The 72,089-nt window shown below is 38.3% G+C and overlaps 1 pseudogene; it reads left to right on the forward strand.

Annotated features, from left to right (window-relative positions):
- The first annotated feature begins 12,062 nt into the window (after positions 1-12,062).
- On the forward strand, positions 12,063-35,770 carry LOC145113292 (ATPase 9, plasma membrane-type-like; annotated as a pseudogene).
- The last annotated feature ends 36,319 nt before the right edge of the window (positions 35,771-72,089 follow it).

Genomic DNA, 72,089 nt, shown 5'->3' on the forward strand with positions numbered 1-72,089 from the left:
CCCTTATTCCTTCACTTGACTCACATATACATGTGAATAAAGAATTAGTCTTAATTTCCCAAAGATGAAGGTTCTCATTCATCATACAATACAAGTTGCATGATTCCAAATTTCTGTCCGATTGAAACTTGGTTGATGAGAATCTTTCCTTATTTGGTAAATTTAAACACTACTACAAACGAAAGAATCAAATCCATATTGCTAAAAATAGAAACATACAAACATCAATTTTCACAAATTCCATTGCAAGGAAATATAAAACAAGATAAAATCAAAATTTTCTTTATTTATAAAATTGCGGAAAATCTTGTCCTTACAATGCAATTACAAATGAAAACTATGTCACTACATATTTCTAAGCAATCTATCATAAATCTTAAGTAGCAGCCTAAAAATCCGATCAACGAATCATGCGATCAAAATCCATCTCTTCGCGATCAGACTCAGCATACTCTTCCTTTAAGCTTCCTTTGATTCTACAAAACATCAAAATGTAATATCATCACATCATGTATTAAGAATCTACAAATAGGAACTTAATAGAGTTAAATAGTGGACTTACCTGAAGCAGAGTCAAACACTTTGACTTTCCCATGCTTGTGGTCCTTCAGGTAGATACGGCAGCTTCGCAACCAAGGGCCCATCTCTTGGAAATAGAAGCAAACAGACTCTTTCAGAATGGCACGCGGGGCAATCTCAGACTTAACCTTTCCCTTGGGAAGAGAAATCTTTTCTGGACTTCCAATGTTTCCATTGTCAATGTCCATGGAAGTTTGGGAAGTAGATCTTCCAATCATATTTGCTTTACCAGTGTGCCAAATCATTTCTGATTCAGTAGCAATTAGTAAATAGGTAAGATCGATAAGGGTCACGTCGCGGTCTGTCATTTAGTAATCTTTAATGAACTCACTATATGACTTAGGAAGTGATTGAAGAACCAAGTCAACAGCCAACTTCCTTGACACAACGAATCCTAACATTCCCAACCTGTCAATGTGTGACTTCATCTCCAAGACATGTGCACACACAGACCTTCCATCTTCATGTTTGCTTGCCAATAGGCTTGAGTGACCTTGAACTTTTCAAGTCGACGAACATGTGGGTTAGGGAGAACCATTGTAGGAGGTGGAGGAAGTGAAGTATGATTTCTGGGAACATCAATTTCATGAGGAAAGCTTTTTCCAAAAGGTTCGGGAAGACCATAGTTGTCAGAACTAGACATCTACAAGGGAGAAATTCAAGTTTATTTTAAGTCCTTAATATAACACCCGATTGAAATATTAAGGCTAGGACCCAACACAATATTTACAATTCGGAAGAGGGATGCCGTATTCCAATTGAAAAATATTTGAAGGTAGGTAAATGACGATTTACCAATTTCCACCATGAAAAACGAAAAATGAATGTTAGGTTTAAATGAATTGAAATTCCTAGATTTTTTTGAGATTCATTGAACTTTTCAATGTCATGTTTATTCTCGATTATGCCCTTCAAGTTTGTGACTGGGATGCCGAGGATCACAAACAAGGTGTGAATAGCCATGCAAATTAGCTTGGTACACTTAATGTTACAAATCACCTAATCAATGTGCCGGTTAGCCACACACGCTCCATTGATCCATGATTAACATCAAGCTACCCTTTGCCACACATTGTTAGACCCAAATTAGTGTGCCAGTTAACCACACATGCTCCACTAACGACTTAGCAAGGTGCAAAGTGCAATTTCATGGGTTAGCACCAAATTCACATTTTTCCTAAGTAACTAAGATTGTGAATTTGTAAGTGTTTAGTTACTTAGTATTTTCGTTATACTTTTAATGGAAGTTTGTGTCCTATCCTACCCGTTCGGCTAACGACCCTCCACCAATCAAGGAAGCAGTGGGTGAGAGTGGACACCCATTAAACCACCATTTTATAGGCAATAACCTTATACCCCCTTATAGACTGGCTTCATGAATGAGGCCTACTAACGATAAGACTGACATTTTACTTATACATATATAATATATTAGACTTTTAATTTTATATAGTATAAGGGTGTATTTTAAACTTTTAAAATACTTGATGGTTTAATCTATTAATAAATTATACTCTTAATTTAATTAAACTTAAACCATATGATTATGGATTTAATAATACTCTTTTAATTAAAAATTTAATTAACTATTAATAAAGTCCATAAGAATTAACTGAACTATTCAAAAACAAAAATCAAGATGCTAAATAAAATTAAAACTATTTAATTAATTTTAAGTTATGAACCCATGAGTTACATTTTTTTGAAAACTTTTCAAATTACTAGGGTGTCTATGAATTCAATGTTTCTTAATTGAGACTTTTCAACTTTTAAAACTTGAGGGCAAGTTTTGTAATTCTTGAAAAACTTTTGAACTTCATAACTTAAGGAGTTAATTTGTTTTATGAAAATGAGACTTTTCAAGTTCCATAACTTATGGAACTCTTCAAAAACATTAAGATCAATTTATTTGTAACTCCTTTAAAAAAACTTTTGAGTTCCAAATTTGATGACAAAATTTGTAACTCTTGAAAAACCTTTGAGTTCCAAACTTGATGACAAGTTTTGTAACTCCAAAAACATTTAGATCAAATTATAAACTTATAAAATAAACATTTTTTATCTTTTACCAATTTGATCATAATACAATTCTTGTAGTAAGATAATTTCAAATAAAAAGTTACAAATAATTAGCTTTATCATATAAACTAGTAATTATCTTTAAATTTTGACAATTTATCTTTTAATTGGATGAGAATAATCACTACCATATCAGAAAAACAGATTTTATGATACAAAATAGTTTGTGGTAATGATTGTAATCCAATTGAGGCCAAAAAACCCGAAAAACTGCCAACAAATGATCCAACTCGTCGATTCGGATAATGGACTCGACGAGTTCATCACTTATGAGCATGGAATCGATGAGTTCATGTATGGACTCGTCGAGTCCTCCTATCAGAGTGCAGTTTTTCGACTTTTCCAACTTTGAACAATTAGCTATGCATGAATATAACAAAAAACTACCCATGGCTCTGATATCACTGTTGGGTTTTAGGTACTATAACACTCCTATGATGCACATACAACCCTAAATGCTTTGGATCTAAGTTTTGTCTAGTTATACATGCAATAAAATTTCCAAAGCTTGAAACCTACAACTAGCATACAATATTGGTAATTGAAACATAAAAGTAAGTTAGAAGAATACCTCTTAATTGTATCTTGTAGGAATTGGTCTTTTAAGAGCCTAGCACCTCAAGTGTGATACCTCAAATGTATTATAACAAACCAAGAACAAGAGGAGGAACTAGAGAGAGAGAGGTTTGGAGACACAAAAATCGTCTAGAGCTTCTTGGAATTACTAGCGCACGATTTTTAGCTTAGGGTTACATTTATATAGTGTAGAATCCATGAGTTAAACCCTAATCCACTTCCTTGGGCCTTAATCCAATAATCCATATGATAAGCCCTTTGGACTAAATCTTCATGGAGTCTTACATGAACTTAGTCCATTACTAATCAATATGGATCATCATCCCAAACTATATATATCACTGATTTACACAATCAGTCCCTGTTAATTTAATTAGTCTCTTTTGATCACTAAATTAATTCCAGATTAATTATTGATCAATACTAATTAAATAATATGATTTCTCAATTAATATATTGTACTTATAATATATTAAAGCACATTAACCTCTTTATCAAATATCCATCCTATCAAATTGTTCCAGAGTGTTACAACCCAAATGGACCATGCTTGTATCGGGTCAAGTACATACCAATTATAGTTATGGGCTTAGACACCTAAGCCAACAAGGTCTTCATATAAGCCTCTTGGTTGATAAAGACTCCATCCTGTCTATGTCTTATATTCAAACCAAGGAAAAATTTAATCGGACCCATTGAGCTCATCTTAAACTTAGTTGCCATCAACTTTCAGAACTCAGCAGTTAATCTAGGATTAGTAGATCCGAAAATGATGCCATCAACATAGATTTGGACGATCATCAAATGGTCACCATCTTTCTTGTGAAAGAAGGTTGGGTCGACCGAGCCTTGTTTAAATTTAGACTATTTTAGAAATCTAGTTAGAGTTTCATACCAGGCTCGTGGAGCTTGCTTCAGACCATAGACTGCTTTTTCAAGAATGTAACAATGGTTTAGATATTTTTCGTTTATGAATCCAGGTGGTTGTTCCACATACACTGTTTCTTCTAATTCCACATTCAGAAAGGCACACTTAACATCCATTTGATAGACTTCAAAGTTCTTGTATGCTGCATATGCCAAAAAGATGCGAACTGACTCCAGCCTTGCTACTGGTGTGAAAGTTTCCTCGTAGTCAATCCCTTCTTCTTGGCAATACCCTTTTACGAATAACCGTGCCTTGTTTCGGATCACATTTCCCTCTTTGTCACGCTTATTTCTGAACACCCATTTAAGATCAACAACAGAAGCATCCTTAGGAGTTGGAATTAACCTCCAAACCTAGTTTCGTTCAAACTCATTGAGCTCCTCCTGCATTGCTTGCACCCAATCTGAATGATCAAGAGCAATCTTAACATTTTTAGGCTCAATTTTGGAGATAAACGAATTGAACATGCAAAATTCCATTTTGGAGAATAATGCAGTCTGATTCGCCTTTTGTTGTGCTCTCGTAAGAACTCCTGCAGAGGCTTCTCCGATTACTTGTGTTTTGGGATGATACCTGGTCCATTTGATTAGAGGATTATAGTTTGGATCATAAGATGGATCCATCAGCATTTATTTCTTCAAATTCAGATTGAGCATCCGAATCATCATTCGTATTCTCATTCTCCCCCTCGAATGATGGATTTGGGTCTTCATTCGGAGTTGTGTCCTCCCCCTGGAATGGTGGTTCTAATCTGATTTCAGGGGCTTTATTCTCCCCCTGAACAGGTGTATGAGAGGAAGAGGTTGAAGTGAAACCCTCCCCCTACGATGGAGCATTCGCAGCTTGTGGTCGATATGGAATTTCAGAGTCTTTCGGAGTGGGAGGATCGTGTTCAATATCTTTCGCAGCGTCATCAATAATCTTTTTCAGTTCATCCTCCTTGTTATTTGCTACTTTGGATTCTGAGGAGATTGCTTTGTTTGGTTCGTCAAAGAGGTTCATGAATTCCTCATAAAGGCCAGAGAGAGGAATTGTCATTGGATTTATCACAGGAAAATTTTCCTCTGATTGAGCGTCAATCTTTTGATAATTCTTGAGATAAGTGTCATCAAAGGTGACATAGTAAGTCTCTTCGATTCTTCTTGATCTCTTGTTTAGAACCCGATATGCCTTTGACGTTAAAGAATACCCTAAGAAAATTCCTTCGTTAGCTTTCTCATCAAATTAGTTCCTTTGTTCTTTAGAATTAAAGTAGAAGCATCTGGAACCAAAGACATGGAAAAACTTAACATTGGGTTTTCTTTTATTAAGATTTTCATAAGGAGTAATGGAAAATATTTTGTTCAGGAAAGATCTGTTTTGTGTGAAACAGGTTGTGCCGATAGCTTCTACCCAAAAATAGAGTGGCAGGTTCGCAAATGGTAGCATGGTTTTCGCAGCTTCGCACAAAGATCGATTTCGCCTTTCAACAAACCCGTTCTGTTGAGGAGCGTAAGGAGCTGAAAAGTTGTGAGCTATTCCTTTTTTAGTTAGGAACTATTCAGACGCATGGTTTTTGAACTCCGAACCATTGTCACAGCAAATGGTACAAACCAGCTTTCGTAGTTGAAGCTCGATCTGCTTTATAAAGTCCTTGAGCTTAGGAGTGGCTTCTGATTTATGCTTAAGAAAGAAAAATCGTCAACAATAACTAAAATGTATTTGTTGCCACCAATGCTCTCGATGGCAGATGTGCCACAGATATAAACATGTAAGAGCTCAAGTGGCTCAATCACTTCAGTGTTTATGATTGTTGGATGACTCTTCCTGCTTTGCTTCCCAAGTTCGTAGGCCGCATAGAGATGATCCTTCTCAAACTTCAGCAATGGTAGCCCTCGCACATGATCACCAAGTACGAGTTTATTGATGTCTTTGAAGTTGATATGTGAGAGCCTTCGGTGCCAAAGCCAACTATCATCCGAAGGTGCTTTCGTAAGAAGGCATATGGTTGGCTTTCCTTTAATGGGATTCAGATTAAGTGGATACATCTCGCTTTTGCTTTTGGACTTTAACAGCACTGTTTTGGATTTCTTCTCGATTATCTCACTCGAACGACACTTTTAAACATGTGCCTACAACCAATTGTGATACACTAATTGGGTTGTGTTGTAGGCCTTCCACATAGGCTACCTTTCGAAAAGAGAATTCTTCATTCGTAATCATTCCATAGCCTTTAATTTCCCCAAGAGAGTTATTTCCGTATTTGACTCTCCCTCCATCCTTCAGTGGTCTGAACTCTCTCAGTTCTTCCTTCCTTCCTGTCATGTGACGCAAGCAGCCACTATCAATGTACCATTCGGAGTCAAACTGCTCTTCATCTATCACCTACAAAAATCAAAGAGATTTAGGAAACCAAAGTTGTTTGGGTCCACGTGAGGTTTTCACAGACACAGGAAATGTTATTGCTTCATCAACCAAGTAAGATCGTTTATTCAGAGTGGAATTATCTTTCTTAGTGACTTTAAAAACAACGATCCTTTCATCTTTAGGATTCTTTTGAAAAGAGGTTTTTCTTTTATTATCTTTAATTCGTTGCTTGACAATCCTTTTCTCAACCATCTTTTCCTTTTTCAAGTTTGATTTGGAGTTTTTGGAATGAATTTTTGACTCTGAACCAATATTTCCTTTTCCTTTTGTATCTTTCGATAATTTGGTAGATTGTAAAACATTAGGTTTTGTTTGATCAAAAGATTTTGCTTGTTTTGAAAACTGGGGTTTTTGAGAAACTTTTGATTTTGAAATCGGAGAAGATGATGATTGAGTTTATGAAACACTTTTAGGATTCGGATTTGAAGATGCTTTGACACTCAAATTTGCTGATTTTTCTTGATGAACAAAGTTAGGATTTTTAGATTGCCAGAAATGCTTTATTTCTTTTAGATTTTTATTATGTCTAGCATTTCTTTGACGTTTCTAAGCAGCGAATTGGTCAGCAGACTTATGAAGATTAACACTAGGTTTTGGCTTTCTAATAGGGCTTTCAGACTTTTCAGATGACACATTACTTGGAACATTTTTGGTTCCACTCGACTTCCTGTTTCGTAGCTAGAATTGACCTTGTTTAAAGGTTTTGCCACATATCTTCCCTTCGTCTTCCAAGAGGTCATTTCTGAAAGACCTTTGGTTTCACCTGATTGTCAATAGGGGCAGACTAGAAAAATTCATCGCACCCATCAGCGTTGTCTTCTTCTACAAAGGATGATAGTTCTTTGGTTTGATTTTTATTAAGTCCTGAAGTTGCAAAGACCTGGTTTGGAACAGTTTGAACCTTTGGGAAAACAATTGCCTTTTCTTTTAGAATTTTTGAACCATTTTCAGAAATGCGAACATACTCAACCGATTTTTCAGAAATTAAATTTTTCACAGGTTTAGGTTCGCTTTTAACAAATTCGGAACAATCAACCTCATATCCACAGAGATCTCACTCATGTCACTATCATCATGAAATTCAGATACATTTTCAATATCAAGTGTATTATCTGAACTCAATTTAGTGCATAAAGAGTCAAATTTCTATAGAGTATCAAAATTAATTTGCTCTTTATCTTTTTCGCTCAAAATCTGTTTTAGCATGTTCTTATGCTCTTTGGATTGTATATAAGATTCAATTTTGTCCAGTCCGATTTTATAAGCATCAGAGACTTCGTCAGATGATACGATGGATTCACATTTAAAACAGTCTGCATCGATTTCGTCCTCTTTCATTTCTAGAAAGGGCAAAATCATTTTATGGATTTTCTTCCCTATTTCACAATCAATGTGCAGCTGAGTGATATTAGAATAAAAACGTTTAGCAACAAAACAAATAATATTCCGTTGTTTCAAAATCCCTAGATTGTCTCGTTGTGAATAAATTAAATCATCCCTAGACCTAGATAACTCCAACTCTAACTTCTCAATCCACATCCGCCTTTCCTCACTTTTTGATATTACCCTGCTAATTTGATCAGTTAAGTTGGTATTACTTAAACGGGTTCTCTTTAAACTATCACTTAAACTAGAAACTGTAAATTTTAAGTCTTCTAATTCAGTTTCATACTGAGAGACAGGAATATTTAAAGATTCGAGAATAGAATTTACCTTGCTTATCATTTTCTCACATTCGTTGATCTGCTCTGTGACGGGTTTCGCAGCGAAGCAACTGTCAGAAGTATATCCCCTTTGCTCTGAAACATCATTTTTGACCATGAAGCATTTTCCCTCGTACTCCGAAACTCCAGCCTTTGCAACGAAGCACTTGCCATGTGTCGGTCTGCGAGCCTCGTCATCCTACGAGTCAGTTGACCAAACTTCAACTCTTCCAAACTCGTCGTCATTTTCCTACACAATCAAAGCAGGTTAAGCATTATCAGCATTCTTCCTTTTCTTGAGCTCCTCTATTTTCCAAAGATAGTAGGCTTCGTCTTTTTCTTCTCCTTCATCCTTCTTCTCATTGAGCCTTTTTAACATACATTCTTTAGCCAAATGATTCTTTCCATGACAGTAATTACAGTCATATCCAGAATCTCCCATCAGCTTGCTGTCTTTCTTCACTTCTTCCTTTTGAGAGTTGTTAACACTCTCACCCTTCGTCTTCTTTGAACTATAACTTCCTTGCCAGTTCTGTTTTTGTTATGTCCAAAGTTCTTTTTTGCGAACTTCCTAGGGTTTGACACCATCAGTGCATATTTCTCTTTTGAGAGTTCACAATCTGAGAGGTCCGACTCTGAACCTTCCTCTTCTACAACCTGCTTGTTCTTTGCGACTAATGCCAAAGAACCCATCCCATAAACAATCTTCGCTTCTTTTGTAACCTCGCCCTCGTGAGACCTAAGAATTCCAACAAGATTCGCTAAAGAGTAGGACTTAAACTGCTCATGCACTTTAACCGTTGACACCACAACTTTCCATTCTGGCTTCAATCTTGTTTTTCACCATTTTGCTTAAAAGATGATTGTACCGGTTGAACGTTTGATTGAAATTCTCCTCAGGCTTCTGGAAAAAGGCTCCGAACTCCGAGAGAAGCAGCGTCTGAATGGAATGCTCAAGATCAGCATCACTAGAATAGAGTTCTTTTAGCTTGTCCCAAATCTCTTTTGCTGTCTCACAGGCACTTAGCAGACGAAAGGTGTCTGGAGGCAAATTGAATCTGATTATCCTCATCGCCTTTACATTGCTTATCAGCTTGTATTTTTCATCCTGTGGGACATCTTTAACTTCGAGAAGAAGTTTGTTATAATCGCCTTGAGTTTTAATAACTCTTCTTGTACCAGAATGAACAAACGTCTGAACAGTCATGGCTTCCCATATCAAGTAACCATGATCTTCAAGTCCTTGAACGTAATCCTCGAAGTTTAGCACCCAGACCTCATATTCATGTGGAAAAAGAATCGGGATTCTTGTTGTAGAACCAATACTGCTGGATAGGTTGAATGAAAGAGAATGAGAATCTTATGAATGCATGATTTCGATTCAATAAAAACCTGTAATGAACCAGATGTGTAAACTAAAATCGAGTTTATGGTAGAATCAAGATCTAGATTCAACATCAGCAGTCATTAAAAACGATGAAGACGGCAAAGAATAGATCCAATAAAATCTGAAACCCTAATAGCTCTTTAACAGAAGAGATGCGTATAGCTTACACAATCTCCTGCTCTGATACCAACTGATGAGAATTAAAATAGTATGATCGATAGATTCAAACAGGTAAAGAAATGAAACACCAAGTATGGAGAACAAAGTTGTGTCGAATGATTATAAGCACTACCTTAGAAGAGCTCGATTAAGAACTGCTATTGTAAAGGCAGATTAGGGTTACTAGATCATTAACAAAACATGGTGCATGCATGCACTATAAATAGCTAAACCCTAATCATTAAAGACACCAGGTGGAGAGGCCCAACCCGTTACATAAAATGGACTTATACACAAAATACACAATTGACTCAATCCATTAAACCCAACAGAAGTTACTGTCAATGTATCTTGTACGGGGTCACTTGTCCATTTTGGTGTTACTATGGGTCCAGGCACATCTACAGCTTCACCTTTTCAAGATGACAATCCATACATAGTTTTTGGTGATGATCAGGAAGCTTTTCAAGATTATACTTTCATCCCCTTTACCATCCATCAAACCAGTGATGATGATGAAGACCCGATGACCCAAGGGAAATTTAAACAGCTCAGTGTTAAGTTGGATTCTATTTTGGAGTCATCTGTAACCTCATCCAACTATGAGTTTATGTTGAAGTCCCACGGAGCAACGGTTGAGATGCTCACAGAGGAGAATGCAAAATTCCTTGCTGAATCTACAAAGATTATCCAAGCATCAAAGAAAACCATTTAAGACATGACCGAAAAAGTCGAAAAACTACATGATGAAGTAACGAAGTTCATGGCTGATTTCCGAAGATCTTCTAATGAAAATACCGAAGTTGTCAATAAATTCATTGCAGGTCTTGGCTCTACACTATAGATTGACAAGGAAGCACTTTCTCGTGTTCGCTCCGAAATCAAGGTTAATAATTCCGAACTCAATACCTGTGTCGTGTCCAAGATTGAACAACTTCAGAAAGATCTTCCAGTAGAAATCAACCTTATGAACAAATTGGTTCAAAAGACTGAGAAAGCCAAACTTCTTTCAGTCAAGATGAAGTACACGAACAAGCATTTAGATGACTTGGAGTCTGAGAATACCGTGGTTAGAAGCTGTGTTTCGAATATTAATCAATATCTGCAAAGTCTTGTAGAAACTCGTGATTCCTTGCTTATAGTTTCGGTACGACAACATCTTACAAACAAACTCAAACCAGTATTTTCAATGCTCAATAAACTTAAAGGTGTTTCGGAACGTGATGCTCTTCCGAAACAAGGGGGAGATATTAAAGAAAAACCCAAGCAAAATTCTGGTGAACCTGCTAGTGAAACTGAACAGAAACCAAAATTGAATCCTAATGATCAGAAGGTTAATGAAGCTTCTGGATCTAAAGGAAAAGAGAATGTCGTTGATGAAGAACAAGAAGAGTTATCTGAAGGTGAAAAGCTATTCAGAAAGAAGCGTGATAAAGAGCTTGATGACATTTTGCGCATTAGAAAAGAATTAGAAAATCAAGAAATGGAAGCCAAGATTGCAAAGGTCACCCTTGAAACTTAGAAATCGCTCTTTCCTCCATGGACATTGGAAAGAATTCAGAAGGAAGCAGTTGATGATCCGAGAACTCATTGGTTGGAGCCTTCGGTATCATTTGAGTTGGATAATACTGCTAACTCTCAACTTGATTTTCCGATCACTCTTAGGGCTTTTCTGTTCAGATGCTTCGAGAAGATTGAGAAGGCACCACTCTCGGATTATGATGTTAATCATATGCTCTTCTCCTTCTATCTTAAGTATGGAAAGCCTCAATTCAAAACATGGATTTTGTAGAAGATTGTTGCTATGAAGGTTTATGCTCCTTTTCCGACTGAAAACTTCAAAAACATCAAGTTCAAAGGATTCAGGAGAGAAAGTCGTGTTGAAGATGATTTTACACTTGTTGATTTACCATGCATGAATCCATACAATTGGATTTCTTTGTTCCTTATTTTGTCAAAAGATGAACAGAAGTATGAGCCAATCATAGCCCATCTGAAGAGGATGCTTATTTGTTACATTTATGAGATCGCAAAGATGGATGTAGAAATAGCATATGTTCTGAAGAAGAAGCCGGTTCTGAAATTTAAGGAGGAATCGAAGGATCTCCACAAGATGAAGTTGGGCAAAATCCGAAAAGACAATTGGAGTGTGGTGTACAAACGGAAGAATGATCAAACGGTTTAGAGGGGTATGTTCTTCTTGCTGGACAAAAACTTACACTCAATTTCCGCTCTGAACAATATCATGGGATTGACTGAAGCTTGTAAAGCGAACAATGCTGCTGATCAGAAATGCTTTTCAGATATGATCAAGTGGTATATAGTTGTCAGAAACACTCTTCTGAATTTAATGTCGAAATTATTCAAGGTGCAGAAAAGACGACAACAATAGAAGAACTCCTTCCTTATTTGACACAAAGGGGGATATTGTTGGGTTTTAAATGTATTGATTCAAATATATGTACTAGAATAGTCTTATTTACCGATTTGGGCCTGTCCATTCACGGCTTTGTGTTCTAGGATTAGACTATTTAATGTGCATACATGTAACAATTAGGGTTGATCGTTTTGTCGCCCTACCTAGCTCTTACAGAGAAGTTCTCATTGAACTCTTATAGAGCTTTTATAATCAAAGCATTTGGCACTATTTTGATCATTATTCTTGTCATTTAATTCATGTTATACACTATAGAATCTATCGATCTTAGTAATTATTGTTTCAACAGAAATGTTATGAGACTGCGGGGTGGCCCGTAGCATTCACTAGCTGGCAATTAGTGTGGGAGTTTTGTAAGACTGCGGGGTGGCCCGTAGCATTCACTGGTCCCTGTGCAGCAATGGGGGGAGTGGTAAATCCTTGATTTGTCGCGGATTCATCAGATGGATTGGACCAGGATGAGTCCGTTCCTAAGATTGTGGGAGGGCCACAACATGCATGGAATCAGGAAATGGTAGGTCGTTGGAGACCAGGTATGATATGAGACTATAGTGGGTCACATAACATTTATTTTAGTAGTGGATTTGGTGGCAAGGTGGTTTCTGTAATTATTACCAGTCGATATTTTCTTTCGGAGAGTCGCGTGGGGCGACTGTGTGTATATGTGTGTTTTGGCTCAGTAATCGGGTAGGAACCCAGTGTTTCAGGTAGTTGGCAGACAGGTTCGGACCAGGGAGGTCTCGACTACTTTTGGAAAGCAGCTAAGGGGCAGCAAGATGAGTCAGAATGGTTTCAGTGGTTTGGGATTCATGTGTGGAGTCACTTGTTCTTCAGGGAATATGCTATTTTGCTCGCAGTTGGATTAAATAATCTCAGAGTGTTTGATTGGACCCTGTTGCGCAGTTCTCGTTTGAGTCTAACCATTGCAGGGATGAATCTTCTACCTGAAGTATTATCTGAGCCTTCTGTCAAGTATAAGTGTTCTGCAGCTGTTTATGGTTAGTGATTTTGTTCCTTTGGAAGCATCAAGATAATCAATGTTGGAAGTGTCTTGTTCAGTCTGGTATTCACTGAGGATTTGGCATGATAAAGGTTTAGTGTGGGTGGTTTGTTGGGAAGTCAGACCAATTCGAGATATCGGGTTTTGGGAAAGGTAGAGGTGGTTTCTGCAAGGGTTTAAGGTTTCTTCTTCTTTAGATTTGATGAGTTCTGCTAAGGTTGGTTTCGGTGGTCTTGGGAAGGTTGTGGTATTCTCAGGATTGTGGTTGTGTTGCTCAGGATGTTGTCATAATGGGAAAGGTAAGGATGGATTTCGAGGAGGAAATCTAATTTAATTGAGGGAGAGTTGTAACGCCCAGTTTCGAATCATTACTCATTAGGGCGGGGGTGATGAAATGTAGATGGTTCGGGCATTCGGAATTGGTTTTGGTGTCAAGGGGCATTTTGGTAAATTGGCAGCGGGCCTTTATGGAAATTGGATTTTGTGTTTGGGGAACTTTACGTCAAGTATGATTTGATAATTTTGTAGGGCTTCTCGATACCTTTTCATTGATATAAGGATGGTCAGAATCGGAGCTGTATGGAGAAAGTTATGGCCTTCGGAATGAATTAGGGTTTAAGGGCAAACCTTAGTATGCGGGGCGTACCAAGGTAATACGTGGGGTGATTTGATGTGTTGTGGGTTACACCATGTGTAATGGAGTGTACGCTTAGCGTACTTCGGAGATGGGATCGGACCTCGTACGTTGGGCGTACGAGGGTTAGTGAGAAACCCTAATTTTCGTATTTGTACCCTATAAAAGCTTTATATTAGCTCCTTTCCCTCATTTCTAAGTCAGCATCCACACTCAAAAAACCCTAAATCAACCTTGTAGCCTCTTGGAGGTGTTCTTGAGCTATTGTGAGGCTTTGATGCTCATTTTTTCCCTTGGGAAGGAAAGAAGAGAAGCTTGAAGTTGTTTTGCTTGGTGGGAAAGCTTTGGATCCAGAATCATCACCTTGTGGGGTAGCTTTTGAGGTATTAAGTTTGCATCTTGGTTTGTGTATGATTAGATCTCTTGATGGCTAGTTTATTAAGATTTTGCCCTTCTTTTTAAGATCATAGACGAGTTACGTTGTTTAAGGGTTCATCCTTTCAGATCTGAGTTTGTTTTTGATAGGTTTTCAGCATTCTAACACTCCTATGGTGTACATGCAACCCTAGAAACCTTGGATCTATGTTTGACTAAGATACATGCAAATAATTATTTTTCCAAGATTCTTATCCTAACTAGCATGGCATGGGGTACTTGAATCAAATAAAACTAGTAGAATTACTTACCTTGTAGTAGTAGTTGATTGTTTGGAGTTTGAGAGCCTAGCACCAATAATGTGGATGCCTCAAATGGAAGTCACAAATCACCACAAACTTGGAAACTTGAGAGAATAGTCACAAACTTCTTGAAATCGGCCCTCTTAGTTTACACACACCAACTAGTGCAATTTCAAGAACCAAAGCCTCCTTTATATAGTGTGGTGGATTAGGGTTACATCCATGTAAACCCTAATACCCATGTCTTTTCATTTCCATGAGATCCATGGGTTAAAGCTCCATGGAGTATCCATGGACTTTCCATGCAAGCCTAGCCCATTCCAAATAAGCATTAGCCCACACTATATAAATACAAGAGCCCATATTTAATTAGTCATACTTTTGATCTCTAAATTAATTCTAAATTAATTATAGATCAATACTAATTAAATAATATGATTTTATATTAATATATTAGGACTTATAATATATTAATAAATCATAACTTATACTATTCTCAAACGATTATCCATAAATTGTTCGGGTGAAGTGCAACCCAAATGGACCATGCCGGGTCGGGTCAAGTACATACCAAATATAGTTATGGACTTAGACACTATATCCAACAGTCTCCCACTTGGATAAGTCTAATAACTATAGTTGCAAGTATGACTTCAGGAACCGATCAGCAATCGTAGCTCTTTAAACTCTGTTGAACTATGAAGCGCCATTTTAGATAAGTGATCATATAATCCTCTGTTCTAGATATCAGCCGGACAAATACATGGAACATGGTCTTGCTTATTGTCCATCATTTGTTTCCCGATTTCCGATTTGTTTGACATAGAACTTAACTGAACGCATCAATTTAGTTCTGACCGGGCCCGGTACATAGGTCAAAACAAAATCATCGAGGGGCCCAGATATCGCTTCTAATCCTAGAAGGAACAGATAAACTTCGACTCATATGTTTGCTCTACTACTTGTTGAATTACACACAAAAGCACGGTTTATAACATCGAGTTACCAATGCGTTTTCGTGCAATCAATGCATAACCAACTCATAGGCAACAAATCATATCTCTAGGTTTGAAGACTTCTATGATATTACCGTCTCACGATCACTCGAGATAAATTCCATGAAGTGATACAAGTGAGTGTGGGTTGAATCCAATACTCAGAACTTATGAGCACTCATGAGTGATGTAGCCCCGCTTTGTCTAACATCTTAGACCTCTACAAGCCAACCCATGACAGTCTTGATTCATATCTACTTCCAACATATGACCGACTGTGGAGAGTTTGAATAATATGATATAAACCATAACATAATTATTCTGGAAGTCAAAACATGCAAAAATAAATAATAGTAAACGATTGACAAGAGATAGCAACACTTTACTCATAAATAACAGCTTTTATTTATCATCAAATGTCAATTACATTTTACAAATTTCAATATTATCTAACTACTAAAACTAATATCATCCTTCAGCCCTATGCTCCGAGCATGCTGGAGATGCTTAGCCCGAGTCAGTCCCTTTGTGAGGGGATCTGCTGGGTTCTCATCCGATGATACCCTCTTTGCCACGAGGATTCCTTCTTCTATTCGATGTCTGATGAAGTGATATTTTATGTCAATGTGTCTGGATCTCCCATGATCTCTTGGTTCCTTGGCTACGGCAACCGCACTATTGCTGTCACAGAAAATCTCCATTGGCTCCTTTATAGCTGGTACAACTCCAAGGTCTCCGATGAAGTTCTTCAGCCATATAGCCTCCTTTGCTGCCTCGCTTGCTACTATATACTCTGATTCACAAGTGGAATCAGCCACTGTCTCCTGCTTGGAACTTTTCCAAGTAATTGCCCCTCCGTTTAGAGTAAAGACCCAGCCCGACTGAGAGCGGAAATTATCCCTGTCAGTCTGAAAGCTAGCATCACTGTACCCTACAACTCTCAATTCCTCACTGCCACCAAGGGTAAGGACCCAGTCCTTAGTCCTCCGTAGGTACTTGAGGATATTCTTTACCGCAGTCCAGTGTGCCTTGCCAGGGTTCCCCTGATACCTGCTAACCATGCTCAAAGCAAAGGCTACATCAGGTCGAGTACACGTCATAGCATACATGATCGATCCTACAGCTGAAGCATAAGGTATTCGACTCATTTCTGCTATCTCAGCCTCAGTACTAGGGCTTTGTGTCTTACTCAATCTGGCGTTACTCTGGATGGGTAACTCTCCTTTCTTGGAGTTATGCATGTTGAACCTTTTCAACACTTTGTCCACATAGGTGCTTTGACTAAGTCCAATTAGTCTTTTACTCCTGTTTCTCAAAATCCTTATCCCTAGGATATAGGCAGCTTCTCCAAGGTCCTTCATAGCGAAACACTTCCCAAGCCAGGACTTTACTTCCTACAGGGTTGGGATGTCATTTCCTATGAGTAGTATGTCATCCACATACAGTACCAAAAAGCTGACTATACTCCCACTAGCCTTGATATAGACACAAGATTCATCTTCACTCCTTGAAAAGCCAAATTCTTTGATTTTCTCATCAAAGCAAAGATTCCATCTGCGAGGTGCCTGTTTTAATCCATAAATGGATTTCTCGAGCTTACACACTCTACTGGGGTACTCTGTACTGACAAAACCCTCTGGCTGAACCATGTAAACATCTTCAGCCAACTTTCCATTAAGGAAAGCGGTTTTAACATCCATTTGCCATATTTCATAATCATGAAATGCAGCAATGGCTAATAGAACCCTAACAGACTTAATCTTGGCCACTGGTGAAAAGGTCTCATCATAATCAACTCCCGGAGTTTGAGAATAACCCTTTGCAACTAGTCGTGCCTTATAAGTGTGTACATTACCATCCATGTCGGTCTTCTTCTTGAAGATCCATTTGCACCCAACTATCTTACGATCAGGTACATTGTCAACCAAATTCCAAACTTGATTGTCATACATGGACTGTATCTCGCTATCCATAGCCTCTTTCCATTTAGCAGCCTCAGGGCCTGCCATGGCTTCCGTGTAGCTGTTAGGCTCATCCAGTGTGTTATCACTGATAAGTGTCTCACCTTCTGCAGTAATATGAAAACCATAATAATGCTCAGGTGCATTCCTAACTCTGGTGGAACGCCTCAGAGGTATAGATTCTTTAGTCGGCTCAACAGGAGTTTCCTCCTCAGGTTGAGGGCTAGGGTTTGAGGTTCCTTCACCACTTGACTCTTGAATTTCCTCAAGGTCAATTTGCCTCCCACTGTCTCCTTGGCTCATGAATTCTCTCTCTCGAAAGAATCCTCTTCTTGCTACAAAGACCACATTATCACTGGGTCTGTAGAAGATGTAACCAAAGGATTTCTGTGGGTAGCCGATGAAAATACACCTTTCGCTTCGGGGTTCGAGATTATCGTGAGTCTCGCGTCTCACGAAAGCCTCGCAACCCCAAATCTTGATGTGGTCTAGATTGGGAACTTTTCCAGTCCACACCTCGTGAGGTGTTTTGACAACCTTCTTTGTAGGGACTAGATTAAGGATATGGGCGGCAGTCTCTAAGGAATACCCCCAAAATGAGATTGGTAGTGAAGCTCGACTCATCATGGAACGAACCATGTCCAACAAGGTCCGATTGCGCCTCTCAGCTACACCATTCAACTGTGGTGTCCTAGGAGGTGTCAATTGTGAGACAATCCCACATTCCTTAAGATAGTCAAGGAACTCAGTACTAAGATACTCACTACCACGATCGGATCGAAGCATCTTAATGTTCCTGCCCAACTGATTCTCCACTTCTTGCTTAAACTCTTTGAATTTCTCAAAGGTATCTGACTTATGCTTGATTAGGTAGACATATCCATATCTACTAAAATCATCAGTAAAAGTCACATAGAACCGATTAGCATCTCTTGTGGCGGTTCTGAAGGGTCCACACACGTCCGTGTGTATGAGGTCCAACAAACCTTCACCCCTAGCACAAGTGCCAGTAAAAGGTGACTTTGTCATTTTACCAAGCAAACAAGATTCACAACTATCATCTGACTTTAGGTCAAATGACTCCAAGACTCCATCCTTTTGGAGTTGGCCTATGCGTTTCTTGCTTACATGTCCAAGACGACAATGCCATAAGGATGCTTTATCTAAGCTAGTGGAAGAGTTAATACACAATACATTATTTCCTAGATTATCTACAACAGATATAGTTTCATACACGCCATCACAAGGTAATGCTTTAAAATAAAGATCTTTATTAAAGAAAGCATCAATACTACCATTATTATTATCAAAATAAAAGGTAAAACCTTGTTTATACAATGCATGAAAGGAAATAACATTTCTTGCCATTTCTGGCGAATAATAACATTTATTCAAATCTAATGTAAACCCACTATTTAGCACTAAGGAACAAACTCCTATCTTGGTGACAGGTGAAGCTTTCCTGTTTCCCATGATCAAGTTTATCTTTCCCTGCTCCACATTCTCACTTCTTTTTAGTCCCTGCAAATCACAACATATGTGAATACCACAACCTGTATCAAGGACCCAAGACTTAGAATGAGGTGAGTTATTAGACAATATAGTGTATATACCTGCATGGTTGGGTTTTACTTTCCCATCCTTCAAATCTTGCTGGTACTTTGGGCAGTTTCGCTTCTAGTGCGACTTTTCATGGCAATAGAAGCATTCAGCCTCATTAGGGTTAGCAGAAGGAGTGACAAAACCTTTCTTGGTTTTGCTTGAAGAGGAGCCTTCAAGGGTCTTACCCTTGGTACCCTTAGAAGGGTTCTTTCTCTTCTTCCCTTTGCCATGCCCGATTGCCAAGACATTGGCCGCAGTTGGAGTAGGAGTAGGAGTAGTAACAACCGACTTACCCTTTAGACCACTTTCGGCGGTCTTCAAGAGTCCTTGAAGTTTGCTGAGGGTGACTTCTTCCTTGTTCATGTGATATGTCATGTGGAATTGATCATAACATGATGGCAAGGACTGCAAAATGATGTCTATTGCTAACTCCTCAGGGAAGTTCACATTCAGTAAACGGTCCACATACCTTTGCATTTTCTGCATGTGGCCCGTGATGGGTTCACCATCCTTCATTCGGGTTGTTATCATGGAGGAGATTATTTCATATCGCTCTTGACGAGCACTTTGATGGTAGCGGTCCATCAAGTCCTGGTGTATCTCAAAAGGATAATAGTCCTCATAGGACTTTTGGAGCTCGGTTGTCATGGTGGCCATCATGATGCATGCCACTTTTGTAGCATCTCTTTCATGTACCTCATATTCAGCAAGCTCTTCAGGAGTAGCAGTTGGCTCGGGTACCTTCAGCTCCTTGTCGAGAACATATTCTTTGTTCTCATACCGAGTGACCATCCAGATGTTTCTGATCCAATCTGTAAAGTTGTACCCATCAAAGATGACTCTCCCACAAAGATTCATGAGAGAGAAGGAGCTAGTAGGGTTTGAGCCAGAAGCATTGTTATTGGAAGACATCTAAAAAGAAGAGGGAATAGATTAGATTAGATATAGAGATAGTCTTTAACAAAACACCCAAATGTAATATTAAGGCTAGGACCCAACACAATATTTTATAACTTAGAAGAGGGATGCCGTAATCTAAGCTATAAGATATTTGAAGGTAGGTGAATGACGATTCACCAATTTCCACCATGAAAAATGAAATATTTAATTAGGTTTTAATTGGTTTAGAAACTCCTAGATTCTTTGAGATTCATTGAACTTTCTTCAATGGCATGTTTCAATCTCGAGTGTGCCCTTCAAGTTTTGTGACTGGGATGCCGAGGATCACAAAACAAGGTGTGAAGTAACCATGCAAATTACTTGGTACCCTTAATTTATTACCCCTCAATCGATGTGCCGGTTAACCACACACGCTCCATCGATACTATGATAAACATTAAGTCACCCTTTACCTACCTTGTTAAGTTCAAGTTAGTGTGCCGGTTAACCACACACGCTCCACTAACGACTTAAACAAAGTGTAAAGTGTAATTTCATGGATTAGCACCTTATTCACATTTTCCTAAAATAACTAAGATTGGGAATTCAATAAAGTTTAGTTACTTTAGTATTATCATTATACTTTTAATGAGAATTTATAAGTCTTTGTCCTACCCGTTCGGCTAACGACCCTCCACTGATCAAGGAAGCGGTGGGTGAGAGTGGACACCCATTAAGTTGCCATTTTATAGGTAACAACCTTATACCCCCCTTATAGGTCGGCTTCGTGAATGAGGCGTACTAGCGGTAAGACGACTTGATCTTATACATATATAAATATTATTAAACTTATAATATTATAAAGTATAAGGGTTGAATTTTAACTTTTAAAATTCTAGGGGTTGGAACTAAAGTTTTTAATATGACTTTACATGTTCCAAAACTTGAGGGAAAGTTTTGTAAACTTTCAAAACTTTTCATTTCTCATAACTTATGAGTTAATGGTTATTAAAAATGAAGACTCTTCATTTTTTGTAACCTATGTGCTCTTTTAATGGTTATTTATAAATGTGACTTTTGGTTATCCATAACTTAAGAACTAGTTATGAACTCCATTAAAACACATAAAGATCAAGAATTAATCTAAGCAATTATTAGCACATAATTTCTATGATCTTCTAAACTCATATGTTTATGAATGTTCATATCAAAAATTTCAAGAATCGTAAGTACATATACAAAACTTGAAATTTTGATACGAGCTTTTGAACAAAACTTCGATTTTCAAGGTTTTTTTTTTTTGCATCAAGTATCAAATAAACAAACCAGTCTCTGATACCACTGATAGGTTTTCAGCATTCTAACACTCCTATGGTGTACATGCAACCCTAGAAACCTTGGATCTATGTTTGACTAAGATACATGCAAATAATTATTTTTCCAAGATTCTTATCCTAACTAGCATGGCATGGGGTACTTGAATCAAATAAAACTAGTAGAATTACTTACCTTGTAGTAGTAGTTGATTGCTTGGAGTTTGAGAGCCTAGCACCAATAATGTGGATGCCTCAAATGGAAGTCACAAATCACCACAAACTTGGAAACTTGAGAGAATAGTCATAAACTTCTTGAAATCGGCCCTCTTAGTTTACACACACCAACTAGTGCAATTTCAAGAACCAAAGCCTCCTTTATATAGTGTGGTGGATTAGGGTTACATCCATGTAAAACCTAATACCCATGTCTTTTCATTTCCATGAGATCCATGGGTTAAAGCTCCATGGAGTATCCATGGACTTTCCATGCAAGCCTAGCCCATTCCAAATAAGCATTAGCCCACACTATATAAATACAAGAGCCCATATTTAATTAGTCATACTTTTGATCTCTAAATTAATTCTAAATTAATTATAGATCAATACTAATTAAATAATATGATTTTATATTAATATATTAGGACTTATAATATATTAATAAATCATAACTTATACTATTCTCAAACGATTATCCATAAATTGTTCGGGTGAAGTGCAACCCAAATGGACCATGCCGGGTCGGGTCAAGTACATACCAAATATAGTTATGGACTTAGACACTATATCCAACAGTTTTGGTATCCTTGAGCATAAAGGTGCAAGCTTTATGGGTATTATGGAGTCATGCATGCATTAAGTCAACCAATAAGTCTCTTTTAAGCTTAAGAACTTCTTTTAGTCATGCATGAATGTAAAGTTAGTAACTTTACGTGGTATTCGAGCTCAAGGAGGTCATCTCTGTGGTTTGAAAAGCTTTGTCTTAATGGATTAAGTGAAAATCAGGTTTGGGCTGAATAAGGTGAGTATGATGGGCGTATAAGCAGGTACACGCAGCGTACAAGCCTCCAAGCGAGTACATTGCACGTACTTTCTTGTACGCCCCCCGTACTCGGTCTATTGGGCATTGAGTGTTTGAGCTTCGGTTTGGGCTACCTTTTTGGGTTTGGCTGTTTGGGGATTTTTTGGGCCAACTGAGAATATGTTTTTTCGATTAGGAAAAGTTAATGGGATATAGGGTAACACCCATGTAAGGGTTTGGGCCCAATTTGGAAAATAGGGCCATTATTGGGCTTTGGATGATCATTGGTTTGTGGGACTTTATGATTATGAGTCTGGGCCTTAGTCTTGGACCCAACTAGGAGAGGGGTAAAATGGTCTTTTTACCCCATATATGGATTATTGGATTTGGTTTGGAACCCAATTGTTAATTCGGTGTTATTTGTTTGATAGCGCGGTGATTCTAGTGGATCAATGGTCAGAGATTTATTCGTGCGTTCAACTCTCGAGGTGAGTCTCCACACGTTCTATAGGTCGAAGGCACCAATGCCGGCCCATTTGGTTAATGTATTATAGGAAGACCAGGGGGTGGCCCTTGAAATTTTGTATGAAAGACCAGGAGGCGGCTCCTGGAAATCTGTAGGCAAGACCAGAGTCTAAACTCCGGCAGTTAATTAGTTAAGTAGTTGGAGATTGTATGCTAGTTGTCTTTGTGATGCTTACATGGAAGAGCAGGAGGTGGCTCCTGGAACTTGTCTGTAAGACACATGGTTTTGGCCCCCGGCCTGGTAAGGAAGACCATGATACAGCTCGTGGCATAATGACAAGACTATGGTTGGCACGTAGTACTTTCTATTGAATGTTGGATATGTATGATATGTATGGTATGTGGTATTTAGGGAAATCACTAAACTTTGTGCTTACATTTTGTGGTTTATGGTTTCAGGTACTTCTAGTTCGAAAGGGAAGGGTCTGGCTTGATCGCAGCGCGTACACCCGAGTTTTTCCGCAATTCGTGATTTTGGGATTTTGCTCTGATAATTGTTTTACTCTGGAATAATTTTAAATGTTTGAATAAATATAAATGCATGTTTGAATATATATTAAAAATAAAATCTTTACCCTATGATTTTCGGGATGTTACAAGTTGTTTCCACTGAAAATAGAATCACTGACTGATCCTTGTTGCTGAAACGATACGCTACTGCTACAATTCTGAAATCCCATGACTTGCCAGACCTACACACAGGCAAAACCATTCCAAAGAACAATCACAAGGGCCTTTTCTACCATCCGAACTGAAAACATCCCTTTTGACCATGAACCCTCCAATTGATGTCCTTGGCATACAGATTCCTTAATTCCTATATTGTTGTAATAAATATCTTGCATAGCCTCACTAACGATTCCCAATGCGAGTCTCGACCAATAGCCACCTTGGTACCTAACTCGAAACCCGAGATCCAATGATTACACTAGCATTCACCCGAAATATTCTAATTCACTGCATCCATTCAATAAACTTGGATATAAAAATCCCCAATCCACCACTGAGACTACCAGCCTCATACCTGGTTCAGCCACTAGGTTCTTGAGAGTCTAACTGATAAGGCTACCCTAGCCTATGCATCACCCCTTGCCACTCACTGACCACATAACATCCCACTAAAACCATGATCCATTACCTTGACCCAACTGGTCTCTACCAGGTCTCACCTGTACTACCATAATCATGTGGGCCTTGCCCATGGGTCTCACCCAGTCTATACCAACTTACGGGCCACGCCCACGAGTCTCACCCCATCGAGTGCTACACATGCCTAACCTTGCCTCGGACCCCAATGGTCCTCTTCCTATAACAGAGAGATGCTCTCTGACAATCATGTCCGCCTTGCCCAAGGCACGAACTGGTCCTCCTCCATTCCAACGATGATCTATCTCAATCTAGTGAATACCACCATCCCATCGCAGACTTACGACACTTCCATACTATCTGGCAATCCAGTGAACGCTACGGCCACCCCACAGTCTTATGACACGTCAAACCCGCCATGGTTACCACCCACGGTCTTACCACACATATACCATATGAACCCCAATCATCATGAGTCGAACCCGCATCCAACTAAATTCCAATCAGGTGTTCAGGTCATGCTTCGAATCCCAAAGCCTTCATCAAACAAGAAAAGGGAGCGAGGCTCTAACACAACCCTCAACCTGGATCCATCCACATGCATGCTATACATCACAAATAAGACGCCAACCAGCTGTTGGAAGTTTCCTGGACTCCCAACTTACACAACTTCAATCTAGACGGCCACTTGAGTCGTCTCCCCTCCCGACTGGGATGTGGAACTTACCCTAGTTTCACAACTGATCCAACTCCCGAAATTTTGAACGATACTCCCCCACTTGGATTCATCGAAGCTCTTTCAACTCCTAAAATTTGACGGATCCTCAACTCATCTTACCTCCTTATAATTCGAACCACCGACGACCTGCACTTACCAATAATAGCGTTCCATAACTAGCCAATCTCAGTGATCGCACAACTCTTGAAATCCAAATAAATACGCTTTGAACTCTCAACAAGCCTGATAACCCCAATCGATTCCCATGATACAACACCAAATCCTTAAGTCCTTTACGTTGGTGACAAAGGCCATAACCCTTGCTCTGATTTGGCAAATCTTCATTCCAACTTCTTATCCTCAGAAGGATCTCTGAATTCTAACCATCTTCAACCCTTGCGATAATAAAATTCCCCTGGCACCTCCAATGACCAAACAAACTCATGTGGTTGCCATCTTCATCTCCCTATTGCCGCTCCTTCCTTAGCAACGGTAGCAATTGGACCCAAAGGTCCTGCCATCGGTAACTGTCGATCCTACCTGAACAAATGTTTTCCCATCCGAACTTCGACATCATTGAAGAACTAACTATCTGATCCGAACATAGACCTTCCAAATGATACCCCTGAATTGATCCCATCAAAGAACCGGAACGACACCCGAACAAACTAAATTCCGCCCAGCATGATGCGACACACTAATGACTCTTGGCATGCAAAATGGCATATAAAAATTCTTGATGATATAACCCAGGAAAAACAGAGAACTAACCTGGAGATAATAATTACCCATACCCAAAAAGATATCAAAGCACTATAAATACAAATAATAATCAAGAGGAAATCAAAGATAATATACCTAAGATAGCATCTGATGAAATCCTGACATCCCCTTCCTGCCGAGACACCTGCGATGGGACCTGAGTTGCCCCAATCACTACATGTGCGCAATTCGCCCTGATATGGTCAGGCTGATGACAACGATGACACAATTCTACCTCTAGGGTGCACTCTTGGTGGAGGTGGCCATTCCTTCCGCACCTTCTGCATTAGACTTTCCACGCACACGCTCATTTTCCCCTTCATCCTTCGTGCAAACATTGCAACCCCTCGGGTCCTTCACACTAGCCATGGCATCATCCAACTGTTCAGATTGATGAGTCGGACCATGAGTCCGCTTCTTCTTCCCCAGTCGCCTACCTCGACCATCACATCAACCGCCTGAGCAGCCAAGATCCGACCCTCGAACATGGTGATCAATCTATCAGTGACATGACCAATAATGTTGGGTAACTCCTCGTGTAAATCTCGCGAAACCACTGTGGCAATCCAATCATGGGATCGGTCCTCCTGAAAACATGATGCATACCCCACCTCCGATCCCATATTACAAGTGCTAGCAGTAGGATCCTCCTTCCCGAAGGATTCTAGAGCTCCACAAGCTTTGAGCCCCAGATGGGCCCCCAACTGCCCTGCTACAATCTCGGTCTGAAAAGCCCAAGACAACCATCCAAGAGTTCCGAAATCCTCTCCTTGACCGAACCCAAGATCACAGGAGTCCAGTCCAAAATACCGTGGGTAATATCCGACGAGATGAACTCCTGCATGAGCTCATCCATCGGCCCAATACCTGCACCTGAGCTTGAATCCGACCCCGAACCTCCTTCCTGAGTGCTCATCACGATTCTGAAAATGACCATACAAATTATTAGAACATATCCAAGAATCCTCATCCTACAGGCTTCCTAGATTCTCCAAGACTCTCCCCGATTCGAGTATGGATCCTGTGCTTTCAGCAGTACGGGCCCAATACTAGCTTCCACACCTATCCATACTTTTTGCAAGAATCATCCCGAATCCTCTAAGTCACCTTCTCAAATCGATACTCCAAATACTCGCTAAACAGCGTCACCAACCCACTGAAGCACTTCCTAGGCTTGCCTAGGTTTCCGACCTCACCCTGCCATCAGTTGCTGAAGAACTCCCCATAATCTCAGTTACCCACCACATGAATACAATCACATGTAACAAAGCTTAGATAATCCTTCGAGTAAAAGACTCATCCCTACAATGGTTGGACTCAAACGAAAGTTGCGGAATAGGGTTAAATTCGTCACTCTGAGATTTTCCAACCTTTGTCATATGTGACTTGACATATTCACTTAATAGCTAACTCACATCACTTAAGAGTTCCACAAAGCACAAAGAACAAAGCAAGAAACATTCATGCAATAACACTCTAATCCATATAATAACCAAAGAACATTCAAACTTCCATTCTACAACTCATGCTAGGAACTTCCACTCTCGCTGTCGGTTGCCTTATGCATGCAAATTAAACACAATATATGATTAAATAGACTGTCAAATAAAAGACTCTACCTTAGGACCACAACCAAACGAGGAATGGGAAATAAGGCCAAATCAATCATTCTAGGGCTATATGACCCTAACCGTATATAATTCTTAAAGCATACACTTAGCAATCCCCGATACCAATACATTTTTCCCAATCTAGCATCCCATGCTTCCTAGGCTACAAGGCCTCACATATCAGGCCAATCTATCATGCAATTCCTTAAAGTATCCCTAGCCTTATCCTAGCATGCAAACATTCAAATCATATAACATATCAACATGTATGGTATTCTCGAAATCACTTACTTGAGCTCGGCCGATTGCACGCATACCACCCCTTTCTTTTATTAGAAAATTTAATAAAACATTTATTTTATGAAAATTTCACCAAACCCTCGGTTTGAGTTCAGACACACCCGAGAGTATGTTTGAATCCCTCAAACCAAGGCTCTGATACCAACTTGTAACGATCCAAAATTGTGAGGTAAAAATTTCATTTTTAATTCAACCAAAACATTAATTATATTTTAAGTCAACAATAAACATCCTTTTTATAAATATTCAAAAGTACTTTATGAGAAAACAATTATTAAAGTACAATCCCAAAATCATCACAATGCGGAAACATGGGTGGATGCGTTGCGATCAAGCCGTGGCCTTCCCTTTCGAACTGAAAGTACCTGAAACCATAACCATAAAACCGTAAGCACAAAGCTTAGTGAGTTGCCCAAAATACCACATACCATACATATCAAACACATAATGGGCCCCAACCGTCATCGGGCCCCGCCCGACATACAGATATGTCAATCAACGGGCCCTGCCCAATGAGTGTAACGGGCCCCTCCTAACTCGCATAATGGGCCCTGCCCACTGAGTATAACAGGCCTCTCCCTAACTCGCATAACGGGCCTGGCTAGCATACACCCATGCAAGTATAATAAGTAATAGCATACATAATAACCTTTAGGCCCCGCCCACTAAGCATACGAACACATACACATGCAAGAGTCACGCAGACATGTAGTACTCTAACATAATAAACCCGGGGTCGACATTGCTGCCTTCGACTCGTTAAACATGGTGAGGAAGACTCACCTCAAGCTGCCAAATTTCTCAGATAAAAGCATGGAATGTCGATCCGGAAAATCCTCACGCGCTAGCACCAAAAAATACTACCAAATTAATAATTGGTCCACAACCTATAGCTGGGATCCAAGTCCGATTGTTCAACACTCAGGGTAAAAGTCCATTTTATACTTTCCTCACTTGGCCCAAAATCTGAGGCCCACCAATAGCATAAGAAGCCCATTATGGCCCAACTTCCTAATTGTCCCGAAACCCATCTTGGGCCTAAACTAAGGAGGCCCAAATTCCTAAAAGATACCTAAAGCTCCAAATGGACCCAAGCACCAAAAAAGACCACACATAGAAAAATAGGACCCAACAAGGCCCAAAAGCTCAAAAACCACATCTCACATCGTAACCAACCTTGGTCACGTCGTAAGAGCTCACTCAATCAGATCCCAACTCATCACGACTCAACCTAGCCAACTCAGTCAAAGGAAAGCCAACGGGACTGCCCTCACGTTGTGAGCCCCAGGCAGATGACCAGAAACGGGACCAAACGCTTCTCACGTCATGAGACCTTGTGTCTCACGTCGTGAGAACAGTCTGAGGCTATAAACCCAACTTTTAAGTCCTTAATCCATTAAGCCTTCAATCCTACTTCTTTGAGAAGCTAACAAGGACTCCAAAGGCCAATAAAAACGATTACTTGATGGACATGCATGCCCCAAGCATGTCCTAAATTCATCATAGGTCAAAATGACAATCAATGGCCCTAAACTCAAACAAGATTCATAAATTTTAACCACACTTCAAATCCATAAGACTAAATAATAGAGAATGACTCATTAATCCATAAAGTTGCCTAACTTTATGGATCCCAAGCATGCAATCCCACATAAATATGCAAATAGGAGCTTAGAACTTAGATATATCAATTTGAGCTCATAAAGATTGGATCTTGGACACTTACAATGGTCTAAAATGTGCACAAGATGATGATGATAAAGCCTCTTTGTTGAACCAGCACTCTAGAACCTCTTATCCTTTTCTTCTAGCCACCAAAACACTAAAATGGATCTAAAATCACCAAGATGGATTAGGGTTAGGGTTTTTCTGAGTTAAGGGAAGGTGGAGGCTGAGAAATGAACCCTAAAACCGAGTTAAATGGGCTTAAATACGTGGGAAACCATAAATCTTTGTGGGATTGGGCTGCAGCGATCCTCACGTCGTGAGCTCTTATTGCTCACGTTGTGAGCTCAGTCCCGAAAGGAATCTTCATGCGGCCCTCCTCACGTCGTGAGCCTCCATGCCTCACGTCGTGAGGACCCATTTTTCTCCAAAATCTAACCTTTTGACCCTCTGAAATCCTAATTCGATTCATCCAAGAAAACGGATGTTACATTTTAGAATACCAACAACTTGAGCCAAGGAGTAGTTCTTAAATTGTTCATGTGCTTTCACAATTGAAGTGATCATCTTCCATTTTGATCGCAAGTTATTCATGAATGCCACTTTTTCTCCTATTATTTATCTTTTCAATCCATACTTCAACATTCTACTTAACAGATGATCGAACATGCGTGCTACTTGTTCAATTATTTCAGCAAATTTTTGTCTAAATGATCCAAACTCTAAGAGTAAAGTTGTTTGTACGGAATGAGTTTGATCAGCATTGCCATAGTACAGTTCCTTCAGTTTTTAACAGATATCATGAGCGTTGGCAAAGAGCTTGCAAGTCTAAAAGTATCTGATCGAATTGTAAATCGTAGATCTCCTTTGGTTCTCAAATCGCCTTTAATCTTCTCATTTTATTTAGTAGTGAGATCCTTGTACTTCTCGTAGAGATCAACATAATCAACAATATTAAGGACATGCTCCTTCGTCTTTGTGCATTTGTGAGCTCCTTTGATAATTAACTTCCAAATGTATTGTCCTTGTCTTTAAATTCTAGAAACATAATCTTTGAAGTGTGAAACCCAAACGTCATGGTCTTTAGGAAACGGAGTTGAAATACGAGTTGATGATCCAATGCTACTTGATAAATTGAATGAAATTGAGTGAATATCGTCCTTAGACATGATTTCAAATGAAAATGCGAGTAAGAATGAAATCAGTGAGCAAAAACAGATTTCGAATCGAATAAAGCAATTTGAACAAATAATTTTAGATCAAATTGCAATTAAATTGCAAAATATGATATAGATCTTAGAAAAATCGATGAACATTCAATGAGCACAAACATATTTTGAGATTTGAAAACGAGCTCGTAGAAATTCCTACTTTGATAGCACTTGTGGGATCGTAAGATTCTCTAAGAATGAAATCATGGTACAAATTTGATATTGAAAGAACACAAGATCTAAAGAAGATGTGAATTTCATTAGAGGGTAAAAGCGCTCAATTACAATGACGTAAGAACAATTTCCAAAATGATACCCTCTATCTCTAACTAACGACCCTTATATAGGACATACAAGGAAGTCGGTTAGGGCATGACCAAAGAGATCACGAAACCTAAGCTAAGATAACCTGCAAAATAACTAACTGACCAAAGCTGTGAAGCCTAAGTACAAAAACTACGAGAACAGACAAAGTGTCTCACATATACAAGTGAAGACTAAAATATAAAAACTACGAAACCCTTTCACATACTAACTCAAACATAACTATATAATTTATGATACCCAACAACAACAGCAACAACAACAACAGCAACAGCAACAGCAACATCAACAACAACAATTAAAAGTATAATAAATTTATAATTTACATTACGTTACCATACAAACAATGGTTGACATTTTGAAAATTTATCATAATCGAAATCAAAAACATCAAAATAAATAAATTATAAACTAATTAATCTTAACATTAAAAATAGGGATATTGACATAAAAATTGTTAATTTTTTTTAAAATATCGTTTACAGCTAACATTATTTTGTATGCATTAAAACTATAACTCTGTAAGTTTTTTTTTCTACATTTACCAATGTTACATGCTATCACTAGTTTCCACTTTACCATGATATAAAATTTGCAAGAAAATCCTTGATTTTATGTTTTTTTTTTACGTTTTTATCATATTTTTTTCATATTACATATATTCGTAAAAATATTTTAGAAGTATAAATACGCATTTATAAGTTTTATATATTTTTTAGAAGTATAAATAAAATTTTAAAAATATCAATATGCTTTTTAGAAGTATATATATATATATATATATATATATATATATATATATATATATATATATATATATATATATAGACACACACGTTTTTAGAAGTATATTTGTTTTTCATATAAACTTATTTTTTATTGATATACGTAAATACATATTTATACTTCTAGAAACATATTATATTTCTAAAAATGTATTTATATTCTAAAAAACAATAAAAATATGTCTATATATACTTATGAAAATGTATCTATACCTCTAAATATCTAAAATATGTATTTATACTTTTGAAAAAATATTTTATGTTTTAAACCATATAATCAAAGAAAAAAATTGTATATCAAAATAACAAATAGATGCCATATTTTTGCATTTTTAATATACTTAAGGGTTTTTATGCCAATATTTTTTAAAAACAATATTAAATCGAGAACCACATTTAGTTTTATTCATACATAAATACTAGTAAATAAGTACTAATAAAGGTCATTGAATGATATTATTATAATAAATATTTATCTTATAATATGGTTCAAAATCGTTACGCTTTTATACGTCAACTCAATTTAGAAATCATTATTTCATAGGTACTTAAATAAATTAATTATTTCTAACATGTATTTGATAAAATTTACTAATATAATTTTAGTCTACGTATAAATATTCGTCTAGTTATATGATATTTGTGGGCAATGTGTCCATGTTTGCCAAAGTGAGGGGGTGTTGTGTTATTAGTAAAATGATCAATCTCTATTATTTATTACAAAATATCATAAATTACATTTAATTTTATAGCTTATGTAATTGTTTTATTAATAATTCCCATTATAAATAATTAAGACTTTTTTTAACGAAATAACCACATCATTGAGCATAATATGATCCTATATGGCAAAATATGATAGCATTTTGCATGAACAAATAATTTTGAAAGTCAATTTTTATTGAGATTAATAAATATTCGATTTAAAAATGTTACAAACCGTGCTCACAACGTCCTCTAAGTTTGGTCATGTTTGTAAACATGTACAATCTTTATACACATTTCTCAAATCTACTCTAATAAATGAAGGTTTTTTGCCACATGTCTCATTCTCCTTCATTTGGACACATGACATTTTCTAGAATTTTCAAATTTTCTATTTTCCACTTGTTATTTTATTGTAATTTTCATTTTATTAAATTAAAATTCCACATTTAATATGTAAGGTAATATATATGTAAGGTATTTATTAGAAAGGGTTTGTATATGTAATGTATTCAATACATTAAATCCTTACTAATTTTAATAATTTAAAATTTTTCTCATTTTTCTTATAAATTCAAACTTTTTCAAATTGTTAAAATTTCATATTTAATTTTTCTTAATTAAACTCATATAATACATGAGTCTCACACCTAGTTTTAAATATATAACTTAGTAGCAAATACATACCCAATACTTAGAACACGACACTAGTAACAGAAACCCGTAATATGAGGGAAGCTAAAACTATAAATAATATGTCACATGTTATTTAAGAATGAGCTGTTAATAAATAACATGTGTGCAGTAGAAATGATAAAGAGGGAAAAAGACAATGGTTAAGGGCATGGGCCTCGCGAATCTTTCATGTAACTATGTTAGGTACAAAACGCTCCATCGCGACATTGTGTCCAAAATTCAGTACAACGAATAGACCAAATTAGAACCGTAAATGTTAGGGGGCCCGTATAATTTATAATTATAGCAAAAAAAAAAAAAAAAAAAAAACTGGTTCTTGCGTTGATATGATTTTAAATGTAATGTTTGTTTTTATCATAATTTTTGTAAACTGAGGCGGTTTAGGTAAAATTGAATATTTTAATAAATTACCTAAGGTTTGATCTTGATAAAAAAACAATAATTTTGTGATAAAATTTAGTTATTTTTATTTGAGAAATCATGCATGGAAAATCAACACGTTTTCATACCATTTGCATTTAATACGTTCGTTTTTTTTGCGGTGGAGCTTCTTAGTAGTGTACAACAGATCATGCATAACAATGTTATATCCCTAGATGTATGGATGCAGTCTTTAAAAAAATTGGTTTTACCATACAAAACGGTTTAGCGGCGCAATTTGTCGCCCGTTTGCCTTCCCATTCGTTTTACAATGATAACTAAGATGTATTAACTTGTTATGAACACCAAAAATTTCAAATATTTTTGGTTATTCATATTTGATAATGTTATATCTTTGGTGTTCGTAAAAAGCTAATATGTATTTATTAACGGATTTTTTTAAAGTTTTTATAGGAACTTGAATGTAAATTTTAATAAAAATTATGTTTAATTAACGAAATCAAATGAACCGTAATTCATTAGACTCCGTTAAATTTTGTGTATGAAGGAATCGGTTATGTTTTGGCTAAAGACAGATTTTATATTACATTTCTTATGCTTCCTCGCAATTCACAAAGACAAAAATGTCATTAGACCTTTTATTTATTTTAACCATCATTAATCAATTTAAAACATATTATCATCATCTCTACCACACCCAACCCATCCACCCTCTCCTCCTCAAGAAAATCATAATATAATTTATCATCTTTTGAAATTATCAGCGTTTTTTAGATAAATTCTTGGGAAATTGAGTAAACCTAACTATTTTTTTTGTGTGTGTGTGTGTTTTTTATTTTTTTAAAATAACCCATTTAAATTTTCTTTTGCAAAATAACAATTTTTTTGGAATGAGTTGTTCCAAAAATAATTCCGGACTCTTTTTCTGGTGGGCCGACCCATTGCATTTCCTCCAGAATGGTTTGTTCCAGAACAATTCCGGACTATCCGCACATATTCCAGATCTCGGATTCAAAATTCAAATTCCAAAATATATTACAAAAAAATCGGACCTCGACTTCTTTCCGGATCCCGCTCCGACTTTCCGAATCCGATCTCCGACACGCGCTTTCGCTTCCGATTCCGACTCTCCGATTCTGATTCCGATCTCTACCATGCCACTCTGACTCACTGATACTAATTCTGATCTCCGACACGCCACTCTGGTATGGAAGTCGATTGCTATGACCGGGTTGTTTTACCGCTAAATTCTTTACTCCAACATAAGATTTATGTTTATCCTTCAGAATTAATTGACAACGTTCCGGAGTTGCAATAGAAGATGTCATTGCATTAGGACGAACCCAAACCTAGTTTAGTTGTTTGTATAATGTGATTATTCACCGAAAAATACTGTTTCGGAACAAATATTGAATTCCAAAATTCGAAGAACACCTCCGAAATGAACTGAAAACATTCCGGAGTTGCAATATAAGATGTCATTGCATTACGACCAACCCAAAACTAGTGTACTTGAATATGTTATGTCACTATAAATCGAAATCCGGTGTTTTGGAACATAAAATTGGGGTAAATGTCACTGTCACACAATGAACTTATGTGTTTTGTCAGATTTGATCAATTATGTTTTATTTTTTATTTTTTATTTTTTATTTTTTATTTTTTTTGCGCAATAGGTCATCTAACTTTTACAATACATGTCAATTAAGACATTAACGTTAGTTTTTAACCATTCTTTCGTTAACCAATTATCTAAATTACATAAATGGCCCCTAGTATTTAAATTTCTTTTGTAGTTGGTCCCTTACCGACTATGGTTTCAATTACACAACGGAAACTGCAACATTTATGAAACTCTAGGGACCAAAGTGTAAATTTCTTATCTTCTTCCCCAAAACTGGTGAATAATTACTAGTCACCAAGCATCCAGGTGATAACATCTACTCTGGTTCAACCTGCAAACAGGTTGAGATTGAAGCCGTTGTTATTGTCACCAGAGTTCACACGTTCTTCGGAAAAGTCGCTCACTTAGTTGATAGTAAAAATCAAGTCGGCCATTTCCAAAAGGTAAAACTTCTCAACCCTAATTTTGATAGAAATATCCATTTTCTCAATTAGCATATATTTTCTTATCATTTTTTGGGGATCGTTTATTAGATTTTTACCGCCATTGGTAACTTCTACATCTTGTCGATTGCGATTGGACTGGTCATCGAAAAAGTGGTGATGTACCCAATCCAGAAACGAACTTAGAGAAATGGAATCGACAACTTGTTGGTCCTTCTCATTAATGGAGTCCTAATTGCGATGCCAATTGTTTTGTTAGTCCCCTTAGCCATCAGACCGCACAAGTCATCGGAGCAATGCGCTATTACCAAGAGAATGACTACCATTGAAGAAATGGCAGGGATGGATGTTATCTGCAGTGAAAAAAAACCAGAACTCTCACTTTGAATAAACTTACAGTGGACAAAACCCTATTTGAGATCTTTGTAAAGGACTGTGACAAGGATACAATGATTCTAATGGGTGCAAGAGCTTCAAGAGTCGAGAATCAAGATGAAATCGATGATTGTATTGTAAACATGCTTGGAGATGTTAAGGAAGCACGTGCAGGGATCGATGAGATTTATTTCCTTCCATTCATTCCTGTTAATAAACGATGAGAAAATGGAATTCGATTCGAACAGTCCCAGAAGGCGATATAATGGGGAATATAGAAGGCGATTTAATGGGGAAGAAGATAAGAAATTTACAATTTGGTCCCCAGAGTGTCTTAAATGTGGCAGTTTTGGACGTGTAATTGAAGCCATAGATGGTAAGGGACCAACTACAAAAGAAATTTAAATCATAGGGGTCATTCATGTAATTTAGATAACTGGTTAACGAATGAATGGTTAAAAACTAACGATAATGACTTAATTAACATGTACAGTAAAAGTTAGATGACCTATTGCGCAAAAAAACATAATTGGTCAAATCGGACAAAACACATAAGTTCATTGTACTACAGTGACATTTTCCCCCATAAACTTACATTCCAAAATGCGATGAACACGCCTGGAAGACAAAGAACAGGTCCGAAACACTACAAACAAGTGCGGAATATTGGTCAGTTTTTGTTCTGGGGTTGGTTTGTAACATCTTTTTCATTGCAGCACGACAAGGTTTTTGATGCATCCATTACATTGTCTTGTAACCCAAAATCAGCGAGGAAATTCTTGCGGCATTGAGAGACAGACCGACATGTGAGACTATGTTCCAGAATTCATGTTTTGAAAGGTGGTAAGACATTCTTAATATAGATGGGGATCCTTTGCTTCTACATTATGTATTTTGCCACGAAGTTATCACAGACCCCCGATGCGAAGTAGAGGAAATGGTTTTTGAGATTGGGGGTTACAAGTTGTCTTTCGGGAAGAAAGAAATTTTTTTGTCACCAAATTTCTTTTTGGAGATTATTTTCCTGTGTCCGGCTTCGGCGTCGCCTTTCGTTCCCGTATGTTTCATATGGTCGCGAAGAATGTTATCGTCAAATTAGATGATGTGAAGAATGTGTTTGAGCATTCTCTTAATCACTTATCGGACGAGGATGCGGTCTATGTCTGTCTCTTATATCTGTTAAAGAATGGGTTCAATAGGCGGTTGGGTAAACAACCTGTTTTAGAGGAGTATTTAACTTTGTATCCGACTTTGATGAATTCAGCAGGTATCACGTCGTTAGTTTATTATGGATTATAATTAGGGATAATTAGTTATCATCACTATTATTTTTAGAAATTTAATTGGGAATTTTTTAGGTCACAGATATCCATGAGGGAGGGTAATTTGGGATCTACTTTACTCACAACTAATTACTGTATTCAATAAGGTTAACACGCATATACATCTAGTGGAACCGAAAGAGAAACAACCTTAAAAAATGACCTACACCCTAAACGGATTTTTATACGCTTTCAAGGTAAGTACATGATTAACAATTTATTTATTTTTGTTTGCTAGCATTCTAATAAATTATTTTTCATATATGGATTCTTGAAACTTTTCCCGTAAGCAGTTTGTTTGGTACCCGATAAGAGAATGTGATCCCTCGGGCTGTTGCATGGTCGAAATGGAGGCCTTTACAGAAGACTCAGTGCAACCAGTTTATAAAAATTGACGATGTATGGTTACTTATATATTTTAAGATTTTCTTTTATATGTATAATTTATGTTCATTTATAGTTTTGTAATATTGTTAGCAGGATGGCAGACTTGTACAAAAGTTGGAGTCAACAGAAGCTAAGTGCCGAGCTGAATGGTGGATAGTTAGCTGAGCATGGATTAATTGCCCTGATTTTCCCGACATAGAAGTTCACAGGGCACATTCCCTAACACCATCACTCAAACGCTCCCCTACCTATGAGCCTCAACATAAGAAGGCACAGATAGATTTTCCATCTCACCTGCCACCACCACCACTGTCGTTCGCCGAACCATCAACAAATAGAGAACAAATTATTACTGGTTTGTAAAACATGGTATGTCAATTAGAAAACGAGATCAGTGAATGTCGCGAGCACATGAGGTCACATGATAAGCATTTAGCAAAGCATGACGCTACTTTAGCCATGCTTCTAAAACTTATTAATAAGACTCCCGAAGACGATGTTGGTACCTCGAAGGGGGTGGAGGTACATTGCTAATTATTTCACTCTCATATAGTTTTTATTTAACTTTATGGTCCTTATGTTTTTGCATCGTTTATAAATAAACACTATTGAACAACACAACCACTTATCATGCAAGATGTTCGTACCACATAGTATAATGATATGTGGGAGCATGATTATGGGTCAAACACACCCAAACAACCGTTTATCACGCCCTTGAGCAACCATCTCCACGTATTCAATCGTCGGGTTTAAAAAGAGATTCCGCGGGATGAATACAAAACGCCGCCGACAACACCTCTTAGGCGTTCTATGTCCCAAAAAGTTATGTTCATATGGTATAAGTCCCCATGGATACAAATGAAGAGGAAAGGTGGTGCACGCCAACAACCAGCACCGTAGGACAATCTTTTAGAGTCTACCGTATACAATCTATATAAAGTGGGATGGTTCGATGTTATTTGCTCACCATTTTTTGACCGGTATTGCGACGATTGAATTTTGGACGTGCTCATACTCAGATAGTCACTCTGGCTGGTTGGAATGCGATGTAAGTTACATAATTATATGCTCACTACATATGATGCTTATAATAACAATACTTACTTTACTGCAACTTTTTTTTATTTTCGGCACATCATGATGTGGATCTCATTGCTGATAGAGCGTAGAGAGGATGATGCTCGGTGGACGTTGGTGTCGTCAGCTTTTAACACTGATGCATTTGATAGGAGTGATATGGATGACAGATCCGTTTATCCAGTTTGGACAGACTGTGATACGGTAAAATTGTGTTTGGATTACATTACCTAAGTAACAATTCCCTAATTTATAATATTATGTTATTTTATGATTAATTATTTCTATCCTTTTGTGTAGCTTTATATCCTAATCAATATCTCATGTGCTCATTGGTTTTTAGGTACTTTAGATTGTTTCAAAATCACAATATACGATAGTCACTGGAAGAGCAGCTACTTTTCAGAAGAAGAGTAATGGTATGTAGGTATGAGAGTCCGCATCCACGGACTGCTAGTGGGTATCAACTACTGGGCTGCTGAACCAACTGATGCAATCCCACTTGAGAGTTTCAACATGACCCTCGAAAAATCCCCAGACGTACCACAACAGATTGACAGTATAGGGCATTGTGGGGTGTTTTTGTGTTGGTTCCTCGAGATGTTGATCGCCGGGAAATCGTATTTTATAGAGGGTAAAAGCGGTCCATGGGCTATATTGTAACGTAAACGACTAGCGGAAATTTTTTGGGGTAAAAGGACAAAGAACATTTAAACATTGTAATATTACTTTAAATAAATCCATTAAGTTTATGTATTTATTAGTTTTATGTTGATTTTTAAGATTACATTTGCATTTTAGATTTTATAAAAATAAAACTTATACAAAAAGAACAAAACACATTTTACACATACACATACACACACATACACACACACATTATATATATATATATATATATATATATATATATATATATATATATATATATATATATATATATATATTCCTAATCGACTGTCCGGAATCCTACTCCAGTGTTCCGGAGACCTCTCCGGAATGTTATATACTGGACAAAGTGATTATTTACAGAAAAATGGTCCTTTTTTTTCAAATAGTTCATTTATAAGAGTTAGTTTACTCAATTTTCCTAAATTCTTTTACATGTACTTATATTGTAGTTAATTAAATTAAGAATTTTATTACAAACTTAGTGAAAAACGTCTATACACGTGTTTGACAAGTTACCTTTACGGGTTATGTATCAAATGTTATACAAAACTCGAGTGATTCTAATACATGCATCAGAAGTCCAATCCCAACAATAAATTTAAAATATATTGCTTTTAGCATAATAATTTCTTTGAAATCTAAGTATCGGACCATCTAAATCTAGGGTTGAGTATGGGTCGGGTTTGGGATAAAACCGAACCTAAACCGTGAAGTTAGGTTTTTCAAAACCATTGGGATTGGTTTTGAAAGGGTTCAACGTTTTTTTTGTGTTTTCGATTTTTCAGTTTCAACTCTTAGGTCGGTGGGTTTTCGGTTTGCGATGATTGTTGTGTTATTGTGTGAAGACTTGTGTAAATGTACTCTTAGTGTGTAAATATGCCTTTGGTATGACAAAGATGGGACAAAAAATGACCGTAAAATTACCAAAATATCCTTAAATCAACCAAGTCATAATTATAAATGAGATGTGATATAATTTTTAATAACCATACTAGATAAACCTTACATAAATATTATATATATATATATATATATATATATATATATATATATATATATATAGTCTAAAGTTCTAATGAGATCAATATCTATTTTGAGATCTGTTAGGGTGCAAAGTCATGCTTGGATGTATTTTGTGCTTACCCTCTTGTATTGTGTAATGAGTTGTATTTCCTATAAATAGGAAGTGAGTAACACTCATTTATGTAATGATCATTTTGGAGAGATTAGTTTTAGAGAGAGAAATAGCAAGACCCATTTGTACTCTTTCTATCAAAAACTAATAAGAGCTTGAACCATATTTATTTACTCCATGTGTTCATGATTTGTATGATGGTTCACTAGATCTAATCAATTCTGCATTTTGTCATCATAATCAACACCACTACATTTATGCCTAAGAAACTCATAAGATGACCAGATCTAAACGAATAAGCCCCACAAACGACTTAACCCATCAAGCTAACCCAAAAAGGACCAAAAGCATGAAAAAACCAAGACATGAAGAGATCTAAGCAAGGAGAATACAAGGTATGAACTTTATACCTCAAAAGACTTGCAAAAAGAGTGATGATTCTTGATCTCTACGCTTCCCACTAAATAATGCACCTTCAATCTTCTTCGATCCCTTCAAAATGAGAAAAAATAAGCACCTACTTCTTCTCAAAAGCTCAAAGACACAACAATAGAGGCTAAGGGTCGAGATTGTAACGCCCGTAGATCCGGGCTAGTCAATTTAGAGACAATGAGCATCAAAAAATGAGTTTTGATGGAAGATTATTTAGAAGGATTAATCTTAACCATTTTATAGTATATGTTACAAGGGTTCCGTACATATAAAGAACGCTGAAATCTGAGTTATAACGAAGAAGTTATGGTCCGTCGAAGTTTTTCGGCAAAACCGACACGACACAACGCAACGTAAATAGTGAATTTACGATAGAAGACTTTTTAGCCTTAGCAATCTAAACAAAAGTCGTAGTATATGTTAAACCGAGAGTGTACATAAAAAGAACACCCAAATATGAATTTGTATGAGGAAGTTATGATTTTTCTAAGATTTGGCATAACAGTGCACAACCCGGAATTCGAATTTTAGATCGAGCGGTTTTTGGCCAACGTAACCTAAATGAGAATTGAAGATCTCATTAATAGGAACTCAACGAAAAAAAGACAGACGAAAACGGAGTCCGTATGTAAAAGTTATGAATTTTACGCGGACATTTAACAACGTAATCACCTCCTACTGTTAAATTTAAGATCGGTCGAGAATTAGCCGACGGAGTAAAAAGGAAAGTTGTAGATTTTATTTTTACCTACGCGTGGATATAAATAACGTCAAAAACGAAGCTCGTATGCAAAAGTTATGGACGAAGCTTAGTCCCTACTTTTCGAGCGCGATAAATTCGATACAGTTTTGTAAATCTGAGATACAATGAGAATTAGCCGACGGCGTCCAAATGAAAGTTGTAGTACTCGTAAATACCAACGCGTGGATATAAAGAACGTCAAAAATGGAGTTCGTATGAACGAGTTACAAATTATAATAGCATATTTACGTATTAAAATAAAGTATAAATCATATATACGTACACATATATATACAAATGTATATATCATTAGAAAGGTATCGACGATGCGGTTATTATAAGACTAGTGTTGAGTACTTTCGACATTAGTTTAGTACAAATATCGTTAAATCTATTTAAAATAGTATTATGAAGGGGTGTTTAGTCGTTTATATAACTATAAAGTCATTAAGTAATTATGGAGGGTAGTTTTTGTAAATTCAATTACTATAAATAAGAGGCTTGGGCTCTCATATTTCTTGCACCATTCTCTTGATTCAAGAGTCTTTCTCTTCTTATCCCCCGAGCATTTCGGTCCCTCGTGATTCGACTTCTCTTTCTGTAGTTTTAGTATAGTAAGGTGAGCGCTGAAGCGCTGCACGAATCTTTCTTAGAAAGATTCAGCGACGAAGTTCTGCCCCTACAGAGCCCGACTCCTAGCTAAAACTCCCTTGTAAGTAAGTTATGCTTACCTATTTTAATATAGTTTATATTTAATATTGGTATTGTTATTATGAACTTATAATAAATATTTGAGCTATTATTATGACTTATATAAGTGTCGTTATAATATCTTTTTAACTACTCGCGGTACGGGGAATCTGCTTTAAAGGGCCGCATAGGGTTGTTGGATTTCAGAAGTGCTATATGCCAAAATGGTCCTGCCCTCCGGTGTTTTATGTCTGGCCCCTGTCTGTACATAGTGGTTGGAAAGTATTGTTTAAACGCTTATATAATAATAATAATAATAATAATAATAATAATAATAATAATAATAAGACTAATAATTAGTCACGGTAAATATTAGACTGAAATCTAGTGGTAATAATAGTAGGTTTCGTCGAAGGAAATTATTTTAAAGTAAACGAAGCGCTGTCCGAGTACCGAGTCACCACCTTATCAAGTGAGTGCATAGTTACTTTCATCTTACACATAGATATGATGATTTTATATAAACTACGTGCTATGTGTGCATATTATCTGTATACTTGCTATTTATGCTGGATGAACGATTTTATACAAGTTTTATATGATTTAAACTGTATATGTATTTATATCTACATAATATGTTCGGTAAAACATGGGTAGATGAAATATGAGTTGGATGATGAGTTGAGAGGTGATATAGACCATGAGGTAAGGGTGAGAGGTGGACGATGTGAGAAGCCTTGTTCCCAAATGCTGGCCTCGTCATCTAGCAGAGTATGGATGACAACCACGGACTATTCTAGACAGTCCAGTGGAACACTAGCAGGCTCGCAACTTGTAGGTGTTGTGAACGATGTGTTCACCCCGGTGTACTCTAAACCCTGGCGATCATGCAGACTTGGTGCCTAAACCTTGGCGATCATGCAGACTTGGTGCCAAAACCCTGGCGACTATGCGGACTTAGTGCATGTTGTATAAACCCTGGCGACTATGCAGACTTAGTGCAGTGCTAAAACCATAGCGACTATGCAGACTTAGTGCCTAAAACCCTGGCGACTATGCAGACTTAGAGCCTGTTGTATAAATCATGGCGACTATGCAGACTTAGTGCCTAGACCCCGGTGATGATCGACTTTGTGCCGATTCCTTAGGATGATCCTTAGGAATGAATGAACAAGAGATAACTGATTCTTAGGGTAGATCCTTAAGAGTAAATAAGATAATGGGGATGGGTAATTGGGTTAATTGTTTGATAATTAAACATAATAATTATATTATTGTGGGTTGAAAACCCTATGTACTCACCAGGTTTCCCAACCTAACCCACTCAGTTTATTTGTATCACAGGTGTCGATATGAAGTTACTTTACACTGAGAGATTTAAAAGAGATGTAGATCACTAGTGTAAATGAATGTAAGTTCTGTTTATGCTTATGTTTCTGTATTGACGATGACATCCCAAATGTTTTAAAATGAATAAAAATACATTTCTTCGGAAATGCTTTGATAACGTATTTATCATGTTTTTCTGGGAACAAATTCCGCAAGATTTTTATTAAAAGAAGTACTCTGATTTTATAAAGCATAAAAAAAATAGGTCTTTTCTGGCCGTGAAAATTAGGGATGTCACAGTTGAGGGTTTTAGGTCAATGGAGGCTGATAAAGAGGCCAGCCCGAGGACTTAAGGACCTTAAATATGGTGCAACACCCTAAAATTACGGTTTCATTAACCTCCATGTACGGTAAGCGTAATCATCGTACGCCCAGCGTACAAGGCCTCGGTCCCGCGATCCATCCAACCCAGTACGCTAAGCGTACCATGTGGTACGCCCCGCGTACTGGCTTTGCAGCTAGTACGCCCCGCGTACTTCTCCAAGGACCAAAAAGCAATAAATAAATACAAAGGGGCTAAAAGGAACATACCCAAATCCAAGTGTTACAATTCTCTCCCACTTGAATCAGACTTCGTCCTCGAAGTCCGCTGCCCCGAATAACTCCAGATAGTGCTCCCTCTTCTCATCTTTCGGCTCCCAAGTCCACTCTGAACCCTTTTGGTGCTGCCGTTGCACCTTCACCAACTCCACAACCTTGTTCCTAAAGGTTTTCGTCTTCCGATCCATAATCGCCACCGGTCTCTCAATATAATTCAGGCGGCCATCCACCTGAATATCCTCCAATGGTACTACTGTGGAATCATTCACTAAGCACTTCCACAGCTGAGAGACATGGAACGTGCTATGAATTTGACTGAGCTCATTTGGAAGATCCAAGTGATAAGCAACCCGACCCACCTGAGCCAAAACCCTGAAATAACCAATACACTTGGGGCCCAGCTTGCCCCACTTCCTGAACCGGATGATACCTTTCCAAGGTGACACCTTCAGGAGAACCATATCTTCGACATGTAACTCTAAATCTGACCGGCGCCTGTCAGCATAACTCTTCTGCCGACTTTGATCTGTCTGGAGCCTACTCCGAACCTGTTGAATCAGCTCAATGGTCTTGAGTACCACTTCGGTACTCCCCATAACCCGCTGAGCAACCTCCCCCCCAGAAATCGGGGTCCTACACTTCCTCCCATAGAGCATCTCGAAAGGAGGTCGATCAATGTTGGCATGATAACTGTTGTTATACGAAAATTCCGCTAACGGAAGATACTTATCCCAACTCCCACCGAAATCCAGAACACACGCCCGCAACATATCTTCTAGGGTCTGAATAGTCTGCTCACTCTGACCATCGGTCTGCGGATGGAATGTTGTGCTAAAGTGGAGACGAGTGCCCAACTTGTCATGAAACCTCTTCCAAAATGTGGAAGTAAACCGGACATCTCTTTCAGAAACCACCGATACCAGAACCCCATGACGTGCCACAACCTCCCTGATATAAATCTTAGCTAAATTTTTTATAGAAATACTCTCCTAAATCGGAATGAAATGCACACTCTTGGTCAAACGATCCACGATAACCCAAATTGAATCCACTTCGCGCACAGTCGGGGTAGCTTCGTGATGAAATCCATGGTAATATCTTCCCATTTCCATACGGGAATCTCCAACGGTTGCATCTTGTCGTGAGGTCGCTGATGCTCGGCCTTGACTTTCCTGCAAGTCAAGAACTGCTCCACATACCAAGCCATATCCCACTTCATACAGGGCCACCAATAATCAGGACGAAGATTCCTATACATCTTCGTCGCCTAGGATGAATGGAGAATCTATACTTGTGCGCCTACTCCATCAGAACTTGATGCACACCGCCCCAATACGGAACCCAAACCCGCCGATGCAGAGTCAACAATCTACGGCTATCATAATCGAAAGAAGCCACTTAACCCACAATACGCTCACACTTTCGGTGCTCTTCCTTCATAGCCTTAACCTGAGCCTCATAAATCCGCTCCAACAACAGATTAATCATGGTCATCCTCAAATATATGTCTTTGATCGGAGCCGTGACCGCCTTGCGGCTAAGAGCATCAGCCACCACATTGGCCCTCCCCGGGTGATAAAGGATTTCACAATCATAATCCTTCACCACATCCAACCACTGGTGCTGCCTCATATTCAGGTTCGGCTGATCCATCAAATACCTCAGGCTCTTGTGATCCGTGTAAATAGTACAAAGGACCCCATAGAGGTAATGCCGCCAAATATTGGGGGTGAAAACCACGGCCCCCAACTCCAAATCATGTGTCGGATAGTTCTCCTCATGAGACTTCAGCTTCCTCAAAGCGTAAGCGATCACGCGACCCCTATGCATCAACACTGCCCCCAATCCTGTGATCGACACATCACAATATACAATAAAATCCTCGACACCCTCTGGCAGGGTCAAAATCAGTGCCTCACACAACCGTTGTCTCAAGGTCTCAGAAGTTTCCTGCTGTTCAGGCCCTAATGAAATGTAACCGTCTTCTTTGTCAATCGGGTCAATGGAAAAACTATCTTGGACAAGTCCTGGATGAATCTCTGATAATAACCCGCCAAACCAAGAAAACTCTGAATCTCAGATGGAGACCTCAGAACCTCCCACTGTATCACGGCCTCAACCTTGGCCGGATCGACCAAAATACCATTCTTGTTGACAAGGTGCCCTAGAAACTACACTTCGCGCAACCATAATTCACACTTGGAGAACTTTGCGAAAAGTCTCTCCCTCCTCAACATCTCCAGCACTTCCCTCAAGTGCTCCTTGTGTTGCTACTGATTCTTGGAATAAACCAAGATATCATCAATGAATACAATCATAGACTGATCCAGCATCGGTCTGCACACGCGGTTCATGAGATCCATGAACGCGGCTGGAGCATCGGTGAGCCCAAAAGGCATCACCACGAACTCGTAATGACCATAACGAGTCCTGAAAGTTGTCTTCTGCACATCCTCATCCCTAACCTTGATCTGATGATAACCCGATCGCAAATCGATCTTGGATAACCAAGATGCACCCTGAAGCTGGTCAAAAAGATCATCAATCCTCAGGAGCGGATAACAGTTCTTCACCTTTACCTTATTCAGCTCCCGGTAATCAATGCGCATACGATGAGACCCAACCTTCTTCTTCACGAATAAGATCGGTGCTCCCCAAGGCGAACAACTCAGTCTAATGAATCCCTTGTATAACAGATTCTACAGCTATGTAGACAACTCCTGAATCTCGGGAGGACCCAACTAATGCGGTGCTTTGGCTATCGGAGCTGCACCAGGAACCAGATCAATCTTGAACTCAACCTGCCTCTCTGGGGGCACCCCAGGCAAATCCTCCGGAAACACATCCGGGTAATCCCGCACAATCGGCAGATCATCCACGCTCGTCTTACCCTTATCCCGGGTATCCATAACATAGGCGACATAACCGGAACAACCATGCTGAAAAGAGCATATGGCCCTACTGTTGAACACAAAATCGACCCACGCTGAGATCTCTCCTCATGAACCACTAACTCTCCCCCACTTGGGGTATGAACCCGAACTAACTGCTACTCACAGTCGATCACTGCCCTATTAGGGATCAACCAATCCATACCCACAATAAGCTTGTTCCCACGCAAAGGGATGGGAACCAAATTAACTGGATACTGCTCGCTGAATAACTGAAGACTACAATCCCGATGAACCCTCGCAACCTGAACAGACCTATCATCAGTGATCTCGACATCTAGAGGACAATCCAGCTCCCCCTGGAGCTTCAGCAAACCTCTTGCTAAGCGCAAGCGATACAAAAGATCAGGTAGCCCCCGAATCAAACAATACTAATGCAGAAATATCATTCACAAGGAACGATCCAAAAATAAAACACATAAATATAAGCAAGCAAATCAATATAAATAAGGAGAAGATACATACCTGTCGCCAAGGTTGTAGAACTCGTTACTCGGTACCTGTTCGGCCGACTACCGAGCAGCGAGTACTCGGGAGTACTCAGGAGTACTCGGGGTGTACTCAGATTTGGTAATTCATGTATAAATATTTTTAAGGAAATTATATATGTCAAAATCATAAGTTAAAATCATAAGTTAATTGAAATATATAACAAAATTAGATACATGTGAATACACAAAAACTAAAAAAACACATAATGGTCTCACTTCGTGAATAAATACTGAAAATTTAATATATATATGTAGTAATAATCACATGTGTGTGTGTGTTCAATAATAAATCATTAAATATATTATACATATTAATTACTGAGTTGACCGAGTTTTATAACACTACTCAGTTCAGTAAGGGGCCGATCGGGGAGTACTCGGGATTTTGTAACTCGCCTCAGTAAGGGGCCGAGTAGCGAGTACTCGGAGGAGTAATCGGCCAACTCGGCGAGTTTTACAACACTGCCTGTCACCACATCCGGTGTCGCGCGAGCCTCCTCGGCTGTCAACTGAAAGGCCCTGCTATTCACCCAGGTGCATCTGCCCAACCCTGACAGCCATTAGTAATCCGAAGAGTTGCAAGAGCTGGTGCTGACACCGGTCCTGCTGCAGCCAAACTCGGACAATGGGCCTTCTTGTGGCCCCTATAATTGCAATGAAAGAAAATCAGATCAGATATCGGGGTGGTGATGGTGGTAGCAATTCAATCTCTGCTAATATGACCTGTCCGGCTGCACTTGAAGTAGCCAGAACCACCCACCCTGCACCCTTCCTCGTGCATCTTGCCGCACTTGTCACAACGGCTATGGCCCTGATGGCCTCTCGATCTAGAATCATATACCTTGGGCCTCTTTCCCGAACCCTCAGCACCATAATCTGGCGTCCTCTTCTTCTCCATCTCCAGATCAATCTCCCTCTCCCTAGCTCTCATTATCATATCCTCCGGCGTCTTGCAGTTGGATCGGCTCACAAACTGCCGAATATCATTCCTCAACATCTCATGATACCTAGCCTTGTTCATCTCCTCATCCGCTACATACTGTGGAACCAAAAGTACCCTCTCCCAAAACATCACGGTGATCTCAACAACCGTCTCAGTAGTCTGGCGGAGATCCTGAAACTCTCACGCCAACTGCTGCACCTCAATCACCGGTGCGAATTCAGCCCTAAACTTGGTCACAAAATCATCCTAGCTCATCGAATCAACAACCTCATTACCCACTGTGCGACCGACCTCCTTCGACCAATTTTGTGCCCTATCCTTCCGAAGACATGAGGCAAGTCTGACCTTTTCCCCCTCGGGGCAACTGCTGGTGCGGAAGGCTTTAGCAACATTCACTAACCACCTCCTGCTCGCTATTAGGTCCTTCGCCTCGTGATAATCCGGAGCTCCGCATGCCCGAAACTACTTGAAGGTCAATGAACATGCCCCAACCAATGCCACCATCTCAGAACAAAAGGCACTCAACCGCTCATCCAAAATCTCCAGAATACCCTCCTTGGTCGTGCCAAAGATCACAAGAGTCTGCTCAAGAATGCAATGCGTAATATCAGACAAGATGAACAACCTAGTTTGATCATCTAGCTACCCGGCTCCAGAACCTGAACCCGAGCCCTCTCTAACACCAGAACTCTGGCAACCTAAAATTTTTAACCTTGTAAAAGTCAACTTGTGTCAACGAAAGTCCAACATATCAATTAAAGGTCAAATTTATTTCTTTAATTACCTTAAAATACTTAGAGTAATAAGTTATAGATGTATGGACTTTGTATTCAAAGTGTAGTGTGTTAAGGAGGAAAATCACTTAGGAACCGAGAAGTCCTTGTCCGAACTGCAAACCTCGTAGAACCGAACACACCCTCGCAGCCGTAAACACCCTTCGGTTTGCGGCCGTGAACTCATCTTCGGCCGTGAACAATCCTCGGGCCGTGAACAGTCCTCGGGTCGTGAACCCTTCATACCCCACACTCTTCCCTATATATAGAAGTTTGACTGACTTTTACCTCACTTCTTCATCTTGGGCCGTAAACACACCCTTTTCTCTCTAGATCTCCAACTGAAAACTCCCATTTACCTCTCAAATATCATCCTTTTTCCCTTAATCTTCAAGGGAACTTGCTTAGGATCTTCAAGTATTCTTCTTCCATCAAGAATATTGGGCCGTGAACACCCAGATTGGCCCGTGAACTCAAGAACACCAAGTGTTCTTGGGCCGTGAACAGCAGGCAACCTTCCATCTTTTCTTCTAACACCCTTATTTGTAAGTTAAACTTGCAAATTAGTTCATTTTCCTAGCATTCTTACGAGTACATTCATTAATAGTATACCTATATATTGTATGAATCGTGTTTAGGACTCGTTTTGTTAGCAAGACTTCACTTGTGGAGCTAACGTCCTATAACCAAATCTTCAATCGAAACTCCAACATAAGGTGAGTTCATACCCCTATAATCTACCTTTTTAAATGGTTTTAAATGCTTTTTAGGGGGGGGAATACAAGTTGAACACAATTAAATTGTGTTAATATTTACCTGTGATAACAATCACACAAAAGGTTTTCTTATGCTTTTAAATATTCTGTTAACAATAAAAGATCGCCAAGTACTTCCAAAATAACTTAAAATCATGTAAACTCTTTAAAGTCATGTAAACTCGTTTTAAACACTGTTAAACTCTTTTAAAAATGTTTTATAAACTCTTTAAACTTATATTTGTCAAAATCATGTTTATATATGTATAGGTATATAAATAAGACTTAAAGGGCTTAGGACTAATGAATTGCCTTATTTCCTTTTCCTTGTTTGGATGTGGGCTTAAGGTGGAGTTATTTGTCCGAATGTCATTTCCTTCTTAATTATATATATTATACATATAGGAATATAAAAGGTTACTTCTAGCAATATTGTTACCTTTGTATCACGCTGAGCAAAGGGGTACATTCATGAGAGATCATGCTAACCAGATAGAACATATAAATTATAATAGGTATAATTTATGAAACAGACGATAAATCTATTTTTACTAGATAAGTATACCAGGTTTAAACTACTTTGTTAAGAAAAGATATAATTCAATCTTTACTTAAAACTACATAAACCAAAAACGTGAGGTTCTACTTCACGACATAACAATATACTTGTTATGTCGCGTTTTGTAACCAGAGTCTTCTGGAGGGAGATTGGGCATTGTGTGTATATACGGGACTGACAATCCCACACCTCGCTGCTAGCTACAGTGGGACTGGTCGGTCTACGGGTGACAAATATCACATCAGTTTCAACGCCAAAAGGTCGTCGTGTTTTATACTAGTCAATCAGCATGGTTATAACCTAATCACATTTTAACCCTAATTAACTAGTTTAATTATAGGGTAGTTATTACACCAGTAGTGTATTTTTAAGAAATACTACTACATCAATCATTTTCCATAAACAAAACAGAAAAATTCTTCTTATAGTTTTATGGTGAGTTAAAATTATGTTATACTATGTTATAAGTACAATAACACATATACGAAACGGTTTTATGGTATTAAAACTACTTTTCAGTTGTAATAGAAAATAAGGGGATTTTATGGAACTCATTCTATCATTTTCTTAAAACTAAGGCAACCATAAATGAAACTAATACTTATGATCTCACCAAATTAAATGTTGATACTCTCTTTCAAAATAACTTGTATTCTCAGGGAATCCAGTAGACGGGTACACTTCCAGAGCTTTTGAGTAGACAGCCTAGTACCGTGCTGCGTCTTTTGTCTTTTACTTTATCTACTTTTGATGTCAAATGTTCAATGTTTGAACTCCTATGTAAAAACTTATACATTATTAATGCAATGGTTGTTGTACTTTGATTACTATAATGCATGTGTTGTGATACTTGACATGAAGTCACCCACCCCCGGACGTTTCCGCCGTTCTGGTTTGGGGGTGTGATAGATTGGTATCAGAGCATTGTTTATAGTGAACTCAGTATATCAATTCATAAAAGATATACAACTATAAACACAAAGGGATAAAAACACTCTGACCAAGAGTTATACTTTAAAATATAACAATATTTTATAAAAGTATAAGTACATGCAGAATATATATACTAGAACGAGTATCACAAGAAGAACAAAACAAAAGTATTTGGAGGTTGTACATTACAGTTAAACCTGGACAGTTATGTAGTCATATCTGGGATAAATATAGCCTGATCAACTATATTTATTTGAGATACGACCAACATGTGTTTGGGAGTGATATTGGTGTTGCAACGAGTCTAAAACTTACCACCCATATACATAAAGGAATACTAGAACCAAACATAAAGTTTAAAATACTATATGAGTATTTTATGATGCTATAGCAACAAAACTGAAAACTTATCAACTTCTTATATCAAGAAGTTCTAGAATCAAACATATAATTAAAATACTATAGGAGTATTTTAGGTACCATAAATAACTTATGTGAAAATGAAAAGACCCTTTCTGATAGGTCTATAATTACTAAGTGTATACGTTAAAGTTATATATAGTTGAGATTATATATAATCAGTACACACTATGTGATTATAGAAAGACCGGAATGGATCATCCTCGTAAAAATGTATTTGTAACGAAAATGTTTTATTAATCTCATAGATTCTTTAGACATTCCCATTCTCGTATAAACCACTTAGATAGATGTAACCACTCCACCACAACAACCAACGAAGGAATCAACGAAGATACAACAGTGATTCGTTAGGAGGATTCTGAGAAAGAAATAGTTAAGGAGTAAAGAAACTATAGAAACCACCAAGTTCCTTTACCTTATTAAGGGCACCGATGGGAAGTTCGCATGAACTTCCGAGATTCAAAGTCTCCATTATGAAGTAATGAGGGATCAGTGCCAAAACCTGAAGTATGACGGCACGGGAATTTAATATACCTACGAAGGAGAATGACACCATATAGATACCAGGAGAGAACAAATCTTTACCGCCAGGAGTAGAACAAAGAACAGAGGGAAGCCACACATGAAACATGTGAAGTGTTTGAGTACCTTTTGCGTCACTTTAATAACTAATAAATTGATACAACCTACTGAGTTCATGATTATACTACTCACGTTAAGTATTAAGCTTATCGCCCTTTTCCGTCACAACTAATAACAGTAAATCGGATCACGAAATCTCAATTGAGAGTGATTATTTATAAAAATTCATAAGTCTGTTTTATGCAGACTCTGTTATGAATTGTTTTCAAATCTTTTTGAAAGTTGGAACATGATATCCACCAATCAAAGATAACTTAGTTCGGACGACACTCGGTTTATAACCATTCTAAAAACTTACTTCTGCTCTTTATCAGGAAGGCATCATAGGGATGTAGTTCGAAACATTAAGAACCATATAACAAAAAAAATTATATGTATATATAAATAATTAGAATGAAACTAGAAACAACCATCGTTGCTCACGAGCCCGTTTTCTCATCTTGTAATAGAGTCATGCCTCCAAAGAAACGTAACCAACCCACCGGCAAAACACCAATCCTACAGATAGATTCGGCTACCTTTCAAGCTGCGGTCACAACCGCCGTAGCAGCTGTCATGGCTCACCTTAATGCTAACAACGCAAATGTTAGTGGAAATGTTATCGGCAATCCCAATCACGGTGATAACCAAGTACAGCAACGAGTGCCTGTTTGTAAAGACACTCCAAACCTCAAACCTAATATCCTGAAACGAAAATTCGAGAACGAGAAAGGGAGTTGTTCAACTCAAGGACCTACCGAAGGGCAACAAACTGGGACAGTCAATATCCCCATCATCCCTGCTATCCCAACACCGACCACACCGTACTTAGGAAACCTCCCACACTGCAGCAAGTGCAACTACCATCATTATGGAGTCTGCCGAGTGCCGCATTGCAATAGATGCAACATGAAGGGGCATACTTCCCGCTTCTGTAGGACTCCGGTCGAGTTCATCACTTCAACCACCAATGTTGGGATCAGTCCAATATGCCATCTATGTGGTGAAATAGGATATTTCAAGAGGGACTGTCCAACAGAGAAGAATAACGGGGGAGCAGGAGGAGTTTAACCCCAGAACAGGAGGAAGCATCAAGGAACCCTACTAGAATTTTGGGTACGCTTCCAAACCTCAATAATTAATCATAATTATAATTACTCTCTCGTTCGAACAAAATCACAGCAATTATATAGAACTAAGAACCCTAACAGGTAAGCTATGATGACTTAGTGTATACAGTAGGGTCATTTATAATTAAGATTTGTAGACTTAGAGTGAGTGATTTCGCCTCATTTCCTATTCCTTGTTTGGTTGTGGATTTAAGGCAAGGTCACTCAGTCAAATGTATTACCAATCTTAATTATACATGACTTGCGTACACCAAGCGGTTATAGAGAGACCTACTAGGCATCATTTCATGAAAGTTCATTATTTCAATTTATCAGGACCCTCGGTTAGTTAGTATTTGTTAATTTCGGTATAAAAGGGTTTGCAGTAGTAATAACAAGGATAAAACCGAAGGCACTGAAAACATATGTACGTAGGATAGCTCATCGTCCTAGTAATCACTTCTTCCAAATCAACTTAATATCTATTACGTCGAGGGGTTTCGACATCGTCAGTCGACATGGTTTGGTTTGGTCGTCACCATACCAATTTCCTATGTTGTGTAAAGAACTTTTCCCTCGATCAACCGTCCAATGAAATTCTTTCAATCCATAACGCAAAACCTTATATCGTCTCTCGCTTCAAAACTTCAGAAGTACCCATGCGAGGGGTACCACGCCCTTCTAGCCTACTCAGTAGATAGGAAACTTGAAGCGAAAAGCACCAAAGAAGTCTCAGAAGTCAGTAACCACCCGAGGTATCCCCAATAGATGTCATAGGAAGATCACTTGTGCCGCAAGTCAAGTTCGAGAATAGAGACTAAGAACTCATTAGGTTAACCTATCACTACTAAGTGTATACGCGAGGGTGGTATATAATTTAGACTCAACAAGATTTAGGATGTGTGATTCCACTCTATCTCCTGTTCCTTGTCTGGTTGTGGAATTAGGGCAGAGCCACCCATCCGAACGTCTTGTCAATCTTAATTATATACGACTTGTATACACGAGGTGATGATGGACGAGCCAAGTATGAGTCTTACCATGAACTTCAAAGCAAAATCCTTCATCATATATTCAACCAGAAGGAGCTCAACATGAGACAACGACGGAGGGCCGAGATACTAAATGACAACGAATGTGAAACTCGTTATCATCCCGTTAAAGACAATGTAGTAGCTGACGCCCTTAGTCGGAAAGGGTACTCAGGTCGTAAGGTCAAATCATTGACTATGAAAATCCATCCACATCTGTCTACACAAATTAAGGTGGCTCAGTAGGAAGCCTTGAAACCTGAAAATGTGACAGGTGAAACCAGAAGAGGGATGGACAAGAACTTAGAATTCAAGGGTGACGGAGTCTTATACCTCATGGATCGGATCTGGGCACCGAAGTTCAGTGGCTTCGGAGACATTGTTGTGAACGAACCACACAATACTCGATACTCCGTTCATCCAAGTTCAGACAAGATAGAGAAGCCAACTAGAACGTATGTCTGAGAGTTAGCTAGACTGCAAGGTGTCCCAATGTCTGTTATCTCCGTTCGAGATAGTAGAATCACCTCACGATTCTGGTAGTCACTACAAGAATCCCTGGGAATTAGGCTAGACATGAGTATAACCTACCATCCACAAACCGACAGACAGAATGAGAAAACGATTCAAACATTAGAAGTCATGCTGAGAGCATATGTGATCGACTTTGGTAAAGCATGGGATACCTATTTGCCAACTAGTCGATTTCCTTATCATACTAGCATTAAAGTTGCTCCATTTGAAGCCCTCTTTGGTCACAAGTGAAGATCCCCTCTACGCTGGACTAAAGTAGGGGACACGCAACTAGCTAGAGGTCAACTTCCAGACAGCACCTTCGCTGGTCCGGAAATCATCCAAGAAACTACCGAGAAGAGAGTACGAATCTGGGAGCGACGTAAAGCTTCCAGTGTCAGATAGAAAAGCTACGACTTCAATAGGATAAAACCCTTGGAATTCCAGGTTGGTGACCACGTCATGTGAAGGTCTCACCATGGAAGGGCATGATACGCTTCCGAAAGCGTGGAATACTAAATCCAAGGTACATAGTACCATTCGAGATTCTTACTAGATTGATCCAGTAGCTTATAGACCCCGACTACCTCGAGAATTCAATAAAATACACCCTACCTTCCATGTCTTTAACTTGAAAAGTGTTTGTACGACTAGACTTTTGCTATCCCACTCGATTAGATCGAGGTAAACGAGAACCTCAACTTTGTAGAAGAACCCGTAGAAATCCTAGCTAGGGAAGTTGATAGGACTAATCACATCCCTATCCCGATAGTAAGGGTCCGCTTAAGTGCATAGCGAGGACCCAAATTTACTTGGGAGCGTGGGGATCATCAGAAACATAAGTATCCACCTCTTTTCCTTTAGTCCATGTGTATACCTTAGACTTAATTTCGGGACGAAATTCCCCTTAACGGGGGGATGATGTGACAACCCGAAATTTTTAACCTTGTAAAAGTCAACTTGGGTCAACGAAAGTCCAACATATCAGTTAAAGGTCAAATTTATTTCTTTAATTACCTTAAAATACTTAGAGTAATAAGTTATAGATGTATGGACTTTTGTATTCAAAGTGTAGTGTGTTAAGGAGGAAAATCACTTAGGAACTGAGAAGTCCTTGTCCGAACCGCAAACCGCGTAGAACCGAACACACCCCTTGCAGCCGTAAACACCCTTCGGTTTGCGGCCGTGAACTCATCTTCAGCCGTGAACAGTCCTCGGGCCGTGAACCCTTCGGACCCCACACTCCTCCCTATATATAGAAGTTTGACTGACTTTTACCACACTTCTTCATCTTCGGAGGTAAACACACTATTTTCTCTCTAGATCTCCAACCGAAAACTCCCATTTACCTCTCAAATATCATCCTTTTTCCCTTAATCTTTAAGGGAACTTGCTTAGGATTTTCAAGTATTCGTCTTACATCAAGAATATTGGGCCGTAAACACAAGAACACCAAGTGTTCTTGGGTCGTGAACACACAGCCTGGCCGTGAACAGCAGGCAGCCTTCCATGGGCTCTAATTGGACCCAATTTCATGAAACTAACATTTTGGGCCATAATGGATCCAAAATGAATTGGTTTATCTTAATAAGCCTTATTGGGCTATAACTAACCTAATTAGCCTTAACGGGCCATAAATCCATTCCTTTATACAATTTGGGCCCAATGGGCCGAAAACTTTCTCTATGGGCCTTAAAAATCTCGAACCAAGATTTGAAGTGGGCCAAGTTAATCCATTTCTTCTTCCTTTAGCCCATTCTCGGCCATATATATATATATATATATATATATATATATATATATATATATATATATAAAAGAAAAGAGAAAGATATGGATTAAGGAGAAGTAGACACCTAATTTTTATCTCTTGGATTTCCATGAAAGTTCTCATATCTCCAAGAAACTATCACTTCAAGCTTCTCTCTTCTTCCCTCTTCTTCTTGTTTCGGCCGAGAATCACACACACACACACACAACTCACTTGAAGTTTCTCTCAAGAACTCACAACAACAACCTCTTATTTCCTCTCAAAAATTTCGAGAATCATAAGAGCTTCAAGGAGGATTTCATCCAAAAATCACTTCAAGTTATATACTAGTGGTAAGATCTTACAAACATACTTTCTTTATACACTCATTCACCCCTCTTACAACCTTAATCTCTTGATCATACTCCATAGAACTCATCAAAGTTTGAAGGTCCCTTCAAGAAGCTTGCTAAGGCCGAAAACCACACCATCTTCTTCCATTTCTTCTTCAAAACCGAAACCACAAACCCAAGGTGAGTTCATACCCCCTTGTTTTCGGTTTTTACTTGTTTTTGGGGGAGAATACAAGTGTTATGTGTTGATCTATGTGTGTTTGCATGTTATATGTGATTTCTTTGGTTTATGTTGTGATAATGTGTTAATACTTATTTTATTTCGAGATCTATAGCTAAAATGTGAAAGATTCATAAACAAAAACATAATAAACAATATGCATCATAGATCTAAGAGTCCTTAAGTTTAAGAAGTGAAAAACAAAGCCAAAGATCTTTACAAGTGTCATTTTTGCAAAAATAACAAAGATTTGGTTGAAAGATGATAATTTTCGGTTTTATGAGGGTTATATAGTATTTATTTATATAAAAGCTGATTTTTATGAAAATAATACTTTTCAAAGGGCCAAAAATATAAATTTTTTGCTTAATGGGCTTATATTTGGGCCTCACGGATTTTTGGATCCAAATTTGCGAAAATGAAGAATTTTAGGGAATGAAATTGTAAATGCATAAAAGTATGAGTCTAAAACATAATTAAACTATTTCAGGGGCTGAAAATGACCCTTTTTGCTAAATTGGACTAAAAATGCAAAGTTTTTAGATTTTGGGCCAAAAGTGTAAAACTTACGGCAAATGGGCCAAAAATGTATATTTTTAACAAATAAAGGCTGAAAATGTCAAAAGATGTATTTTGGGCTGAAGTTATAATTTAAGATTTTATTTGGGCCGAAAATGCCAAGTTAGATAATTTAATGGACTAAAATGTCATTTTTCATCAAAAGGGACTAAAAGTGTCATTTAGCACCATTAAGGGCTGAAAATGTAAATTTTGTATGAAAAAGGGACTGAAATGGTCAAATAAACATTTTGGGCCAAATATGTAAATTTCTAAACAATTTGACCAAAGATATAAATTTTTACAACATGAAGGTTTAAAAATGGTATTTTTATAAAAACTAAGAATATCGTTATAAACCAACATTGAGTATTTTAACATCGAAAGTAAACACTAAGTATGAACCAAATCCCATACTACAACTTATATCGATAAACCTATAAATGATACGACGGTTGGGCCCAATGTTTCCTATTCGTGCTTATTGGGCTTCCGGTGACCCAGTTACACGATTATTGGGCCCAATATAATCAACACATGTTTATTGGGCTTCCGGTGACCCAATTACATGCCTAATGGACCCTCATTAACTTTTACATGCTATTGGGCCTTCGTGGCCCATTTGCATTGCTAATATGGCCCTAAACATTCATCATATGCTTAATGGTCTATAACGTGTCCGTAGCATACTCGACAGCCTATAATAACATACATGATTAGTGGGCCACCGTTGTCCTCTTCCGTGTCTGTTAGGCTTACTTCATATTCATGTAAACATCAATCGGGTTGTAAAACAATGTTATTCAATTTCAATGGGATTTAGTGAGAAATATCAGGTGGCACCAATAAGTGTCGGCCGTAGCCTGCAGTTATAATCAGAATCTCCTGGAGGGAGAGCGAGAGTTTGTGTATAGATCTATACGGGGGTGACTCCCCCACACCTGAGTTGTTCGCTACAGTTAGACTCGGCCAGTCTAGGGTGACAAAATCTTTATCAAAACCGGCGTTTGTAAAAATACCAAGACAGGCGAAATAGTCATTATCATGCATGGTTATAACGACTCACATAGAGATCCATTACCATATCATCATTCATGGAAAATCAAATTCATATATGGTGGCTATACAAAGTGAATTATGCGATAATACAAACCATTATACTATATTAAATCGGAAAATATCAGATTTTCCGGGAAATAACATCATTTCATTTAACATACATCAAATGCTATACAAGGAACGTTTTTGAAAGTCATTCATTTATACATGTTTTGAAATCACGCATACACATACATATATTGGATCATCACACCGTATCGTGAACAGTTTTTAATATAGAAAATATCGGATTTTCTGGGTTTTACAAACAATACAAACCACTTTATATCAAACATGCTTATGAACTCACCAACATTATATATGTTGACCGTTTTCAAATTAACTTGTATTCTCAGGTAATCGATAAGTCGAAGAATTATCAAGTGTTATTTTGGGAATCTCTTTTGTGAAATGTTAATTCTCATACAATGTAGGTTCTGAATATGTAATAATTAAACAATGTACTTGATGTGAACAATACCAGTTGTATTATGTAATGCTTGGTGATGTTTATGTTGTGTTTCATTTATATTCATTGTGATGATATACAATTGATAGTCACACGAGCCCTCGGACGTTTCCGCCATCTGGTACGAGGGTGTGACAGGTTGGTATCAGAGCTTTGTTTATAGTGAACTAGCATATCTAACCATACATGATATGCAACTATAAACACAATGGGGCTAAATAACTCTGAACAGAGTAAATAAAATACTTACCTATGTGCGAGTTTTAGAATAACAACATAATACTAAACAATAAAAGTATTTTGGGGGATTTGAACGCTGCGATTTAACCTGGGCAGTTATGTAATCGTATTGGGGATCAGTGTAGCCTGATCAACTACATTCATTCAAAGTACGATCAACATATTTTTAGGAATAATCGTGATGGTCAATAAACCGAAAACTTACCATCTAACTATCCAAATAGGTTAGAGGAACTAAACTTAAGAAAAATAAACAATGTAGGAGTATTTTAAGAATACTATCCTTATACACCCCAATGCACACACTTTTCACACCTACACTTCCCACGCATGCGATATGGCAGGAATGCAGCAAGACAGCCCCTACTATCTAGCTCTAGTAGTCTATGGGAAGATTGAGGTGGGTCTAGATGACAATCCTGAAGAAAACCCTGAAGGAGGCCCTGCAATGGGTCAGGAGGTGGGACCCGGAGTGGAACCGGAAGAGTACGTGGTAACTGATTACGAATATGACAAATCTGAACAGGAGTCAGATGAAGGAAAGGACGTTAAGGAGACACCTAGTAAGCCCCACCCATCGGAAGCCCTATCAGACCCACACACGATTCAGGAAAGTGATACAGACTACATACGCTCTCTTGAGAAAGAAATAGCCAATCTCAAGCGTCAACTCTTTGCGGCCGAAGCTAGAGCCGTTCGAGCCGAGAAAAGGGAAGAAGTAATCACCCAGGAGGTGAATGAACTGGCTGAACTCCTGATACGCCAGCTTGACGATTGAGTGTCATCTTCATCATAACTGATAGAACGTACTCTACTACTTACTATTATAGGTTCTACAGTATGTAGAACCAGCCGTATCTCCTACTAGTACTGTGTTTCTATGGATATTATGTCGTAATACTGTCGGATCGTACATTTTCCTATGGAATGTATGACCTTCAGGCAAATTTTCCTATATTAAAAATGGCTATTTCTAGTAGAAATGCTATGTGTTTTAATATGGGGTTTCACTTATGTGCACAAACAAACCATCGAAACCGTTAGATACTCAAGAACCTTGAAACCAAAATAACCTATGAACTTTATGAATAAGACTTAATATTCATGACAAGTTTAAAAATTACCTACTATCATAAACACACCATAGGGATATAGATCGAAACATTGTGAACCATACGACAAAACGCGAAAGTTACAGAGTACCACCGGAAATGACCGTCGTTACTTACGATCCTGCTTATCATCCTGCAGCAGAAGATGTCATTCCACAACAACCGGTCATTTCAGACACAACTGCTCTAATGCTAACAACCAAGGACCGGGAGGATCAGGAAGGGTTTCGAACCTGGGTTAAGGCGAAGCAGTTCAAGACCCGACTATTGTCACCGGTACGTTCCTACTCAACAACACATACACATGCATTTCGTTTGATAGTGGGGCAGAGCAAAGTCTCGTTAGTCATAAATTCAAAAACTTACTAAATCAACAACCCCAGAAGCTCAACGAAGCCTTTACGGTGGAAATGGCTAATGGGAAAACAGAATCAACTAAAGATATCTATATAGGATGCACGTTAACATTAAACAACCACACATTCCAAATAAATTTGATGCCTGTAAATATTAGGAGTTTTGATGTGATTGTCGGCATGGATTGGTTGAGCCCCCATCATGCTGAAATTATGTGTCACGAGAAGGTCGTTCGCCTTCATCTCCCTAACCACGAAACCCTAATCATGTACGGAGACAAACCCGATACGAACCTTCGTCTTATCTCATGTATTAAGGCACAAAAGTGTCTACAAAAGAAGGACTCTGCGTTTCTGGCTCACATTGTGGATAAATCCAAGGAAGAGGTTAATATTCAAGACATCCCAGTGGCTTGCGATTTCCCTGACATCTTTCCTGAAGATCTTCCGGGGATACCCCCAGAAAGACAGGTCGCGTTCCGAATCGACCTTGTGCTAGGACCTACTCCCATCGCCAAATCGCCCTATAGGTTGGCTGCTACGGAAATGCAGGAATTGTCAAGCCAACTCAGCGAACTCTTGAATAAAGGATTCATCAGACCCAGCTTCTCGCCTTGGGGAGCTCCGGTCCTTTTTGTTAAGAAGAAGGATGGATCCTTTAGAATGTGCATCGACTATAGAGAGCTGAATAAGCTCACTATCAAAAATCGCTATCCACTTCCACGAATCGACGATCTATTCGACCAACTTCAAGGAGCAAATTACTTCTCTAAGATAGATCTGCGATCCGGCTATCATCAACTCAAGGTCCGAGAGGAGGATATTTCCAAGACCGCTTTCCGAACTCGCTATGGACATTATGAATTTGTTGTAATGCCCTTTGGTCTAATGAATGCCCCTGCCACATTTATGGACCTGATGAATCGAGTTTATCGTCCATTCCTTGACAACTTTGTAATCGTTTTTATCGATGATATCCTGGTCTATTCTCGAAGTGAAGAAGAACATAGTCGACATCTCCGACAAATTTTGGAAACCCTGCGAGCCGAAAAGTTGTATGCGAAACTCTCTAAGTGTGAGTTCTGGCTCCGTAGCGTAAACTTTTTAGGTCATGTTGTCAGCCAAGAAGGGATACATGTGGACCCTTCCAAGGTTAAAGCCATTGAAGGATGGGCAGTCCCAACAACACCCACATAAAATTTTCAATTTTTGGGTCTCGCATGCTATTACAGAAGATTCATCCAGAACTTCTCCAGGACAGCCAAGCCTCTTACCATGCTTACACAAAAAGGCGTACCATTCGAATGGACAGAGAAGCAGGAAGTTGCCTTCCAAACCCTGAAGAAAGCCCTCTGTAGTGCACCTGTGCTATCCTTACCAGAAGGAACCGAAGACTTTATAGTCTACAGCGACGCTTCAAATCAAGGTTTGGGATGTGTACTTATGCAGCGAGGAAAGGTGATAGTCTATGCATCCAGACAACTGAAAACGCACGAAGTGAATTACACCACTCATGATCTCGAATTGGGGGCAGTGGTATTCACATTAAAAAGAATTAAATATGAGGCAGCGGAGATGGGTCGAGCTGCTAAACGATTATGAGTGCGAAATCAAGTATCATCCGAGCAAGGCTAACGTGGTGGCTGATGCCCTGAGCCGAAAAGAATATTCAAGTCGTCGTGTGAAAACTCTCTCGATAACCATTCGATCCCACCTAATCTCGCAGATAAAAGGATCCCAGTTTAATGCCATGAAGACAAAAAACATAGCAGGCGAAGCGTTACGTGGAATGGAAAAGAACTTCGAAGTCAAGGAGAATGGAACATATTATTTCATGAATCGAATTTGGGTCCCTAAACTTGGGGGATTCCGAAAGGTAGTCATGAATGAAGCTCACAAGACACGATACTTCATCCATCCGGGATCATAGATATCAAACAACATTATTGGTGGCCAAATATGAAAGCAGAAATTGCCACTTACGTGGGCAAGTGCCTCACTTGCGCTAAAGTGAAAATGGAATATCAAAAGCCCTCGGGACTATTACAACAGCCCGTAATACCCGAGTGGAAATGGGAAAGGATTACCATGGACTTTGTGACCAAATTACCTAAGACAACTGATGGGTTGGATGCCATATGGGTAATAGTCGATAGGTTGACAAAATCCGTCCATTTCCTGCCGATAAAGGAATCATACAAGATGGAACGATTGACTAGAATCTACATCAAGGAGATTGTGAGACTCCATGGAGTACCAATATCTATCATCTCAGATCGAGATAGTAGATTCACTTCATGCTTTTGGCAATCACTTCAAAAGGCTATGGGGACACAACTCGACATGAGCACTGCTTACCATCCCCAGAAAAACGACCAAAGTGAACGAACCATTCAAACGCTTGAAGATATGCTCCGACCTTGTGTGATTGACTTCGGCAGATCATGGGAAACCCATCTGCCTTTAATTGAATTCTCTTACAACAACAGTTATCACACGAGCATCAAAGTTGCTCCTTTTGAAGCGTTATATGGTCGTAAATGTAGATCACCATTATGCTGGGCTGAGGTGGGTCACACTCAGCTAGCAAGAGGGCAGTCACCAAACAGTGCTTTAACATGGCCGGAAATCATCCGTGAGACGACGGAGAAGATAATTCAAATAAAAGCTAGACTTCAAGCATCACGGGACCGGCAGAAGAGCTATGCTGATAAACGGCGGAAGCCCTTGGAATTCTAAGTCGGGGATCGGGTGTTATTAAAAGTCTCTCCCTGGAAAGGGGTGATTCGTTTTGGGAGACGGGGGAAACTAAACCCGCGATACATTGGGCCATTCGAGATTCTTTCCCGAATCGGTCCAGTGGCCTATAGACTGCAGCTACCTGCCGAGCTTAGCAGCGTACACCCCGTGTTCCATGTTTCCAATTTGAAAAAGTGCTTATCCGACGAAACTCTTGTCATTCCATTGGAAGAAATCGAAATCAACGAGAATCTCCTGTTCATCGAGGAACCAGTTGAAATGATGGACAGGGAAGTGAAGCGTACTAAACAAAGTCGCATCCCGATTGTAAAGGTTCGATGGAATGCTAGGAGTGGACCGGAATTTACATGGGAACGCGAAGACCAAATGAAGCAGAAGTACCCTCGCTTATTCTCGCATTCTCAGACCTAGCTTCAAAAGAATTTCGGGACGAAATTCCCTCTAACGGGGGGATGATGTCACAACTAGGAAATTCTATATCCTTGTAACTATAACAATCATAGCAATTGTAACTAAAATTTTGAAATCATGCTTGGTGTTTATTCAATGACAACAAATTTCATCAAAAAACTATATAAACACTTCAGTTGGTCAACGAAAGATTGGAAACCCTAAAATTTCCGGTTTAAGTCCAATGTGGACTAGGATTTCCTTATTGGGCCTAATGGACCAATAAGTTTCCAATTTGACTATTTTGGGGCTTAGAACCCTTAAATGGGCTCTAATTGGACCCAATTTCATGAAACTAACATTTTGGGCCATAATGGATCCAAAATGAATTGGTTTATCTTAATAAGCCTTATTGGGCTATAACTAACCTAATTAGCCTTAACGGGCCATAAATCCATTCCTTTATACAATTTGGGCCCAATGGGCCGAAAACTTTCTCTATGGGCCTTAAAAATCTCGAACCAAGATTTGAAGTGGGCCAAGTTAATCCATTTCTTCTTCCTTTAGCCCATTCTCGGCCATATATATATATATATATATATATATATATATATATATATATATATATATATATATATATAAAAGAAAAGAGAAAGATATGGATTAAGGAGAAGTAGACACCTAATTTTTATCTCTTGGATTTCCATGCAAGTTCTCATATTTCCAAGAAACTATCACTTCAAGCTTCTCTCTTCTTCCCTCTTCTTCTTGTTTCGGCCGAGAATCACATACACACACACAACTCACTTGAAGTTTCTCTCAAGAACTCACAACAACAACCTCTTATTTCCTCACAAAAATTTCGAGAATCATAAGAGCTTCAAGGAGGATTTCATCCAAAAATCACTTCAAGTTATATACTAGTGGTAAGATCTTACAAACATACTTTCTTTATACACTCATTCACCCCTCTTACAACCTTAATCTCTTGATCATACTCCATAGAACTCATCAAAGTTTGAAGGTCCCTTCAAGAAGCTTGCTAAGGCCGAAAACCACACCATCTTCTTCCATTTCTTCTTCAAAACCGAAACCACAAACCCAAGGTGAGTTCATACCCCCTTGTTTTCAGTTTTTACTTGTTTTTTGGGGGAGAATACAAGTGTTATGTGTTGATCTATGTGTGTTTGCAAGTTATATGTGATTTCTTTGGTTTATGTTGTGATAATGTGTTAATACTTATTTTATTTCGAGATCTATAGCTAAAATGTGAAAGATTCATAAACAAAAACATAATAAACAATATGCATCATAGATCTAAGAGTCCTTAAGTTTAAGAAGTGAAAAACAAAGCCAAAGATCTTTACAAGTGTCATTTTTGCAAAAATAACAAAGATTTGGTTGAAAGATGATAATTTTCGGTTTTATGAGGGTTATAAAGTATTTATTTATATAAAAGCTGATTTTTATGAAAATAATACTTTTCAAAGGGCGAAAAATATAAATTTTTTGCTTAATGGGCTTATATTTGGGCCTCACGGATTTTTGGGTCCAAATTTGCGAAAATGAAGAATTTTAGGGACTAAATGCATAAAAGTATGAGTCTAAAACATAATTAAACTATTTCAGGGGCTGAAAATGACCCTTTTTGCTAAATTGGACTAAAAATGCAAAGTTTTTAGATTTTGGGCCAAAAGTGTAAAACTTACGGCAAATGGGCCAAAAATGTAAATTTTTAACAAATAAGGGCTGAAAATGTCAAAAGATGTATTTTGGGCTGAAGTTATAATTTAAGATTTTATTTGGGCCGAAAATGCCAAGTTAGATAATTTAATGGACTAAAATGTCATTTTTCATCAAAAGGGACTAAAAGTGACATTTAGCACCATTAAGGGCTGAAAATGTAAATTTTGTATGAAAAAGGGACTGAAATGGTCAAATAAACATTTTGGGCCAAATATGTAAATTTCTAAAAAAATTGACCAAAGATATAAATTTTTACAACATGAAGGTTTAAAAATGATATTTTTATAAAAACTAAGAATATCGTTATAAACCAACATTGAGTATTTTAACATCGAAAGTAAACATAAGTGTGAACCAAATCTCATACTACAACTTATATCGATAAACCTATAAATGATACGACGGTTGGGCCCAATGTTTCCTATTCGTGCTTATTGGGCTTCCGGTGACCCAGTTTCACGATTATTGGGCCCAATATAATCAACACATGTTTATTGGGCTTCCGGTGACCCAATTACATGCCGAATGGACCCTCATTAACTTTTACATGCTATTGGGCCTTCGTGGCCCATTTGCATTGCTAATATGGCCCTAAACATTCATCATATGCTTAATGGTCTATAACGTGTCCGTAGCATACTCGACAGCCTATAATAACATACATGATTAGTGGGCCACCGTTGTCCTCTTCCGTGTCTGTTAGGCTTACTTCATATTCACGTAAACATCAATCGGGGTGTAAAACAATGTTATTCAATTTCAATGGGATTTAGTGAGAAATATCGGGTGGCACCAATAAGTGTCGGCCGTAGCATGTAGTTATAATCAGAATCTCCTGGAGGGAGAGCGAGAGTTTGTGTATAGATCTATATGGGGGTGAGTCCCCCACACCTGAGTTGTTCGCTACAGTTAGACTCGGCCAGTCTAGGGTGACAAAATCTTTATCAAAACCGGCGTTTGTAAAAATGTCAAGACAGACGAAATAGTCATTATCATGCATGGTTATAATGACTCACATAGAGATCCATTACCATATCATCATTCATGGGAAATCAAATTCATATATGGTGGCTATACAAAGTGAATTATGCGATAATACAAACCATTATACTATATTAAATCGGAAAATATCAGATTTTCCGGGAAATAACATCATTTCATTTAACATACATCAAATGCTATACAAGGAACGTTTTTGAAAGTCATTCATTTATACATGTTTTGAAATCACGCATACACATACATATATTGGATCATCACACCGTATCGTGAACAGTTTTTAATATAGAAAATATCGGATTTTCTGGGTTTTACAAACAATACAAACCATTTTATATCAAACATGCTTATGAACTCACCAACATTATATATGTTGACCGTTTTCAAATTAACTTGTATTCTCAGGTAATCGATAAGTCGAAGAATTATCAAGTGTTATTTTGGGAATCTCTTTTGTGAAATGTTAATTCTCATACAATGTAGGTTCTGAATATGTAATAATTAAACAATGTACTTGATGTGAACAATACCAGTTGTATTATGTACTGCTTGGTGATGTTTATGTTGTGTTTCATTTATATTCATTGTGATGATATACAATTGATAGTCACACGAGCCCTCGGACGTTTCCGCCATCTGGTACGAGGGTGTGACAGTAGTTATTACACCAGTAGTGTATTTTTAAGAAATACTACTGCATCAATCATTTTCCATAAACAAAACAGAAAACATTCTTCTTATAGTTTTATGGTGAGTTAAAATTATGTTATACTATGTTATAAGTACAATAACACATATACGAAACGGTTTTATGGTATTAAAACTATTGTTCAGTTGTAATAGAAAATAAGGGGATTTTCTGGAACTCATTCTATCATTTTCTTAAAAGTAAGGCAACCATAAATGAAACTAATACTTATGATCTCACCAACTTAAATGTTGATACTCTCTTTCAAAATAACTTGTATTCTCAGGGAATCCAGTAGACAGGTACATTTCCATAGCTTTTGAGAAGACAGCCTAGTACCGTGCTGGGTCTTTTGTCTTTTACTTTATCTACTTTTGATGTCAAATGTTCAATGTTTGAACTCCTATGTAAAAACTTATACATTATTAATGTAATGGTTGTTGTACTTTGATTACTATAATGCATGTGTTGTGATACTTGACATGAAGTCACCCACCCCCGGACGTTTCCGCCGTTCTGGTTTGGGGGTGTGACAAGAACTGCTAACAGGTTAGCTTCGCAATGTCACCATATTGAAAATAGACCATATAAACCATCAGAATTAGCATCAAAATACATCGAGGGGTCACAATCTCTACAAGCTTCCCAGTTTCATCGCAGCCCTCCTTGACTCGAGTATGGATCCTTTGCTTCCAGTAGTACGGGCCCATACTACCTTCCACATCTATCCATACTTTCCTCAAGGATTGCCTTGAATCCGCCAAGTCACCCTATATCCATACAAATAACCCTCAACAAAATAAGGCTCCCAGCACTAGATCTCATCCTAGTTTTTCCTAAGGCAAACTCCACACCACTCTCCGCCATCAGCTGCAGAAGGAACTCCCGCTAACTCCCTTTAACTAGCTCACGAATACAATTACATATCACTAAAACCAGATAATTCTTAAAATGAAAGGTCTCACAATACAACAATTGGACTCAAACAAGAGTTGCACAATAGAGTTAAAACCTAACCTTCTAAAATTATTTAGTTCCCATAATATGTAACTTAGCATATTCACTTACTAGTTAGCTGAAGCTAGTAAGAACTCCTAAAGGCACAAAGCAAACAACATTTCGGGCATCAAGTAACCAGAATCAAGCGTCACCTAATCATGTCATCCTATCACTGACTGATCAATACTAGCATGCAAGTCTACAAGCTCATACAATAGGCATACAAAGGCATCTCTTCTAGCATTCTGTCATGCAAAAACTGAGTAGATCCTTAGCCCTAACTAGCATGCGATTCACAGATTCACAGATCAAATCATATCGGATAGCATGTATGGGTAATTTGGGAAACCTTACTTGAGATTGGCTGATTGCATGCACCACACCCTTTCTTGTCTTAGAAAAACTCTTTTCTTAAAAATACATTTCTTTTTTGAAACACTTTACCAAATCCTCAGTTTGAGTTCAAACACACCCGCGAGTATGTCTGAATCCCTCAAATCAAGGCTTTGATACCAACTTGTAACGTCCCAAAAATAAGACCCAAAAATTTCATTTTTAAATTAATCAAACCAGTATCCAAAGAACATCATCATAAAAATACAGATAAAACAAATGTATCAATCAACGTATCACATCAGAGTAAATCAAGAAAATGCGGAACGAGGTGGTAAGTGCCCTGCAATCATCCCGATCTCTTCCCCTTGGAACTGGAAGTACCTGAAACATAAACTGAAACCGTAAGCACAAAGCTGAGTAAGTTCCCCAAAATACCACATACCATACATAATAAACACATAATAGGCCCCGCCCAGCATCGAGCCCCGCTTGGTATACAGATCGGGCCCCGCCCAACATACATATAAACATATATCATATAAACACATAAACATGAAATAATCACATAGATACATAGCATACAAAATGGTCATCAGGCCCCGCCCGGCATCGGGCCCCGCCTGGTAAGCATACAAGTACATAACACATGCAAGACTCACACAAAAATCTAGCACCCTAACATAACATAATCATGGGCTGACATTGGTGCCTTCGACCCGCTAAACCCAGTGAGGAAACTCACCTCGAACTGCTGAATCACACAAATAAATATTTGGCTACTGGTCCGACAAATCCCCGGGCTATAAATACCAAATAACATCTAAATAATAATTGGATTCCAATCCATAACCATTAGTCCAAAGCTAGGGTAAAAAGACCATTTTACCCCTTACCTAGTTTGGTCCAAGACTAAGGCCCAAACCTACAATGCAATAGGCCCAAGTACTAAAGTAATTATCCAAGGCCCAAACATGGCCCAATTTTCCAAATTGGTCCCAAACCACTTTCATGGACCTTAATCCAAGGTCCAAAATATTCCTTGCCCAAAACACCTGAATTCAAATGGCCCAAAAAATCCCTAAACATCCAAGCCCAAAATATGGTCCAAATCGAAGACCCAATAATCTGAGGCCAACTCTGTAGAGTACACGGGGTGTACTCAGCTCGTACGCACAGAGTACTTGCCTTAGGTCTTGTACGTTAAGCATACCTGCTTGTATGCCCAGCGTACCATGTGGTACGGCCCGCGTACTGGCTTTTCAACTCCTACGCTAATCGTACCTAATGGTACACCCCGCGTACTTCTCCAAGGACCAAAAAGCGATAAATAATTACAAATGGGCTAAAAGGAACATACCCAAATCCAAGTGTTACACCATTTAGCCCCTATGTTCATAGAAATGCAAACTTTATGGAGGATATTGGTCCATGCATGTATTTGTTGGATTAGTGTCTAAGCCCGTAACTATATTTGGTATGTACTTAACCCGGTTGTGCATGGTCCTTTTGGGTTGCCTTCACCAAAGCAACTTGACTGGTTGAATAATAGAGAAAGATGTTATTATGGTTTATAAATATATTATAAGAATAATATATTAAAAGAGAAATCATATTTATTTAATTAACATTGGTCAATAATTAATTAAGAATTAATTTTGTGGTCAAAAGAGGTTAATTGAATTAAGGGGACTGAACTTGTAATTATGTGATAGTTGCAAAGTTGGGTAAGGAAACCCTAGAGTATAGGGTGGACGAATTCTAAGGATAAGGCCTTAGGAATTCGTCCTAGGGGCTTCTAGAATTATCCTTGGGCTACTTGGTGGCTAAGTAACCAGATAAGGATAATCACCGAAACCCTAATTCCCACACCTATATAAGGAACCCTTGGGCATGAGATTTCGGCTACACTGAAACCCTAGGAGTCTTGGAGCCGATTTTTCCCTCCCCCTCTCTCTCTCTTGCTTCATCCAATTGCTTTTGGTGTTTATGATTCATTAGAGGCACAACATTTGGGGTGCTAAGGTTCTCAAAGCTTCAAGATCTACAATCAACAATTAAGGTATTCATCTAACTAGTTTATTTGATATTTAATTAGTTTTGTTGTATGCTAGATTAGGGTTTACAAGCTTTGGATAAATTTGCATGTACAATAGAGAAACCTAGATCCAAATGTTTAGGGTTTTGCATGTGCACGTAGGATATTCTTTTGCTCAAAACCCATCAGTATTAATATCTTTATTAAGCTTCTTTTTGAGTACTGGGTCCCATTAAGCCATGCATGTGTGTAAAGTTGCCAACTTTACATGATAAGTCACCCTTAGGGAGCGGATCTGAGAGTATAGCAAAAGGTCTTAACTGATTAAGTGCCTAATGAAGAGAACTAGTAATTAGGGGAGTACGTTGGGCGTATGAGCTGAGTATGCCCCGCATACTCAACAATTGGGCGTTTGGGCTTGGCCTTCTCGACTTGGGCCATAGTTTGGGCTTTCTAAGTTGTGGACTTGTTGTTCCATTAGACTTCTCATTTGGGCTTTTGACTAGTATGTTGGGCTTCCTTGGATTTAGGCCCATGATGGGTATTGGGCCCAATTTGGAAGATTTGGCCATAATTCGGCTTTGGGTTGTCATTTAGGAATTGGGCCTTTTGAGTAGTTGAGTTGGGCCTTGGGCTAAGTTAGAAAAGGGATAAAATGGTCTGTTACCCTAGTTGTGGACTAAGTAGCTTAGATTCTTGGTTATGGGTCAAGATCCAATTAATAATTGGATGTTATTTTGATGATGATAGCGTGGCGATTTTCCGGACTAACACACAGAGATTCATTTGAGTGTTTCAGCAGCTAGAGGTGAGTTTCCTCACTGTGTTTTAGAGGGTTGAAGGCACTAATGTCGGCCCATGGTTTGTTATGATTAGGATGCTATATGTCTGCGTGACTCTTGCATGTTTTATCTTTGTGATTATTGCATGTGTTATGTGTTTA

Source organism: Lactuca virosa, chromosome 5, assembly GCF_052849685.1.
Source record: "Lactuca virosa cultivar CGN04683 chromosome 5, Lactuca_virosa_CGN04683_v6, whole genome shotgun sequence".
NCBI classification, from domain to species: domain Eukaryota; kingdom Viridiplantae; phylum Streptophyta; class Magnoliopsida; order Asterales; family Asteraceae; genus Lactuca; species Lactuca virosa.